Source organism: Schistocerca nitens, chromosome 1 (assembly GCF_023898315.1).
Source record: "Schistocerca nitens isolate TAMUIC-IGC-003100 chromosome 1, iqSchNite1.1, whole genome shotgun sequence".
Taxonomy (NCBI): Eukaryota; Metazoa; Arthropoda; class Insecta; order Orthoptera; family Acrididae; genus Schistocerca; species Schistocerca nitens.
In genome coordinates, this window is record NC_064614.1 from 765,265,489 (window position 1) to 765,337,577 (window position 72,089).

The following is a 72,089-nucleotide window of genomic DNA, read 5'->3' on the forward strand; positions in this document are numbered from 1 at the left end:
GTCAGTGTCACAGCTGTTCCTGTAGGATGGGTAACGTGACCAAAAAGTCATCCATAAAGTTATCTATGTGAATGCACTAAGTTTAGCATGTAGATATTGGTTCCCAAGAACGAATCAGAGGAAAAGTCACTAAAACAATTATTGATTAAGTAACTGGTGAGGTGACCACCTACACATTAGTTGATTCAGTGATGACACTATTGCATACACCGTAGAGTTTCTAAACTCATTATAGTTGTCGGAGGTGCTGTCCCCAGTTCCACTTGCTGCTAAAGCTGGGCGTGTCTGTCTTACTGATGCACAGCCTGTATGTCTCAAGATTGTGCAGTGGCACCAGGTTATGCATCACAGAGCTGAGGAGGCATATCATGCTGGCTACCATTATCGCCAGCGGAGCCAAAGGAAAGACGGTGTAGATACCATGAATTCAAATCATCCCAAGGAAGTGGCCTTTCCAGTTCAAGGGGTTGCTGTTTCTCTTGAAAGTGGCATTCTCGATCACTGTAAATACGATTCCAGAACAAAACTTGAAAGTGTCAGGTATCTGTTCAGGCACGCCATATTTTTCCCACCGGTAGCCCTACACTGGCTGCTCATGTGTATCGAGAGCCAGAAACTTCCAACCATATCCAAGGAACAAGAAGCCTGTGAACGTTGTTTGCTGGCACATATTGCTGTAGATTTCTGGCTCTCCATAGACATAAAAAACAGTTATGATCTTTCCTGTGCAAGGCATGTTGCAAACATTAGTGAAATTATGTACTCCATTTCCTGGCACATTTTGTAGTTGTAATTCACTGCTCGGTCGTGTAAACATTTTCATTTAAGTAGGTGAGTCAGTTGTACTTCTCCTATACTCTCAAATCTGGTAGCACACTTTAAAAAAAAAAAAAAGTCACACAGTTTGCTGAGCAGCAAGTTGCTCGCGCTTCAGATCCTGCAAGGGACAAGTTCTTTGATTGCGCATACATATAGCGTGGATAATATGGTTTGACATTAACATTTTGTTATGAATAACTGTTTAACCAAAGGTGACACTGCTGAAGAACAAGAAGAAGAGCACGCCATGGTATTCGAGAATATGTATACGTTTCTCACTGGCTGCAGCGGAAAGAACAACAAAAGTAAAACTGATTCAAACGCCCATGGTCCTACCACTGCCACGCGCATCAGATGGAATCCTCCTATTATTAAATCCAACGCTGACTGGACTTTCGACGGTTTGTTCCCAGCAGAAAGTGTGGCATCAGTAGCCAGAACAGTGAAAAACGCGGAAAACGCACAGTAGCAGCTTACCAAAGATAAAAGGCATGATACACTCCAGGAATATATAGCTACTGGGAAAGGACTATTTTAAAACCTTGCAGGTTAGGGCTTGGATTGTTTATTAAAAAATAAACTATTAGCTATACTGCTTGAGGGACCATTTACAAATGTCGGCCTGCTTAAATTCGTCAAAACGTTCTCTGTCCCAAGATTTCATGGAGTGTTCAAGAGCAATACTCTACTAGAGAATGTACGGAAATCTAATGAATAAGCAGTTCCTTATTTAGAAGTTGTGGAAGGACCCGGAACGTAGTGGATGGCTAATGTTAGAAGAAGAACACCCAATAGTGTTATCACCGTGATTCGTTTGGCAATTTCCTACTTCCAGAATAATTACCCAGCTACTTTGCTGGTAACCATATTTTTCACAATTTTCAATATTACCAAATTTTCAGTACATACCTCTGCCAAAATCTGTCTCATGTTGATCCTGACAGCCGCAAGGAAGATATAAAAACGGTAATTAGTACACCAGTTCCTCAATTGAGCTTGAGGAGTGATGTTAGCCACTTTGACTTTAAATGGTCGATCGATGGTGTTAAGCACGAATTACTTCTCACCAATCGAAATGAACAAAGGAGGTTGGAGTATTGTGCTGATAGGCTTAGAAATACAGAACATAATTCCAAATATGATTCCATCAAACTGCAATATACATCTGCGAAACAGTGAACTTGTGCATCTACCTCATGGCGCAAGTGACACTGATGCTGATTTAAACGATTATTTAAAATGGACTGTACCAGATTTGGAGTCACATGTGAATTTCAACACATTTAAAACAGGAAAAAAGAACAACCGAGAATGTAATAGATATTACACTGGAAAATTCAGTAGGCTCACTTACAGGTTTCTCAAAGGATAGAATTATACAAAAAGACCCAAACAGAATTTACTTGTCAGCTCATTTAATGGATATACTATCCGTTAGTACAACTCGAGTCGAGTACAATATTGCAACGAATTCATTTCTGAACAACAAACAGATTCAGACTATTTACGGGTTCTACCCTACACTAGATCCAGGATAAAAAATTGTGGAGATGGCAAACAATGTGATTTACCTCACAGTGACTGCTCGGTCGTTAGATGATCTTCAGTGAAGGTTGTGGACTAGAGCAATGGTTTATATGACGAACAGATCGTGATACGCTTTCATTGAGTCAGTATCGAAATATGGTATGAAACCGGCAGACACAGCCAGCAGCGCCTCACTTTACAATCAAAACACAATGCGTTAACCCCCAAGAACCGTCAATTCCTTAAATCTCTAGGCTCGTAAGGTGAAACAACAATGTCATTACTCAACATAAATGCCCCAATCGAGTAAAATGAATGACGCATTTATCAGGAATACTTCTCACACAACCTTTTAGCTTCAACAACGTCTGTGAACAGTGATGAGATCCGCATACAGAAGCAGAAACACCACATAGTACATACCTGTTTTCATCTACAGATTAAGTGTGAGCTGTGCTCACTTTCTACTCGAGCCTTTCCGTGATTACGGAGAGAACAGAGATTAGGTTAGCGCTCTACCTCTTACCAATGAGAGAACATTTTGTTATCAAAGAGAATTACCAGTGAAGCTACACTGAGATGCATCGACTCACTGAGGTTCAAGCAGGCACCACTACAGAAACTTGCTGAAATGATGAGTTAGGAGGACTTACCGTTTACTCGAGCTGCGTTTTTCGTAACGAAGCAGGGCGATTTCTCATATCAATATCTCGATTCGTAAGAGAGACCCAACGAAACCACACTACCGACATAACTGCATTCTCCAGCCAACATTAAGCCACTTCCATATCGGATGCAGAGTTTTGGTACGTGGTGAGTGCTTGACGTTAAATTAAAAGCATATGCAATACTTTATATGGACGCAGATTTGCATTTACTGGCAGATCCTGTCGAACAATACCAGAATGTAGATCTGGACATAATCGAACAAGCTCCTGACAACTTTGACACCATGCAAAGGTATTCGTGGGATGCTGTGTTGAACAAAACATGTGTCAACACTGAACAACCGATCGATGTTGAAATATTGTTGTTTTTCAAATGAGGTATTTGCAGCAGGCTTTTCCAGCTTTTACATATGTTAGTCAAGGAAAACAATCTGCAAATGTATGAACAGTTCAGTGCATCTCGTGATTTAAGTTACATCATGTACTTGTATGTAAACAACTTCTATAGGCAAGCCATGCAACAACCTCTACCTGTTAACGGGTTTTGGTGGCTGTCCAATAAGATAAGCATTAGACTGGGTAAAAAAGTCAAACATGCGTCGGCAGATTCTGAAATATGATACTTTCCAAAAGTGGATCTAACGTACGCTGTCAGTTTGCGTGATGAACACAATGACTTGCTGCTGTGTCTAGAACACCGAGTTCCATAAAACAGTTCCCATCCCCAGCTTGATAAAAGCGCTGAAGGGAAAAACAAGCTATGTATTACGTTACTGTAATATCGAGTTTTACTGTACGCTTAAATGATGACGGTGTTCCCTTGGATAAAATATTCTGGGAGTAAAATCGTCCGTCATTCGGATCTCTGGGCGGGGACTACTCAGGAGAAAGAAAACTGAAGTTCTGCGGATCGGAGCGTGGAATGTCAGATCCATTAATCGAGCAGGTAGGTTAGAAAATTTAATAAGGGAAATGGATAGGTTAAAGTTAGATGTATTGGGAATTACTGAAGGCAGAAGGAACAAGACTTCTGGTCAGGTGAATACAGGTCTATAAAAACAAAATAAAATAATGCTAAGGCAGGATTAGGTTTAACAACGAATAAAAAAATAGGAACGCGGATAAGCGTCTACGAACAGCATAGTGAATGCATTATTGTAGCCACAATCGACAACTATCTCCGCAGATGGTAAAGAGATTAAAGAAATGTATGATGCGATAAAAGAAATTATTCAGATAGTCAATGGAGACGAAAATTTATTAGTCATGAGAGACTGGAATTCGACAGTGGGAAAAGGAAGACAAGGAAAAGCAGTAGGTGGATATGGATTGGGGGTAAGGAATGAAAGAGGAAGCCACTTGGTAGAATTTTGCACAGAGCATAACTTAATCATATCTAACGCCTGGTTTAAGAATCATGAAACAAGGTTATATACTTGGAAGCGGCCTGGAGACACTGGTAGGTTCCATATAGATTATATAATGGCAAGACAGAGATTTAGGGAAAAGATTTTAAATTGTAAGACATTTCCAGGGATAGATGTGGAGTCTGTCCACAGTTCATTGGTTATGAACAACAGATTAAAACTCAAGAAAAGGGAGCAATATACTGCTTGACTCCTCGGTGAAGGTATGTTCTCGAAACTTCAACAAAAGCCTGTACCGAGCTACTGAGCGTCTCTCTTGCAGAGTATTCCACTGGAGTTTATCTATCATCTCCGTAACACTTTCGCTATTACTAAATGATCCTGTGACGAAGCGCGCTGTTCTCCGTTGGATCTTCTCTACCTCTTCTATCAACCCTATCTGGTACGGATCCCACACCGGTGAGAAGTTTTCATGCAGTGGCCGAACAAGTGCACTGTAACCTACTTCCTTTGTTTTCGGACTGCATTTCCTTAGGATTCTTCCAATGAATCTCACTCTGGCATCTGCTTTACCGATGATTAATTTCGTATGGTCATTCCATTTTAAATCACTCCTAATGCCTACTCCCAGATAATTTATGGAATTAACGGCTTCCAGTTGCTAACCTGCTATATTGTAGCTAAATGATAAAGGATCTTTCTTTCTATGTATTCGCAGCACATTATACTTTGAGATTCAATTGCCATTTCCTGCACCATGCGTCAATTCGTTGCAGATCCTCCTGCATTTCAGTACAATTTTTCATTGTTACAACCTCTCGATATACTACAGCAACATCCGCAAAATGCCTCAGTGAACTTCAGATGTTATCCACAAGGTCATTTACATATATTGTGAACAGCAACGGTCCTACGACACTCCCCTGCGGCACACCTGAAATCACTTTTACTTCGAAACACTTCTCTCCATTTAGAATGACATGCAGCGTTCTGTTATCTAGGAACCCTTCAATCCAAATCACACAATTGGTCTGATAGTCCATATCCTCTTAGTTTGTTCATTAAACGACTGTGGGGAACTGTATCAAACGCCTTGCTGAAGTCAAGAAACACGGCATCTACCTGGGAACCCGTGTCTATGGCCCTCTGAGTCTCGTGGACGAATAGCGCGAGCTGGGTTTCACACGATCGTCCTTTTCGAAACCCATGCTGATTCCTACAGAGTAGATTTCTAGTCTCCAGAAAATTCATTATACTCGAACATAATACGTGTTCCAAAATTCTACAACTGATCGTCATTAGAGATATAGGTCTAAAGTTCTTCACAGCTGTTCGACGCCCCTTCTGGAAAACGGGGATGACCTGTGCCCTATTCCAATCTTTGGAACGCTACGCTCTTCTAGCAACCTACGGTACACGGCTGCAAGAAAGGGGGCAAGTTCCTTCTCGTACTCTGTGTAAAATCGAACTGGTATCCCATCAGGTCCAGCGGCCTTTCCTCTTTTGAGTGATTTTAACTGTTTTTCTATCCCTCTGTCATCTATTAGATGAATGTGAAATGGGAGATATGATATAATGTGAAGAATTGGACAGCGCACTGAAAGACCTAAGTCGAAATAAAGTCACAGCAGTTGTCAACATGCCATTAGAACTACTGACGGCCTTGGGAGAGCCAGGCATGAGAAAACTGTACCATCTGGTGAGCAAGATACACGAGAGAGATGAAAGAATATAGTAATTCCAATCCGAAAGGAAGCAGATGTTGACAGGTGTGAAAATTACCGAAATATCAGTTTAATAAGTCACGGCTGCAAAATACTAACACGAATTCTTTACAGACGAATGGAAAAACTGATAGACGCCGACCTTGGGTTAGTTCAGTTTGGATTCCTTAGAAATGCTGGAACACGTGAGGCAATACTGACCCTACGACTTGTCTTAGAAGATAGATTAAGGAAAGGCAAACCTACGTTTCTAGCATTTGTAGACTTAGAGGAAGCTTTTGAAAATGTTGACTGGAATACTCTCTTTCAAATTCTGATGGTGGCAGCCGTAAAATACAGGGAGCGAAAGGCTACCCTGTATACCATCCGCTTCCTTTTCTAATACATCAAGGTGTGCGTTTAATTTGATTGTCTTCTTTTCAGTTAACAAAACTTTGCAGTTCACTCGTTGATTAACCTCAGAATGGTTTGAGGATAAGTATTTAATTCCTCAATATTTATATTGAATATTTCAAGTTTAGTAATATGTTGTTTAATACTGTCGTCAAGTGTCTGAATTTTCACATCAACTTGCAGATTGTTGACTGTTCAGCCTCCTTGTCTCAGAATGATTATGGGTAGATGATTTCACGACCTTGTCCACTCTAAGAAGCATAATGACGTAATTACTCTGTTGCTTAAACGTATCGCCTTTTCAAAATACCCAGGGAGTTTGGATGGTATTATCCGTCATTCAACTGCGTAATTTTCTTGAGACCTAAAATGTTATACTGTGAATGATCTCAGAAATCTCTACATAGCGTTGTAAAATCATCGAATATAGTGTCATTTCATAAACGTGCTTGCTACATGTCATTTGAATTCGTATTACACTGTCTGAAGGCAATAATAAGGTTCACATTATCTCTTATCAGTTGCACTGGGATCCTCAGATATGTCTGGCTTAGGTAAAAGATATCAAGAACTCTATGACTACCGAAGCAGAAGTATTTGCGTATTTTCCACTATTACATTATCGAATATAAATACTGTATTAGATTTTACTCCTCAAAATGGCGGGACATCACTATTTTGGATGAAAGTCTTACTTTAATATAGCTAATACCTGAAAGTATTTCCTAAAGTAGCTGATAGGCTGAAACAGTGTTTTTGAAAATATATATCGAAGCAACATGGGGCACTTAGAAAGAATGGACTCAAACAGGTTAACGTACAAAATCCATACATTTTTAAAGAACAAAACTACAAGACCGAACTGGTACAAACAGACGGAAAAAGACCTGAGAGAATTAGGGTCTCCAAATCTACATGATAGAAATGAAATCAGAAAAATCACAAACACACGGGGTTTTGACGAAGAAGAGAGAAAAACTAACCGACGTACATGGTCTAAGCAACGAAAGCTAGCCCATTCGTTGTTTATGAAGGAATACTGGGCGAAAAGGAAGGCCAACAAATGTTGATTACGCGTGGTCCTAAGTGATCCATCCGCGAAGAAGAAGAAGAAGAAGAAGATATCGAAGCAAACACCATTTGGATGCGTTAGCAGAGACATGAGAACATTCGTCTTCCCACAGTCAGATGGGACATCGATAACCGACAAGATACTGCTGGGCAATAAAGATCCATTCTTGTCATTTAGTTTTTCGGAATATTCTCAGATGAATCACTTAGAACGAAGTCCTTGTGAAGACGATATTCCATCTATCTCTTTGTATTGCATACTACATAACTACACTAGCCTACAAAGGGGTTTTATAGCACAAAAAATAAATAAATAAAAAGACAGATGTCGTACACACGCCTCATTTGTTTATATAGGTAGCTTGGTATATATACATACTCAAATAAGATCGCAATTCTATGCTAGTATCAAATGTTTCAAGCTCATACACAGTTCCATGTACTGACGTGCAATGTGCTTTGAATTACTAAGCTACATTTTGTTCTGTGATATTCGGAGTTTGCCAGAAAGTTCTTATAAATTGGTCCCCAACGTTTCGTAGAAACTATGAACGTAAGGCTATCAGTTCGATCTCTGGTGAGTTCTGTATGGCAATACTGCTGTACACTAAATTCTTCTACAGTCTGGAGCCGCGCTACCGGTACGGTCGCAGGTTCGAATCCTGCCTCGGGCATGGATGTGTGTGGTATCCTTAGGTTAGTTCGGTTTAAGTAGTTCTCAGTTCTAGGGGACTGGTGACCTCAGAAGTTAACCATTTTTGAACTAAATTCTTGTAGGTCTGTTCCTGCATATGAATCGATTCCATTCCGTTAAAAATTTTGATTATTCTTGAGAAGTCGCATGAACTGATCTTGTATTCACCCATTATCACTGCAGGGGTTTGAATGCTTCGAGTAAACATACTTACAATCGCTATTGACTTGTCACATAGCCTACAACACTCTGTATCAGGTAATATTACTTTTGTATTGGAATAAGGTGGGTTTTAAAAAAATCACTGCTGGCTTCAATTGCCGATCAGAGAACGTTCCAATGCTGGCACGTTTACAACCCTTTGAACTGAGGGTTAAAGACGTATAGAAAATGGATATGTACTTCCGCTGAACGTTTTCGTTAGATGGTACTGCACAACATAATCTGAAAATACGAAAATCAGACGAATTAAACTATGTACTCACAGTTCACTACTCCTACACATATACACAGGCACATTGATTATGAATTATATGATATTGATCGTCCAGGTGGAGCTTGACGTTTCATGATGTTGATATCGTATAAATTGCACATTGCTAACTGAAATCGTTACCAATCTTTCGTATATATGTTAATTTCGCAATGCAGTGTTGGTGAGTTCATGAAAAACATTGTTTGATCGATGCACTGTAGCTGTACATCGAGGATAGAAACTTTACCGAGTCTGAAGATCGTATGTTGAATCTATGGAATGAACATGCTACAACAACTCTATGTGGGACCTACTACTGTGACCAAACCAACTGTGCTACACTGGTCATACGACTTTTATCATTTTTCGGTGGATGATATCTCACCAAAACGCTATTAATGTATGATGATCATCTTCCAGCTTCTTTGTTCGCTGACTGATTTTACTGGCTTTGAATCAATGTATTCTTTGATTACGACATTGGAAGGTTCATACGTAATTATTTGACGAACCGTCTTGCTCCTTTGACGCCAGAAAACGTCCATTATGTGGAATATTGCTTTATATCCACGACAAGTGAATTTTCTTGGGTCTGTTGTCATTGAATCCTACATATTTGCAATTTAATTATTCCAAATGTCAAGCTGGAGTCAGACGAATCGAATTCTATTCATCATATTTTTCAAATGGGGACCAGCGTCGTGGAAAGCTTTGGTTTGTTTCTCATTACAAATAAAATCATTTCTGATGTCGAATTTTGTGTGTCCATCCGACAGTGCCGCCGCATATTAGTCTCGTGCGATGTTCGGTTTTTCTATGTGTTAACGGTGACAGTAAAACACGAAGAATAATCAGTACTTCAGCAGCGACTGAGCAGCTCTTCTGCATGGCGGTAGTAGCACAGGCCAGGGCGATGATGTCGCTGCTGCAGTACATATTTTACTGACCTTATCAATATATGTCGATAAAACAAATATCGCAATAGACTAATATGGGACCGCTCTAAGGAACGGACACAAAAAATTCGACTTTAAAAATCTTTTGTTTGTAATGACAAACAAACCGATGCTTTCGTTCGACGTTAGGCGTTACATCAAAGTCGTGACGAGTAGCATTTGTTTGAGCTGCTGGTTGCAAATAAAAATTGAAAATGTCTACTGAACACCAGACAAAAATAAGCCACATGGCGCATAGGAGAGACACCCTGTATATAATACTGGCAGAAGTGAAAAACATGCGGAAGGACACAGTGGGTTTAGACAAACATCCATTGTTTTAACTATAAATAGCAAGTAGTCTAATTGTATTTTTGTGTTGGTATGTACTACAAAATTAGTCTGACATCATTTATCTAACAGACATGTTTCGACCTACAGACAGGAGCAAGCACTGGGTATAAATAACAACCCGTTTAGCTACGAATATAACTTCGCCCAATAGCGACAATGTATCTCACGTGGTTGGATGCAGTGCACAGCGCTCAGTATCAGGGGAGCGAGGTGCGGGGAGTCTGCCTGAAGTCAGCTGGCAAGCCCGCAGACCACGGACGACAGCAGAAGGAGATTAGCAGGTGTAGTGGTTGGCTTTGATACTAGGACAGTCAGGGTCTCATGGATAGGGAGGTGAGTTAGCTGCAGCTGGAGCAGCTGCTGCTTGTCCCAGGGACAGTGACTGTCGTGGCTGGACCTGTCTCACATCGGCAGTGACCCAACTATGCTTCCCTGCATGGTGCAGAGGCTTACTGGGGCGGTATGATGTGGTGAAGGACGACAATGTGGAGGCTCCTTTCACTATTGGTGTGGTCTTAAAGATATAACCATCGTGAAAGTGGAAAGATTCAAAGTTAGAGGAACTGGAGTTAAGAGATGCAATTTTCAGGAACTCCTTAAGTGACCATAAAAATAGCCATACACCTCTGGATGAATAATAGCTTAGGGAAAACATGCCAATTAGGTTAACAGACGGGCATCCACTGTCTTATAGACAGGATTGGATCCACAGGACAAAAAAACACTTCTAGTTCTAGATCTGTTACAGGGGTAGGTGGGTGACCTTGCCCTTCGTTCTTAAATCACAGACTTAGGCCTCTTGAGGACACAAACAAACATGCTTTGTCTCGGTGGTAGAGTCCAGGAATATGGCAACAGTGCAGGGTAGGTCAGTATTACAGGACAGTCATCTTGAATTTCAACAGTTTCTACAAAGGAGAACGGTCCTAATTTCACAGTGGCAACACAGTTTGAGAAAAACCCATACTTTGAATTTCCCACCAAAATCTGAATTTCCCGCCTTTTTATACTTAAGGCAATTGTTCTTTGTCAGAGGGGTGATCTTAGGAGACAATATCCTTCATTCCAGAACTGGGAAACCCAGGAAAATTGGGAGTGAGTGTGATATGAAAAAAAACTTAACAGAAAACCATGTGGATTAGAGAGCAATAGACCTTATTCCAGAAAAACAGAGTGCGAGGACATGAAAAACAGCTCTACAGATCACTATAGAGATTAAAGAACAATAGTCCCTTGTACCAGAACAAAAGAGTGGGACAGCTGAGATGTAAAATCACTTAACAGAACGATAGGGCGAGGAGGGGAAGGCGGAGGATGGCATACTTACTCCCACATTTCTCTGGGCCTATCTAGTCATGACCTGCTACGAAATGTTGGTGAAGATAAAAGTTTAACCACCATGTCCCTCATCAGGTACAGAGCAGTGCATGGCAGGACAGTCACCGGCGTTACTCTCTTATACACATAAAAAGAGAATCATAAAAAACTAGACCTCCCTGGTTTTGTCTCCAACGTAATGTTGAAAAACGTAAAACGACTCAAAACCCTCCGATACTGACCAAAGTATCGGAGACTTTTCCCTTAGTTGTAAGGCAAATGCTGGAACAGGATATCACCTATCAAATATTTACAATTGGAATCACCTTGCCCCTCTACCACCTCGCCTGTGACTTGGATAAACTGAGCGCCGTAAACGGCCGGATCGCAACAGCCTCCTTTCATCTTCCACCCGAAGCTCCGTACTAGGGTAGAGTGTGAAATGTATTTAAAAAAATTTCAAAACATTCCGCAAAATATTTCCAGTGGCCAGGGGGGGGGGGGGGCTATTTATACCACTCTCAGTTTGCTGCCATTTGGCTGAAAGGCTACATTTCTATAACAGCCCGCCATAATTACTTTGGTTGGGAAAAAACGTCAAAAGCAAACAAAAAAAAAAGAAAAAAAGAAAAGGAAAGACAATAATAAGAACAGACACAAGATAAGCGACTGTCTGCAAGCGCTAAGCCGTCAGATTTCTTTATTGTTAATCTGTGTTGAATTGCTAATTACTCAGTAAGGTAACTGTAAGAATTACGAACGATCGAATTAAACTGGGAGTGGGTGCAAGTGCTGATGAATGAGCTATTGAGGAAATCTGCATTCAATGCTTCACGATATTTAATAGTAAAATTATGTAAAACATGTATTATTTGAGTAAAAATGTATTATCGTTCAGCAATCTGCAAAACGTGCAAAATGTGAAATGAATTTCCTTAGAAAATAGATCAGATGCGTAATAAGATGTGGATGAGCGAGGGATAGTAAGAAAGGTTTAATTATCAGCTCGAAACAATAATGTAAAGTAGTCAATTTATTATTCGCCTTCAGGTGCGTGATTAGAATCATTGAATGCATTGAAATCCGCCCGTCACAGTACCGTACCACGCCGCTAGAAGAGACCACAAAAAGGGCATAGCTAACTGATATTGGGCGGTAAATCGTTTTCTATGTTTGGAAGGGAAGAACGCTGTGACAGTCCATGTTGAATAGATAGAATAGACAGAAATGTACGATAGTCGTGTAGGCGCTTCCAGTGTGGTCAAACAACTCTGAACGGCGGTGAATAAACAGGGAAACCATCTATCTATGAAGAACGCGGAATCGCAAGAGAAGAGATGGCCTCGAAGGTTGGCGTACCCCATCAGTGCGACAGTGGGGAAATAGAAATGAGTCACGGATCAGTTTTAAAGATCTTATACGACATTTTCAAAATGACAAAGGTCTCCACCTGCTCGGTGTTAGGAATGCTTACGATCATTCACAAAATTCTCCTACACATAGGCAGCAGCAGAAATGTTACATCTGTGTCCAGTCAATCCAGAAGACGTCTTTAGCCGCCTCTTCACCACGGTCATATTCTGGCTGTATAACTGTGATCCGACATAAACGAACAAAGAAAATTGTGGTAAAACGTGGTTTCACCACTGCAAAAGAAGGCAGACACTGAACCTTAATGGGACATGTTGATGCGAAGTGCTTTCTAATTTGTCATGGTATGGTGACAACAGATTATGATCGTAAGGAGCAAACTACTACAAGAGTCTAAGCATAGGCTCTCGCGGCCGTTGTCACTGTCGACAAAATTCTTCAGGGTACGCAACTGCGTTGTCAGTATGTAAAATCCTCCGACGTTTAAACCACTGTTGCAAATGTCTTTTCACAGGGTGTTTTGCTGAGTCATGAAAACATCCTGCGGCAGGCTATATGCAACAGTGGCCGAAAAGTCAGAGAATTTTACATACTGGCAATGTTGTCACATACCCTGAAGAATTTTGTTGACCGTTACGGGAGTCTTAATACCCGAATCTCTTCACGACGAACGCTGCGAAGACGAAGCATCGTGGGAAGCCCCACGACGACACTCCAGCTGATTCTGCACAGGACACAGCCACACACACTATTTCTCTGGGCTATCAACTTAATATTGAGGCAAACGAACGATATTGCCGCTTCTTAATAGCTAGGATACTAAACCAAATCGAATGAACAGGCTATGGCCTTGTATGGAACAGACATTGTGAACATGTTTAGTGGTCAGTTTACGGAAGCGGAGCCTACTGACAAACAACTTCCCAATGTGCACTTTGCGCAACAAGAACAACTGAAGAGTTTCCTGGTAACAGGAAATTGCATATTGTGAATGAAATAAAGAATAGGAGCGATTCAATTTGTCATCAGTAACGTAGTGTAACTACAGTATATGAGCATATTAGGGTGAGGCTGGGTAGTGAATAGCAGCAACACTGACAGAAGGCGAGCGCAAGATCTAGTTACTGTACTATGTCAACAAGGCCAACGCAATGTTGTGAGGCAGGTTAGTTTTCATAAATAGCAAACTCGTCGCTACGTCAGAGACTAGTATAGCAAGGGAAAAGGACATTTCCACACTGCCAATGGATGTACTGTTTTCAGATATGTGACCAGTAGTGGCGCGTATGTACAACAAATGCGCTGCTGCCGACTGTAGAGTATTGGTAATTTTTGTAGAAGAATTACTCTAAAATTCGCAGTCAAACCAGGATGAGCGGGATGTGCAGACGAGGCCGCCACATGGTCCTACCAGCAGGTCACCGTATCGAGACCATAGCGGGACAACAGCTCTATACACGAAGGTCCTCCGCAAACTTCTTGCCGCGGCTCTGCTGGCCATCACAGGTCACTTCCATTAGCACGACCGACTTCTGCTTAGGGGGCAGTGGGTCGCTTCCCGTGCACACCACCCATCCAGTGTCACTGAAAGAGGGGCGTCTCCATGTGGTGGGCGTACCCTGAAGTGACGTAGCCGGGCGTCGCTAGGGAGTCATATGAGATACCGCATTGTCGAGGAAACGCCGCAGGTGTGTAAAACGCATGCCCGGCTTACGTAATGAGACAACCAGCGCTTTGTGCAGTATCACGTCAGCATTGCGGGCCGTACATGCCGATAACCCAGTAGAAATCAACGGCCAGCTGTGTACCGAACAGTGCTGATGCGCCAATCAAAGAACCTGTTACCTTTTTAGTTGTGTTTCTCTGGAGCCTCCTGGCTCCGTCCTCCTCTCCACCACCCACTCGCACCATCCTGGGTCATAGCCCCACCACCCTGCACTAAAGACTCTATAATGAACGAGAAGCAGGATCTTACAGTAGTTAGGTCGCATAACACTCGTCACTGCTAAGTAAACGTAGTGATAATGAGAGCAATACACAGACCGTAGCGGTCGCTCGGTTCCAGACTGTAGCGCCTAGAACCGCTCGGACACTCCGGCCGTCATCACTGGTTTGTTAGCATCCATTTGGAAATTCCGAAACGCAGTTTTCTAAAGCTTCTTCCCACTCCAATGGCCCGCTACTTGGTCTCCTGCATGAGTCACCTGGCGTCCATTCGTTGACTCTCGCCGTGGGACGCACCCTGAAAGCTTTCCGTTGTATTGCCCATGGGGCACCCTTCACACCTGCTCATGACTGCTCACGTCTGCTCCCAAACAAAAAGGTTTCTCTAGCTGCTTGTTTCACCTCTTTCTCATTGACATGCAGTACAAAGGATCGGTGTGTCAGTACCATCAATTGAGTGTTATCCCTTCGCATTACATACTTATAGGCACATCTGCTCATTTCTGGCGAAGTAAGTTAGGTGTCATATTCGCCTTCCCATTACGATGTATAAAAACTCCCATGTAATGTGCGAAATTGACCTTCATTTAATCTGACACCTTACAAAATAAGTTTGAAGATCGGATCAAATCTCTTTCTTCACATTACACACACAGTATACACAATGAAGTCCCGACTTGTGTTCTCTACAGGAGCTGGTGCACATATCGCCCCTGCTGTTCGTTGTAAAGGATGTCTCTCCATCACATCCTTTCATACACTCGGATCTCAAACCCCAGGGCGCATCTGTGGAGAATCACAGTCAACGCTCCTAGTTGCAAACGTACCAGCTTCTCACAGATCTCCTTGAAGTCAGACAAAAATGGTATGTGATGAACTTAGGCGGTCTGGAAAACGTTCTCTATGTATGGGTGCAGCTCTATCATTATGTACCTTACTGTGAAGTGGAAGACTTGGAAGTGATCGGCTTTTTAATCTTATTTTATATCCAAACCTCACATTTCCGGACATGCTTTACTTGTCAAATCTTTGTCTACTTTGTCCCCTTCATAATCCCCAGAAGGCTGTAAAAGATTGTGAACATCCTGTATAGTAGTGTACCCATATTACAGTAGTTTGCCGATGCAGTGTTTTATGGAACTTTCTGTCTACTGAATATCTTGTAACAATCAGACAGTGCAGTGCGTTGATAAACGGAAAAGGGCGAAACGGACAGCAGAGTGTAGAAGTAGCGCTTAAAAGGCTGAACTTATAAAAAAGTAGAGACTCTGTTTTTGTTATCTACTTGCTACATAAGAACTTCACAATTAATGAAGAATGTCTCACGGAACTATGGCATACTGAACTTGCATGAGTTGTATTCAAAACGATATGGGAATTTTCTAATTTCACGTGTTCTATTATTTCACGCAACTTTTTTCGTTTTTGTGTTGGTAAAAATATTTGAAAATTATCCATAGAGTGTAGCTATAGCAGATATGTAGTCTGTTGTCAGCTGACAAATAAATTACGTATGTTTGGGTAGTATCGACATACACTTATTTCGTGTGAAAATAAATTAAAACATATTAATTACATTTTGCTGTAAGAATGGATTTAGTGCAAATTTGCAAGCGACTTCTAATCAAGCTGCGGGCCTATGGGGTATCGTCTCAGTTGTGCGACTGGATTCGTGATTTCCTGTCAGGAAGGTCGCAGTTCGTAGTAACAGACGGCAAATCATCGAGTAAAACTGAAGTGATATCAGGTGTTCCCCAGGGAAGCGTCCTGGGACCTCTGCTGTTCCTGATCTATATAAATGGCCTGGGTGACAATCTGAGCAGTTCTCTTAGATTGTTCGCAGATGATGCTGTAATTTACCGTCTAGTAAGGTCATCCGAAGACCAGTATCGATTGCAAAGCGATTTAGAAAAGATTGCTGTATGGTGTGGCAGGTGGCAGTTGACGCTAAATAACGAAAAGTGTGAGGTGATCCACATGAGTTCCAAAAGAAATCAGCTGGAATTTGATTACTCGATAAATAGTACAATTCTCAAGGCTGTCAATTCAACTAAGTACCTGGGTGTTAAAATTACGAACAACTTCAGTTGGAAAGACCACATAGACAATATTGTGGGGAAGGCGAGCCAAAGGTTGCGTTTCATTGGCAGGACACTTAGAAGATGCAACAAGTCCACTAAAGAGACAGCTTACACTACACTCGTTCGTCCTCTGTTAGAATATTGCTGCGCGGTGTGGGATCCCCACCAGGTTGGATTGACGGAGGACATCGAAAGGGTGCAAAAAAGGGCAGCTCGTTTTGTATTATTACGTAATAGGGGAGAGAGTATGGCAGATATGATACGCGAGTTGGGATGGAAGTCATTAAAGCAAAGACGTTTTTCGTCGCGGCGAGATCTATTTACGAAATTTCAGTCACCAACGTTCTCTTCCAAATGCGAAAATATTTTGTTGAGCCCAACCTACATAGGTAGGAATTATCAACAAAATAAAATAAGAGAAATTAGAGCTCGAACAGAAAGGTTTAGGTGTTCGTTTTTCCCGCGCGCTGTTCGGGAGTGGAATGGTAGGGAGATAATGTGATTGTGGTTCGATGAACCCTCTGCCAAGCACTTAAATGTGAATTGCAGAGTAATCATGTAGCTGTAGATGCTTTGGTGTTGTGAGCAAAACAATGTTTTTTGAGTGGTATGAGCGATTCGAATAAGGATATGAAGACGTTGAAGATAACGAATACCCTGGATCGGCTAGTCACAATCAGCGGATTTGCTGATGGCGTTCGCATATCAACTGGTTCATTCCATTTTTCAGATGTTCTGTTCATGTGGCGGCAAAATGTTTTCCATACTCGGTAAATTTCGACCGAAACCAGTGGCAACGCAAGTTGCTCAGGAGTCGATGTATTATGTCAACAACGATGGGGAAGTTTAAAAACGTGTCTCAACAGGGAACGGATCATGAGTCCACGGACATGATGTCAAAACCAAGGCTCACTCTGCACCAGTGGGAGGACTCTGGATTGCCGCAGCCTCAGAAAGCTGGGCACGTGCAGTCAGATGCGAAGGTTATGCTCGCTCGGTTATTCGATTTTAACGATGTAATGCACCAAGGGTTCTTACCACATGTTCTGACGGTCGGTAAATAGCACTGTTTACAAGATTAACGCCGTTTGCATGAAGCAGTCCAGAAAAACGTGCCCGGGTATATAGCGGAACAATTGATGACTTTTGCACCACAATAAACACCTGCTCACACTTCCTTGCTTGTTCGTGAATTTCTGTCCAAAAGTTGTAATGTAATGATGCCTCAGTCTCCATATTCGCCAACCATGACTCCATGTTGTAAAGAAAACCGCAAAGAATCATAGTTTTAAAACAAGCGTAGAAGAGATAACAAAGTAATACTGAGATAGCTAAAAGTTATCTCAAAAGATCAAGTTCCAGGAGTGTTTCGGGGACTGGAAAAAGCACTGGTATGTAATTATATAAAATGTAATGGGAACTATTATGAAGAGGATGCTATGGATACGGGGGAGTAAATACGATTGTTTCCAAATTACAAAATTTAATGTTTTTTTTAACACGTCTCGTATGTCCTATTGTCGGTGAAGCCTATCTGACGGCCAAATCCTGGTCATAATTCACATTAACTTAATGGTATGGCAAGCAGTGTCATCGCATACAACATCTAGACAAGATATAGATGAGGACTAACGATAAGATAAGCATGAAACACCAGCTAAAGCGTTGTAAATCGGACACTTGTGAACTGGGAAACGAAACCTCATGAGATGAAGGTCGCTGAGTGTTCGACCTCTTTACACATACCGGTAAACTGTTAAAAAGGGATTATGTACATATTTGTGGACGCAGATGTAGTTGTGGCAGCCATTATCCCACAAGTCAACAACTCTTTCCAGTTTATTTATAACGTTTGCTCTCTGGTGTCGTGGAGCGTGATGTTTTATATAACACGGAATCCCTTATCACATAACTTCCTATGTATAAGTACTTTCGATGATAATCTTTATGACTCTCCAACACGTGAAAGTCTTGTGTTACTATCCTGAAATGGAACATTGGCGCAACACCGAAACCAGTATCCGAGTAGAAAAAAAGTAAAAATGTTAGGTGTCGTGGTTCAAATACGGTGCGAAGTGTGATTCCGCTGTGTTACAGTGTTATCAGTTGGATAAAACCTATCTTTTCTTTAGGCGGAGACAACTGCAGTTCTTGTGTGACATGTTTCGCACACACCGATTTCGACCATACAATAATAAATATAGAATACTTACATGTGTACAAGCAGAAGAAACATTAGCTGCCTGGACACATTCAGTTGGCATTATACATTGTTACAGCAGAGACTAACAAGAGTGCGTTTGGATCGTTGTGTATGGCATATCTTTCTTTACTTTTTTTAATTAATAAAAATTCATATGCAGAGTAGTTACGTAGTTATATTAAGGTTTTAGAGTCTCAATTAGGTCTTCAGCCCTACATAGGTATTATAACGTGATTTTGTAATAAACAAACCGCAGTACAACGTTTGAAATAATTATTGGAATGGCGTGCTACTACAGTCTAGAAGGCGGATCAATAAATAAATTTTACAGAAAAAAGTTTGAGATCTGTTAACTGAAATGCTTTTATGGAGTAAGATGTACGAAATTACTCACCACAGCGGAAACAAAGATACAGGAACACAAGTCCACCATGTTGACGAAAAGAAGAATGAAGATTGATATATTCATTACTCCCTGCAAGAAGGAGACAGATCTGTAAAAAAATAAGTAAATAAATAAATAAATAAAAATAAAAAATTACAAGAAATAACAAAAAACACTGTCGTTATTTATGAATTAAAATATTTTAGAATTTCGGTTTTATTGGAAGTAGCACATATTACCGATGTTAAAACTGGAAACAGAGTTAACGTACTGCATAATAGTAATTACAAAATAAGTGACATAAACGTCACGTGCATTATACTCAGATAAACTCTGTCATTTTAAACTCTTGCCCGAGGAACATCCAGAAATGGACTTCTGCGCCTGTGATTAGTCTATATATTGGCGTTAATGTACGTCTTCTTACAATGTCTCTACTTTTCCAGCTTTTATTACATTGTGGAATTTACTTGTGGCAGATAGATTAAAAATTGTCTCTTGAGTCACAATACGAATAAACAGTGTTGTGAAAATACAGGAATGGACCAAAGTAATCGGAATGCAAGAAAACTTGAGTTGATGGGGTAGATTTACTTTCGTTTTGCATACTCACTTTTATTAAACGAGAAGCGAATTATTGTGAGGAAACAGGAGAGATAATCATATGTGAATTGCATTTTGTAACATCGGTAGAAATTTACCATTATCAATCTGAAATTGTGAAATACTCTGTATAGGAAGTTGTATCACTGCAACAGAAGTTTTCAAAATACAGGCGAGTTATGCGGTAGCACATTTGCACCAGTCACTGGTGGTGCTATGCGAACTGAAGTAATTTGATTCGTAAATAAATGAACTGCTGTGGATTGAAGACTGAAATAATGGTAGTCGGAGGCGACTTCAACCTAACTAGTATAGACTGGGATGTCTATGGATTCATTAAAGGTGGTATAGACCAGCCGTCGTGTGAATTACTTTTGAACACATTAGCCGAAAACTGTCTTGAGCAGCTAAATCGACAGCCAACGCGTAATGGAAATATTTTGGATCTGGTAGCCACGAACAGAGCAGACCTCATCGACGGTGTCAGTGTTGAGACAGGGATTAGTGATCATGATGTTTTCATTACGACTATGGTTACGAAAGTTAAAAAGTCGGTCGAGAAGGCTAGGAGAGTATTCTTACTAGAAAGAGCAGATGAGCAGTTGTTAGCATCCCACTTAGTAAATGAATCGACTTCATTTACTTCCGGTACGATGGATGTGGAAGAATTATGGGCAAATTTTAAACACATTGTAAATCACGCATTGGACAAGTATGTGCCAAAAACGTGGGTTACGGACGGTAAAGATCCACCGTGGTTTAACAGCGCAATTCGGAGAATGCTCAGGAAGCAAAGACAGTTGCACTCGCGGTTCAAGAAAGATCGGGAGAATGAAGACAGGCAAAAGTTAGTAGAGATTCGTGCTGCTGTAAAATGAGCGATGCACGAAGCATACAACCACTACCACCGTCATACCTTAGCAAAAGATCTAGCTGAAAACCCAAGGAAATTCTGGTCTTACGTAAAATCGGTAAGCGGGTCGAAGGCTTCCATCCAGTCACTCACTAATCAGTCTGGTCTGGCAGCGGAAGACAGCAAAACGAAAGCTGAAATTTTAAATTTAGCGTTTGAGAAATCTTTCACGCGGGAGGATCGTACAAACATACCGCCGTTTGAGTCTCGTACAGATTCCCGTATGGAGGACATAGTGATAGACATCCCTGGGGTTGTGAAGCAGCTGAATGGGTTGAAAATAAATAAATCGCCAGGTCCTGATGGGATTCCAATTCGGTTTTACTGAGAGTACTCTACTGCATTGGCTCCTTACTTAACTTGCATTTATCGCGAATCTCTTGCCCAACGTAAAGTCCCGAGCGACTGGAAAAAAGCGCACGTGACGCCTGTATATAAGAAGGGTAGAAGGACGGATCCTCAAAATTACAGAGCAATATCCTTGACATCGGTTTGTTGCAGGATTCTCGAACATATTCTCAGTTCGAATATACTGAATTTCCTTGAGACAGAGAAGTTGCTGTCTATGTATCAGCACGGCTTTAGAAAGCATCGCTTCTGCGAAACGCAACTCGCCCTTTTTGCACATGATATCTTGCGAACCATGGATGAAGGGTATCAGACGGATGCCATATTCCTAGAATTCCGGAAAGCGTTTGACTCGGTGCCCCACTGCAATCTCCTAACTAAGGTACGAGCATATGGGATTGGTTCCCAAATATGTGAGTGGCTCGAAGACTTCTTAAGTAATAGAACCCAGTACGGTGTCCTCGATGGTGAGTGTTCATCGAAGGTGAAGGTATCATCTGGAGTGCCCCAGGGAAGTGTGGTAGGTCCGCTGTTGTTTTCTATCTACATAAATGATCTTTTGGATAGAGTGAACAGCAATGTGCGGCTGTTTGCTGATGATGCTGTGGTGTACGGGAAGGTGTCGTCCTTGAGTGACTGTAGGAGGATACGACTTGGACAGGATTTGTGATTGGTGTAAAGAATGGCAGCTAACTCTAAATATAGAAAATGTAAATTAATGCAGATGAATAGGAAAAAGAATCCCATAATGTTCAAATACTCGCTTGACACAGTCACGTCAATTAAATATCTGGGCGTAACATTGCAGGGCGATATGAAGTGGGACAATCATGTAATGGCAGTCGTGGGGAGGGCGGATGGTCGTCTTCGGTTCATTGGTAGAATTTTGGGAAGATGTAGTTCATCTGTAAAGGAGACCGCTTATAAAACACAAATACGATCTATTCTTGAGTACTGCTCGAGCGTTTGGGATCCCTATGAGGTCGGATTGAGGGAGGACATAGAAGCAATTCAGAGGCGGGCTGCTAGATTTGTTACTGGTAGGTTTGATCATCACGCGAGTGTTGCAGAAATACTTCAGGAACTCGGGTGGGAGTCTCTAGAGGAAAGGAGGCGTTCTTTTCGTGAATCGCTACTCAGGAAATTTAGAGAACCAGCATTTGAGGCTGACTGCAGTACAATTTTACTGCCGCCAACTTATATTTCGCGGAAAGACCACAAGGATAAGATAAGAGAGATTAGGTCTCGTAGAAAGGCATATACGCAATCATTTTTCCCTCGTTCTGTTTGGGAGCGGAACAGGGAGAGAAGATGTTAGTTGTGGTAAAGGTACCCTCCGCCACGCACCGTATGGTGGATTTCGGAGTATGTATGTAGATGTAGATGTAATGTGAAAGAATTTTCAGGAAGATACTTTCCCTTAAACTTGCAAGTGAGTTTGGTCACATTCTAAGATACGCATGTTCCCGACGAAAATTTGTTGTTTAAAGAAATATGCTGGAATTTAGTTTTTCGTTTTTGCGCGAGGATATTACGCCAAGTTATACTGCGACTTTAGGGAATACGATACGGTGGATCATCATTTGCTTTGAAATATCACATTCTGAAGTATTAGAAACGCACTATCGGAGAGAGCACATAATCGACAAAAAGTTTTGTGTTCGAAAGTGAAAGACGATTTCCCGATGGGTTTAGCAACTAGCGAATGGGTGAAGTATTACGTAGATTACTCTGCGTATTTGTCCGGAATTTATGTTCCTTGATCTGAAATGAAACTGAGCGGTGGACAGCTCAGCATTTTACTGTCTCAACATTTCTGTCCTCAAGAATCCAATTAACTCCTCAAGAGAATTTCCTTATTGTTTATCAGACAGTCGGTGGGTGGATAATTATTGATGAGTAGTGAACATTTACGTAAATAACAATAAATATTTTACTCTAATTCATGCACCGATACAGTTGAAATTTAGTTGGTTGGAGGGAATCACGTAAAAATATTTTTCTGAGTAGGTAAGTGGTGACTCGCTTATATTTTAAACCTTTATCGGGTGCGGAAATAATCTTCCACCAAAACAGAATGTCGTGTGTTTGATTGAATCTACATCATTCAACTACTGCGTTAACAGAAGAGCCTAGGCTGAACAAAGAAAAGTTTGACTGTTTGTCACTTGTTGGTTTAGTTACAGTGAAAGTTTCGCTTAAATGTCCAATAAACTGCAATAGGAAATGCCAAACGGAAGACATACGTCGAGCAGAAATTGTTCTCAAAGTTGTTGGGAGCCCAAGAACGAATGGGAGTCAACAAAAACATTTTTTGCTCAAAATATGTCTCTTATAATGATTATGACGGTAAAACTACAAAAGCACAGAAGTACCAATTATTCTTGCCATTGAGCATCCATGAACTAAAAAGAAGAGGGAGGAAAATGACATTAATACACAATTTTTCCTGCGCTAAGACGGCCAGTGTGGCCGTGCGGTTCTAGGCGCTTCAGTCTGGAACCGCGTGACCGCTACGGTCGCAGGTTCGAATCCTGCCTCGGGCATGGATGTGTGTGATGTCCTTAGGTTAGTTAGGTTTAAGTAGTTCTAAGTTCTAGGGGACTGATGACCACAGATGTTAAGTCCCATAGTGCTCAGAGCCATTTCCTCCGCTATGTAGTGTACAATTTGTTCTGGGGTGCTGTTGTGCAGGGAGCCCTAGAGATAGTGAACCTGATAGTTACAGGTAAAAAAAGTCGTAGAGACATTTCTATTTTTTTCAGCATGAAAATAACTTCGGTTACACTATAAATCAGTGAAATCCAGAGGCCGTAAATTCAATTAGATACATAGGAATCAACTTAAATTGGAAGGAACACATAGAAAGCAGCGCGGGGTAGCTGCTTGGTCTGTGGTCTGAGACGCTTTGCCACAGTTTGCGAGGCTACCACCGTCGGAGGTTCGACTCCTCCCTCGGGCATGGGTGTGCGTGTTGTCCGCAGCGTAAGTTAGTTTAAGTTAGATTAAGTAGTGTGTAAGCCTCGGGACCGATGAACCACTTGAACTTACCACAAATTTCCAAAACACATAGAAAAAGTTGTGGGGAAAGCGAACCAAGACTGTGTTTTATTGGCAGAACACTTAGAAGAACAGATCTTCTCAACAGATTGCCTATAATAAGCTTGTCCGTCCTCTTTTAGAGTACTGCCGCGCGGCGTGGGGTCCTTACCAGATAGGATTCACGGAGTACATCGAGCAACTTCAGAGAAGGGCAGCACATTTTGTACTATCGAGAAATAGGAAAGAGAGTACCACGGACGTGATACAGGATTTGGGGTCGACAGCATTAAAACAAAAGCGTTTCTCGTTGCGGTGGGATCTTCTCACGAAATTTCAATCGTCAACTTTCTCCGCCGAATGCGAAAATATTATTTGACGCCGACCTACATATGGAAAAACAATCATCATAATAAAGTAAGGGAAATGGGAATGGAGGAAGAGATTAGTGTTTATGGTCCTGTCGACAACGAGGTCTTTATGACAGAGCACAACCTCGTATTAGAAAAGGATGGGGAAGGAAGTCGACATTTGTCTGAAGCCGTTCAGAAAAACCACGAAAAAAATCAAGATGGCCAGGCACATATTTGAATCGTCGTCCTCGTGAATGAGAGTCCAGTGTCCTAACACCTGCTCGACCTCGCTTGGTTGGGAAATCACAACTCGTACGGCAAAATATACATGTTCGTTTTTCTCTGTACGCCGTTTGACAGTGGATTAACAAAGAATCATTGTGAAGGTGGTTCGATGGACACTCTGCCGAGCACTTACGTGTGATTTGGAGAGTATCCATATAGATGTAGATGTTACTGTTACTGTTTGATGACAAGCAAACACATCTAGCATAGCGTAGCAACCTCTTTTGCTAAAATGACACATCAAGGCAAGAATTCCGCGAAACGAAGAAAGGTTTGGGGAACCAATTTTGCCTGGGACCGCTTGGAAGTGGTCTACATCGGGCCGGTACGGTCGGGTGTACCGCTAGTTACGCAGACCGCCGCGTCCGTCTCTGTGTTGTGACACAACAGTGCGCCCTGCTGAGTCGCCGAGTCGCGTCTCTCGGGTACAAGCGGGTCTGAGCGGATACGGTCGGGCGACTGTTACTTCGGCCGCCGTGCAGTGCAGTGTTTCGAACAACTGTGCATGCTGCTTCAGTATTCGGGTATCTCGGGCATTTGCGGATCTGAGCGTATCTTTAAAGGACACAGGGTCCGTAGTGGCTTTATGACGCATTTCACGCATTGTTCAGCAGTTGACAATTCTTATGTCGTTTGATACTGCTCGTGGTGATTCCTTAATTATTTGCCGTGAACTGGAATTTTGTATTCTGAATGCTTTTACTGTTGACTCTACTGAGAAGCAGTGGCCGAGGAAACAAGGAAAAACATTAACCTTTAACTCTTAGCGTGGGATCTGACAGAACCCAAGCACATTTAGTTTAGCTAAATTTATATGACCAAAGTTGGCAACACTGCCTGCCGTCTAGCAGCCCTGTCTCACATCTTTTTACTCGCCGTCACCAGTTTTTCACTATTGTATTGCTCATTGTTGGTAGTGTTTGATAGGTATTTAGTGGCTGGGAAGTTCATAGCCCTTCACGTCAACACTTCCGTTACAACATAGTGCCGAACAAGTAGGCGTACTCACGCTTTCCTGTCAGTCTGCATTTGGAATTCTCATTAATTGATTTCATTCTTGTAACAGACGATGGAAGAAGACGTTTCCAATTTCTTCACTGAGGAGGTTTCAGATGAAGATAACTGTGTAGATGGATGGTCTCCTCATTCTGTGTCAGGTTACTGTATGAGTATGAGCGTAATACCGCTGGTGAGTATTCTGGTGGTTCAGATGGTGTAGACTCAGGCCTGTCTAATTTTTTCATAGGTAAAGACAAGAGTACGCAATGGAAGAAGATTCCTGCCAATCAGAGAGTAAAAGCTAGTATGAGAAATATCATAACTCATGTTCCTGGAGTAAGGGATCGGCAAAGTCTTGTATATCTCCCAATGATTGTTTCTCTGAGCTAATAGAAACCACACTCATTAGTGTTAGTACAGTCAGTATAAACATAAAAATTGATGAAGACAAGCAAAAGAATAAAAACGACAGGACTGCTTGTTTGACTGATGATACTGAGGTAAAACCCATCATTGGATTTCTGATTTTAGCAGGATCTATTCGCTCAGGTCACTGACACTAGCGCGACTTGTGGAACATACAATGAATAGGAATTCAAGGTTTTCCATCAACAGTCACCTAGAGTTGTTTCCAGTTTCTTCTGAAGCACATGCGGTTCGATGACGGACACCCCACCACAACGATAAATAACAAGACAAACTGGCACCTGTTCGGTTTACATTTGAACATTTCATACGCAACTGCAGAGTCAATTACATACCTACTGAATATCTGACAGTAGATGAGCAGGTCGTACCATTCAGAAGTCGCTATAGCTTTCGACAGTATTTGCCGTCTAAATCAGCTAAGTGTGGTCTCTAAGTCTTCTCTCTAATAGATGCGAAAACTTGGTATACTATTTCCATGGAGATTTACCTTGAAATTCAACATAAAGGCCCATTCGAGGCGTCAACCTCTGTAGCTGATGTGGTTATGAGACTGGTAGAACCACTGAGTGGCACAGGTAGGAACACAACTGGAGATAACTGGTTTTCTGGTGTTCCTCTTGTCCTAAGATTGTTGGAGGAAAGCCTGACATACAGGGTGATAATTATTGAACTACATGAAATAAAATCGTCAAAACTTCTGAACGGTTTCTTCAGGACGTTCAAAACGCACAGTTGGCCGCTGGGCGTGATGGGAATTAGTATGCCCATGAGCGCGCGCCTTCTTATCGGTCACTTTCATTTGTATGGGTTCGTCAATAAGCAAAATTGCCGCATCTGGGGGACTGAGAATCCGCATTGCGCGATATAAAAGTGTCTTCACCCTCAACTGGTGACTGTGTGGTGTGAAATGTCCAGTCACGGAATAATCGGTGTGATATTCCTGGCATGGTGACTAGCGAAGGGTATGGGATGGTTTTGGATGACGATTTTAACTTCATTACCCAAAGTGACCCCGATTTCGATAAGATGCGGTTCATACAAGACGGAGCTCGACCCCATCGAAGTAAAGAGTGTTTGATGCCCTGGAGGAGCACTTCGCAGACCGCGATTTTCCGACACTTCAAAGGGTCATTAAGAATTCGCCATTTTTCTGCGCCACACCATCGCCTATGAGGGTAGGCATATCGAACATATCATAACCTTAATTGGAATATTTGTAGCGATATTTACATGTTCAAAAAGGTATGTGCACGCCGTAGTTTCTAACTAAGTTACGTTGTTTTCATATAGTTCAATAATTGTCATCTTGTATGTCGGTACGCTGAAGATCAAGCGAGATGTTCCTCCCCAACATGCGGCTAAGAAGAGAGATGTGAAATCCACAATGTTTGGCTTTCAAAATGACTTCTCTTCTTACTCCTATGCCCTACAGAAGAACACAAATGTAATTTTAATTTCTTTTATGCATCTTGAAGACACGTCAATAGACCCTACCTCCGGTGTTAACGAGAAACCAAACATAATCACATTCTACAACGACAGAGAAGATAAGTGGGGGGAAGGGGGGCGGGGTTGATGGTAAGTTGTCTGCCACATAATCAACTGCAAGGAAGTGCAGTGTATGGCCTATTACGATATTCTTTCTCACTGCAATTTTTAGCAGCAATAACCCCGAAAACAAAATGCCAAGGAAAGATTTTCTTTGGGAACTGGATTCGGCTTGGTGCAAGACCGGCTACAGTAGAGGGCAACAATGGGTCACTTACTCGGAGAAATTCACCAAAGGACAGCAAAAATGAGTGGATCAACATCTGCTGTCAAGAAATGTCAGCTGCGAAAAGGAGGTGCATCACCTACCCTAGAAATAAGGATGAAAAACCCCGATTTACATCCATATGCATGAAACATTTCCTTACTGTGTGTGATCAGTGTATTAATGGTAGTTGTAAAGAGTCATCAGTAGAAACTGTTGAATCACTGAATGTTTAGTTTATATTGCGTGAACGTAACTGTATTACCTGTTTCCTAATGTAATGAAATACGTTATTTCTTCAAACAAGCATTAATGTATTCAATTTCATAATTTACAAGGTTTCTTCTACATTATTTTGTAGTAAATAACCTAGTTATTAATATTCTATGTATACAGCAACATTAACACATCATGGGGATCCACTGGACCTCACTTATATAAAATGTTGCCACGTTAACAAACAAAGATTAAGAAGTGGGAGTTAATACCAAATCCAAGAGCAAAAAGCAAAGTTTGGCACAATTTTTACGTAGTGAATAATAAAGTCAGCGCTATTATTCCTGGATGTGTTGAGTTTGTGAAATGTAAACACATGTTATCATAAAAGTCATCATCGGACAATAGGAATTTGGTTATGCGGGTGGACACAAAATTCCGCTAAAACAAGTGTGTAGCAACAGAATAATAACATGTTAGAAACAGGTAAAGAAAGCATGTATAACATTTATAAATACTGTCTTGGACTTCATGTTATTTTTAATGATGTTGCTGCGTTTCGCTGGAGACTTTATCGGTGAATATTATCGGTAGAATTCTGAACCCTTCACTGCTTTTGCAGTTTTGTATCTGTATCATTAACCAAGAGCGATCGTTTCAAGAAAGTCAATGCACAATATGTGCAACTAGATGTGCGTCCATTCCAAGCTGTGGAGAGACGAGGCTTCATTAAACCCATCCAGGATTCTGTCACCGTGGGGGCAACTTTCGGAATGGTATTCGGCAATTAACTTGTACCTCACCCTTGCTTGAGCACTCGCCAACAATGCATAAATTGCAAGAATGACCATCCTTCAGGAAATTATTGCAGCAATCAGACAAAGTGGATGTTCAGCCAGCACAGATGTGTCGACAGAAGGAAATATTGTGGGAAGTACTATGGGACCAAAGAACACAGTCACAGAATAATATGAGTCTGAATCGGATATTTGGTATGAAATTGGGCGGATACGGGCGGGGATAAGCTTTCGGGTACAGATCCGACACTGTCGATCATCGAGCCGACTGAAATCTCCCGTAATCCGGCTTTACCCTCTGCCGCTTACTCACTGCTATCCTCTGTATGAGATGGTCACAGCTGCGTCGCTCGCTCAGTGTCTTCCGGAACATACTCATTAGAATCACGATCAGCTAACGTGGGAGCCAAAACGAACAGCATCATGTTACGATGTATCAACACGTACCTTGCCTAACAGACGATTATTTAGCTTCATTCGAGCTTCGAACACAGAGATACGCGTGTAGCAGTGATGATGTGTGGGGAAGGGGGGGGGGGGGAAGGATTCACTTAAATCTTATCTAGAAGATGGTTCTGGATGAATGATATGGATGGACTCCGGAGCTGTTGTCAATGAGCATTAAAAGTTGTTTTGTGCCCTGTCTACCCGCTGCTGCAATCCACGCTATTGAACTGCTGCTGCTATTGTCACAATTTAGGTCGTCGCGAAAGCTGATAATAACAGCTGAATTGAGGTACTTATTGGACCGTGTCTGCGATAGGAGCAAGATTACTATTACGCTCCTCGTATTCAACGTACAAACAATGTTATTCATAGAAATGTAAGGTTTTCTAACCATACCTTGAATTGCGACAACAATAACAGTAAATTGATCTGATTATGTTTATCAAATACGTTGCTTGTCAGTATCCCTGGAAGTGATACTGCTTACCTGAGAATTTCGTGATGATGGTGAATGTTCTTTACCAGTTGTGGATACATATCGTTTGCGATGCCCTCTAATGACACGTGCTCAGTACTTTGAAGATAATCATTGCTTTCAACGGTCGACCCGTCGCGTTTAGGTACAGTCCGATGACTCCGCTGTTGATATTCCCTTCCTTGAACCGTAAGGCGCTCCTTCTGCATGGCTGTAATGTTCCCGTTCAGAACTTCCAGCTCGGCTGCCACCACCAGCATTATGTGAATAAAGAAGGCGTCCACGCAGGTAGCAGACTGCGTCCCTACTAGCAGGCAGAAAGCTTGAACAGCATAGAGTATTTCATACGAGGGTGACAGATACATATACTCAGGGAACCAGAGGGGTACGGGGAACTGGCGAGCAGGTTCAGGTGACTCCTGGTCCGAGGCGAGGAAAGCGCGAGCCAACAACGGCGTGGAAAGCCACGCGACGAGGCCCTGGATGAGCGCCACCTGTGGAAGGAAGCAAGCTTTGTACGTCTCTGGGTGAGGTATGCTGAAAGCCAGGCCTCAGTACTAACAAAGTTCTGCAGTAAATACAGGGTGTTTCATAACGCTCTTCCGATTTCACAAGAGTAGGTATTCTACCTAACGAAGATAAAAGTTTAGGGTGGACATTATCATAAGCCTAGACCTAGAAAGCTTCTTTTTTTTTTTTTCAAAGGAAGAAATCGATTTTACAAGAGTATACAGGGTGGTCCATTGATCGTGACCGGGCCACATATCTCACGAAATAAGCGTCAAACGAAAAAACTTCAAAGAACGAAACTTGTCTAGCTTGAAGGGGGAAACCAGACGGCGCTATGGTTGGCCCGCTAGATGGCGATACCATAGGTCAAACGGATATCAACTGCGTTTTTTTAAATAGGAACCCCCATTTTTTATTACATATTCGTGTAGTACGTAAAGAAATATGAATGTTTTAGTTGGAACACTTTTTTGCTTTGTGATAGATGGCGCTGTAATAGTCACAAACATATGGTTCACAATTTTAGACGAACAGTTGGTAACAGGGAGGTTTTTTAAATTAAAATACAGAACGTAGGTACGTTTGAACATTTTATTTCGGTTGTTCCAATGTGACACATGTACCTTTGAGAACTTACCAATTCTGAGAACGCATGCTGTTACAGCGTGACTACCTGTAAATACCACATCAATGCAATTGATGCTCAAAATGATGTCCGTCAACCTCAATGCATTTGGCAATACGTGTAACGACATTCCTCTCAACAGCGAGTAGTTCGCCTTGCGTAATGTTCGCACATGCATTGAGAATGCGCTGATGCTTGTTGTCAGGCGTTGTCGGTGGACTACGATAGCAAATATCCTTCAACTTTACCCACAGAAAGAAACTCGGGGACGTCAAATCCGGTGAACGTGCGTGCCATGGTATGGTGCTTCGACGACCAATCCGACTGTCGTGAAATATGCTATTCAATACCGCTTCAACCACACGCGAGCTATCTGCCGGACATCCATCACGTTCGAAGTACATCGCCATTCTGTCATGCAGTGAAACATCTTCTAGTAACATTACGTAAGAAATCAGCACATGCATCACCATTTAGATTGCCATCGATAAAATGGGGGCCATTTACCTTCCTCCCATAATGCATCACCGTACATTAACCCGCCAAGGTCACTGATGTTCCACTTTTCGTAGCCATCGTGGTTTTTCCGTTGCCCTATAGCGCATATTACGCCGGTTTACGTAGCCGCTGTTGGTCAATGACGCCTCGTCGCTAAATAGAATGTGTGCAAAAAATCTGTCATCGTCCCGTAATTTCTATTGTGCCCAGTGGCAGAACTGTATACGACGTTCAAAGTAGTCGCCATGCAGTTCCTGGTGCATACAGATATGGTACGGTTGCAATCGATGTTGATGTATCATTCCCAACACCGACGTTTTTGAGATTACCGATTCTCGCGCAATTTGTCTGCTACTGATGTGCGGATTAGCCCCGACAGCAGCTGAAACACCTACTTGGGTATCATCATTTGTTGCAGGTCGTGGTTGACGTTTCACATGTGACTGAACACTTACTGTTTCCTTAAATAACGTAACTATCCGGCGAACGTTCCGGACACTGGGATGATGTCGTCCAGGATACCGATCAGCATACATGGCACACGCCCGTTGGGCATTTTGATCACAACAGCGATACATCAACACGATATCAACCTTTTCCGCAATTGGTAAACGGTCCACTTTAACACGGCTAATGTATCACGAAGCAAATTTCCGCACTGGCGCAATGTTACGTGATACCACGTACTTATACGTTTGTGACTATTACAGCGCCATCTATCACAAAGAGAAAAAAGTGGTCCGACTAAAATATTCATATTTCTTTACGTACTACACGAATATGTAATAAAAATGGGGGTTCCTATTTAAAAAAAAAACAACAGTTGATATCCGTTTGACCTATGGCAGCGCTATCTAGCGGGCCAACCATAGCGCCATCTGGTTTCCCCCTTCAAGCTAGACAAGTTTCGTTCTTTGTAGTTTTTTCGTTTGACGCTTATTTCGTAAGATATTTGGCCCGGTCACTATCAATGGACCATCATGTATATTTCATATCTACGTACATACGAGAGGCATTCTGTAAATAATGCAACACATTTTCTTCTCGACCTGTTTCGGTAGAAAAGACGCGGAATGTGTTGTGGGACATCGTGGAATATTCCCGTTACAGATCCTATAGTTTCATGGAGTTGCGATAGGGGTGGCGCTATACGTAGTCTTTAAAATGACGGCCGAAGCGGAGGTGCGTTTCAAGCAAAGAGCTGTCATTGTGTTTCTTTTGGCGGAAAACCAGAGCATCGCAGGTATTCACAGGCTGCTTGTAGAATGTTTGCAGAGACCCGCCAGTGAACACAAGCTCGGTGAATCGAAAGGGGAGGTGTCTTCCTCATCGCAACAGGGTCGCACGAACCTGACCGATCTACAGCGTTCCAGCGCGCAGCACACAGCTATGACTCCCGCAGTGTTGGAACATGCGGACACTCTCATTGGAGGTGATCGACGCCTCTCAATTAAACAGCTCGTCGCGCTGTTGGAGGTCTGTGCCACTGGGTTCCTCGGCGCCTAAAAGAAATCAGTAAACGTTTCCCTTCGGTTTGGCCCAATGAAGAATGCACTCCGCTGGAAACCATCGCATTGAACGGAGATTATGTTTAAAAATACGATTTTGTAGTAAAAAGAGTGGGGAAAAATATGGTGTACTGGAATCCTGCATTAAATTAACCTGCTTTAAGAAAGAACTATGTAGCATTGCTTATTGAACGTCCCTCGTAAAACCTTTGGCGACTTTTTACAATTACTTTTACAATCAAATATTTTACTTAACTCTCAAAAATGTTAGTGTGGCCCACATCACACGCATGACAAGAAAACAAACAACAGAACGACAGTTAAACTCGTTACATATTTTTAGCGAGCGCATCTGGGGTTACTGTGTTCACTACCGTTGTTATGAGGCGTCGTAGGTTTCCCAAAGTCGTTGGAAGCGAAGACACGTAAATGAAATATTTCACAGACACCCACAATGAAAAATTTCATACGACGAGAACAGATGAAATTGGTGGCCAATGGTGCATCATTCGTTGAGGCAGCTCATTGTGATCAAAATGCTCGTAGTGCAGCTATCAGTTCTGTGGTGCTACGCCTCGTTGAGAAATGGAGTTTTCATCATATAATGTACTTTCAGATTCGATGAATAAATTGAAATACACCGGGAGTTTCTATCTCTATTCGAGTAGTAGACATACTGTTGTGAAATCGAATGATTTTTTTCATAATCTGTGTGTCTCATTTTCTGAAGCTGTTTTTCACTTACATGTAAAATAATTTACGTATTCTGTGTTGTCTTGTAATATTTCAGCAAGTCCTCTCATGTGCAAATATATATGTAAATGGTTCTGAGCAATGTGGGACTTAACTTCTGAGGTCATCAGTCCCCTAGAACTTAGAACTACTTAAACCTAACTAACCTAAGGACATCACACACATCCATGCCCGAGGCATGGTTCGAACCTGCGACCGTAGCGGTCACGCGGTTCCAGACTGTAGCGCCTAGAACCCGTCGGCCACCCCGGCCTGCGAAATATATATGTCAGCTTTGAGTTTCTGTGTTCATATAACGTCATGCCACATTTAGCAGACAGATGGTCCTCATTGGTGACTACACTCTAGGAGGCAAAAAAACCACCACGAAGGAGTTACCCAAATGGGACAGATAGAAATAGGTAAATGTTATACGCATGTACTGACGAACAAATCGGATGATTTATTCAAGAGAAAAAGTTTCACGTACTGAGCAAGTCAACAACGGGTTCTTCCACCTCTGGTCCTCATGCAACAAGTTATTCGGCTTGGAATTGATTGGTGGAGTTGCTGGCTCCTGAGGGACATCGTGCCAAATTCTGTCCAACTGGCACGATAGATCGCCCTGACCCCAATGCTCCAATTGTTCTGTGTTAGGAAGTGATCTGACTGGCCACCTTGCTGGCGAAGGTATTGTTTGGCAAGCATAAAAACAAGTATCAGAAACTCTGGTAGTGTGCGGGCGGGCATTATCTTGTTCAAGCGTATCCCCAGGATGGTTTGTTACGAAGCTCAACGAAACGAGTCGTAGAATATCGTCGTCGTGCCGCTGTGCTGCAAGGGTACCGCGGATGTCAACCAAAGGGGTTCTGCTATGCAATGAAATGACATCCCAGGCCATTACGCCTGGTTGTCGGGCCGTATGGCGGGTGACAGTCAGATTGAAATCCCACCGCTCTGCGGGAAGTCTCCCGACAGGTCTGCGGCCTGGAATCTTATTGACTGGAGTAGAATTGTCTTCAGCGATGAGTCCCGCTTGGAACTGAGCCCCCATTACCAGTGAAGATGTGCCTGGAGACGTCCCAGACATGATGAGATATCAGCCTTTTGTCGGTCATGCGGCCCGACAACCTGGAGTTATGGTCTGCGGTGCCATTTCCTCTCGTAGCAGGGCTCCTTTGGTGGTCATCTACGGTGCCCTTCCAGCACAGCGGTAAGTCGACGATATTCACAACCTCGTTTGCTCGCCCTTCGTGTCAGACCATTCGGGCTTACATTTCAGCAAGATAAAGCACGCCCTCAAATGACGGGTATTTCTACTGCTTGCCTTCGTGCTTGCCAAATTCTGTCTTCGTCGGCAAGGTCGGCAGATCCGTCCCCAACTGAGAGCGTCTGGAGAATTGTGGGCAGGGCCCTCCAACCAGCTCCACACTTTGACGACCATACGTGCCAACTCGGCAGATTTGGTACGATATTCATTAGGAGGATATCCAACAACTCCAACAATCAATGTCAAGTTGAATTACTGCTTGCACTGTGACGACAGGGCACCAACGCACTACTGACTTGCCCAATTTATGAATCACTTTCTCTTGAATAAATCATCAATTTTTTCTGAAATCATAATGATTTGTTTGTCTGCACATGTATATAACTCCTACCGATTTTCGTCCCATTCGAATAATTTCCTAGTATTGCGTTTTATTTAACTTTTTTCATATCTTAGAGTGTATATGTATCTACTTAGGGGCGCCAGAGCTTATGTGCTTACATATCAAATTTCATGAAAATACGAATAGGTCAAATGACAAATCATCTGAAAAGCAGAACAGTTTAATCAACGCTTAGCTTACTTACAGAATCACAAGGGATATTAACGTATTTGTTACTTATAATTAGATCGTTACCACGAAACGGACTGCTGAGCTTTACTTTAGACCAATGGAGATGTACAATGTGATCAAGCTAGTCAACGCTCACACTTTTTCTACGACAAGTTCGTATTTATATGTGGAGAACACCATACAATTTGTGTTGTATTCATTCCGCTGTAAATGATGATGAATGTTGTTCGTGCTTAGGCTTCCACGTTCAAAACCACTTGATATAAAAGTTAGCTAGGTGTAGAGGAATGTCATATTGTCAAATAAGCTGACTTGCTCTACTGTGGTCTTCTAATGGAGGACAATGTGAAATGCTGGAGGTTCTTTAACGATAGTATTGTTTTCAGCGTGTTCTGTGAAAGAAGACTGAAAACAATGAAAGTGGACCTAAGGACTGCAGTTATTATTAAGTGCCAGTAATGAAATAAAAGGGTAGGCATAGCTTGTACCAGATGGCTGCATCCTCTGAAGTGATAATGCTCCGTGTCAGATGGCTGTCAGTATGCAAGATAGGCGTAATGAGCATGAGAATGAAGGAACACGTACTCCCCAGCGTCGAAACGTTTGTCTCTAGATATAAGTGAGACACTAAAGTGTGTACTGAAAAAATAATTAAAGGTGTATTGGGATACTGAAGCATCTCTCAAGAATGTCAACACGTTTTATGTAAGAATTGATATAAAATCCCACTGATCACAATTCATGATTTACATGTGAACTTTAGATAAGTTAGTCCTATTTCGGGGAGCAGAGCTATTCCTGCGACATATTGGATGGGTGTCCATATTATTATATGCAACCTCAGTAGACAGTTATGAAAGATAGCAAAGATGATTTAATGGTAGAAATTAGGTAAGATTGAGATAGAGCCCTTACGCAAAGCCAGTGCGCTTCTTGTCGCCGCACTCTAAAGCTAAAAGTTTTGCTGATGAACGGATATCCATCATACAGTCGTTACTATTTCGCATCACATTAAAAATTTAAACATTATCGTACGAATCATATTTTTAAACGTTGTTTTTGGATATGTGTAACACTTACACTGAGTGTTGGTCAGTACCTGCATGAATATGTACAGGCGGCGTGACAGCTTTTGGTTTCGGCTCCGGATCCTGTGACTGCTTTGGCCGTTACCATAACTTCCCCTGACGTCGGACAGAATCTGCAGCAGCTCTCGCAGGGCGTCACGTTTGTAGATGAAGAACGCTACCTACAAACAGATAGCACCGATTGCCACAGTAACACTTGGTTACAGTCGCAGCGACGAAGGGGTTAACTCATATAGGCCTACAAAGTCTAAATCGATACTGCTAGCTAATAGTGAGGTTACAATACACTTTCTCGTACTTTTATCAAAGCATGCAATAATGACTCGAACAAATGGTAGAACAACTATGCCACTGAATGCAAATAGGACATTATCCAACAATTCATCTTACTAGAAGGAGTGTTATGTGTAGATTACACTGGAATACAGTTACTCACTGTGTCTACAGGAAAACGTCGTTCTACTTTCCTAGACGCTAGGGCGCTAGCACGTAATTACCTGATCAGCAAAACCCATTGCGTCTGTTGCGGACTGCTAATACGACTGCATCTTTCCTGTCATATAATGGCAGCCTTGTACTGTGATTAATGGATGAGATAATGAGACGGACATTTTATTAATAAGTAATTGTCTATTCTGACCGGGCGTTACTTTCTGCTTCAATAATTGTCCTTGTATGTTGTTTTCATAGTTATTGGCCTACTTCTAAAGATGTGAATTATCTATGAATGTATTTTGATATGTAAAGTTCTTGCTTGTAAATATATTATTGTTATGAAAATAACAACTGACTCTGTGCCGAGGTACTGTTTAGTTAAAGTTCACGAGTAAATGAGGACAGTGGATGTACTACAGGAAGCGAGACTGGAGGACACAGAAATGGGAGCGTGGACGGAAGTACTTCCATAGTGAAGATTCACCATCAAGAGAAAAAGACCTGAGGATTGTGGGAATGTTAATGACGGACAGCATGTATTTTATGTTCCGAGAAGTTTCGTAACTGCTTGAGACTGAATTATTACTTACAGGAGGAAGAAGCGTGAAGAATTCAATTGATCATGCGTTAATATGTTTGGGAAATGATTAATTTCTAACAAATCAGCATGCAAGAAAACTAATAAATTCAGTCTTGTGTGTGCTTCTGTCACTAAAATACCTCGTTTTTCAAAAGTCTTAAAAACTCGAATAAAACACGTGAAGCTATGTTGAATATATTTGGATTTAATATTGGCCAAAAATTTGAAATTATCAGAATTAGGATATTATTATGATTATTATTATTATTTACATAAGTTGTGGATTAATTTGAAAAGCATTTGTAATGTAGCTTCTATAAAGTATTACTGACATGTAAGTTTTAACTTCGGATGTAAAGATCGATATGTAGTTATAAATATCACTGCGTTGTGTGTTGAGTATCGCTAGTCTCTGTAGTCTAACTGTTTCGTCTGATCAGAAGTCGGTGGTTGTGGTCTAGATGTAAAACACTGAGCTTTCGTGCTGCAGATGTTGCATTGTTAATGTAACTGTTTTGCTTGAATTATATCATTTATAAGATTCAGTAAATGTGATACATAATGAATAGACACTTCTGCATCCTTTATTGTTAATATAAATACATTGAATCAATGGAACGAATAAAAAAAGAGACTTCTGCACCACGTATTAACAATTCATCCCTCCATATGACTGTGTCAAGCCAAAAAGAAAATGTAATAGACATTGTGAAACAAGAGAATATGTTAAAATAATTGTCTGCAACTTTCTTACATATTGCGATTCAGATTCTAATTCGTTACAATTTGGCTTCAGATTTTGTTGCTGTTAAAGAGCGGTGAGCCAAATCGTTTCACAATTAGAGCGAGGTTTGCAACAAACATTATGATTTTATGTTGCCTATATAGGTGAATAGGGTTAGAATGTTCACCGATAAATATTTATATTTGTGCTGCAGTATAGTTCCTTATTTTCCGCAGAAGAGTAGAAAACAGGAGCATCAAATGGCTGAAATCATTGATAATATGCGGTAGCTGTTTCTCATTGGAATTTTCAAAGTTGAATTTTCTGTATGTATGTCGTTCCTGCATGCGAGCTTACTGGCGTCTTAAGCTCGGTGCTGTCTCGCAAAACTACTCGTAGCTAACAGCAAAGTCCTGCCCCCTGTCGACGCGCTCAAGTGTCGCGTCGCATGTTGTCGTCGCACTACTGTACGTCATCCCACCTCAGTTCTCTCGTGAAAACGCTCTGTTCTGCTACCACTAGCAGCCAACAACGCTTATTTCACTTTACGTGTTTCTTATCTGTCATTTTAACCTTCTTTAGTCACCCTAACAACATTATTTTCCTCCTTGTTGTCGCAGAAAAATACTAACTATAAACGGAGAGTCGAACAAATGACCCCTTAGTGCAAGTATGTTAACGCAGATCTTTCCATAAACCGACCATACTAAGATTCTCGTAACTTCTTATAATCCCTTGGAGAATTTTAATTACGAGTCTCTGATCCTGAATACATACGTTGTTTCTCATGGTACCAGGCCACTAATTAGTTATCTGAATTGATCCATTATAAATGGTTTTTGAAAGCCTGCGACTGTAGATACAATAGGTTTGTTTATAAATAAATAAATCTTCTGCTACCAGTCACGATTTTCTTTATTTTACTATTCGCACGACACGTTTCGAGAAATAATTCCCATTTTCAAGTGCGTTTTTATGATGTGTGTTAAGCCATTTCTTTTGATGTTGTCAGTGTGTGTGAGTCTGCTTCACTTTGTTGACTTTTACTGTAATACATAAGAAACGCGATTTTTAGTTGGGTATCAATTCTTTCTGTGAGGTTAGTGGCTAAAGTTTGAGAACAATTTGTACTTACAATTTTCTAATGGTCCATTTGTGTAGAGAGTCACACACACTTAACATCACACACAACTTGTACATTTTACACATCGAAAATATCTTATATAAACAAAACAGTTACAAAGATCTTCTTATAGGTAGTTCACAGAGATAACATTATAGGTCTTCCACAGATTATGATATGCTTTTGTACAGAGGTTAATTTATCTTTACAATTTGGCTCATGAATTACTTATACTGATTTTACAATTGTGCTTATTTCTATGTTTTACTATTTTTATTTAAGTATATTATCGAGACATCTGAAGAAATTCACTGATTCACTTTCAAGTTTTTCATTTAATATTTTATCTTCATATTTTCTGTAATGTGAATATATCTCCAGTTCTTCAAGCAAATCCATTTTATGTCCTTTATCTAGTCGGTGGAGTACTTTGACATTTTGCTCAATTTTTCCAAATGGGTGTCCTGTATTATGTATGTGTGTTGCTATTGCTGATGTAGTGTGTTTGTTGTGTTTGTGTGCTCTAATGTGCTCTGTGTACCTGGTGTTGATATTTCGGCCTGTTTGTCATATGTAGAACTTGGAGCATTCCTGGCATGTTACCTTGTATATTCCAGAGTCTGAATATGGATCATGATTACACTTTATATTATGTATTAGTTTTTGGTGTAGTTTATTGGATGTAGAAAACCCAATTTTTACTCTGTGAGTTTTGAAAATATTTGCAATCTTCTGTGATACATTGCCTATGTATGGAATGCTAGATATATATTTGTTTTTCTCTTTTTCTTCTATGGTGCAGTTTGTACCTGGGTTTCTCTTCATTTTGTCTAAGATTGTGTCAACCATGGAAGCATTGTAACCATTGGCAACTGCCATCTTCTTCACTGTGTTTATTTCTTGTTGCATATTTTCTTGGTTCAATGGTATTTTTGTTGCCCTATGCAGCATTGACATGTAAGCTGCCTGTTTATGAATATTTGGGTGACGTGATGTTGTAGGGATTGTGGTGTCAGTCATTGTGTTTTTTCTATAAATTTTGAATGTGCATGTGTTGTTGTGTCTTGTAATATTTAGGTCCAGAAAGTTGATACTTTTATTTTGCCCATGTTCCACTGTAGATTTGATTTTCTCATTTAGATTATTGAAATGATTAAGAATGTCTGTGATGGCTTTGGTATCTCATTTCACTAACAGTAGTGTGTCATCTACATATCTCCTATAAAATTCTATTTTCCTTAGGCAAGGTTCTTGGCTGTCAAATAATTTTTGTTCTAAGTGATTTATGTATATGTCAGCTATGGTACCGGATATACATGATCTCATTGCTAGGCCATCTGGTTGCTTATAAATGTTGTCATTAAAGGTAAAGTAGTTGTAACTTAGGGTTAGCTGAAGGAGTTCCATAAATTCGACAATCTCTGTGTATGAAAGTTTCTTGTGTTGCATAAGGTTCTTTTGTATTACCGTTAGAGCTTCTTGTATGGGTATGTTTGAATAAAGGTTGGTGAAGTCAAGTGATATAAACTGTGCATCTTGGGGGAGCTTTCTGGTTCTTAGTTCTTTGGCTAGAATCATGCTGTTTTTTTATGGAATATGTTGTTTCATATGTATAATTTTTCACCAGTATGTTATTCAGTTTTTGAGACAGTTTGTATGCTGGGCTGTTTATAGAGTTGACCACAGGATGTATCGGGTATCCATTTTTGTGTATTTTTGGCTGTGCTCTTAGGCGTGGTGCTTTTGGATTCATACATGTAAGGTATTTCTTTTCAGTTTCTGTCAACAGGAAATGTGTGTTCTTTAATTGTTCCTTAATTTTACTTTGGAATTGTTTGGTTGTGTCTTTTTCAATGTGCTGAATGTTATTAGCAGCAAAAAATTCATTTGTTTTGTCTATGTATTCTTTTTCTTTCATCACAACTAATGTATTACTTTTGTCTGACTTTACAACTATGGATTGGTTGTTTTTCAGTTTATTATTTATGGATTTTAAAGTTTTTGTATCATTTATTGTATATTTAGATCTAAACTTATCTTTATTCATTTATTTCTCAAGAAGCTTGCTTACTTTGTGACCTATTGCTGCTTTTGTATTTGAATTTAATTTTGCAGCATCTGCTGCACTTTTAGTTGCAGCTATAAACAGAAAGCTACTCAACATGCAGATAGGAGCACCAAACAATATGGAACCTACAGTTTATGACAGCATTTGCAGGCATATCCAGGAAACAGTTGACAAGGAGTACTTGACGATTTGCAACACACATAACAAGAAACTACAGACCTTGACATCCAAACAAGACAAGAAATCGAACCTTGAGATAACTGACAAAATCAAACACACATTTTACAGTAGAGTGGTAAACAACACTGACATAAAGTTCAACCAAAGAGAAAACGATCTACTCCAAAAAGGACTAAAATACAACGTAGAACCTAACCTCAACAACCATACACTGACACAGCTCCCCCAAGACGCTCCCCCAAGATGCACAGTTTATATCACTTGACATCACCAACCTTTATTCAAACATACCCATACAAGAAGCTCTAACAGTAATACAAAAGAACCTTATGCAACACAAGAAACTTTCATACACAGAGATTGTCGAATTTATGGAACTCCTTCAGCTAACCCTAAGTTACAACTACTTTACCTTTAATGACAACATTTATAAGCAACCAGATGGCCTAGCAATGGGATCATATATATCCGGTACCATAGCTGACATATACATAAATCACTTAGAACAAAAATTATTTGACAGCCAAGAACCTTGCCTAAGGAAAATAGAATTTTATAGGAGATATGTAGATGACACACTACTGTTAGTGAAAGGAGATACCAAAGCCATCACAGACATTCTTAATCATTTCAATAATCTAAATGAGAAAATCAAATTTACAGTGGAACATGAGCACAATAAAAGTATCAACTTTCTGGACCTAAATATTACAAGACACAACAACACATGCACATTCAAAATTTATAGAAAAAACACAATGACTGACACCACAATCCCTGCAACCTCACGTCACCCAAATATTCATAAACAGGCTGCTTACAGGTCAATGCTGCATAGGGCAACAAAAATACCATTGAACCAAGAAAATATGCAACAAGAAATAAACACAGTGAAGAAGATTGCAGTTGCCAATGGTTACAATGCTTCCATGGTTGACACAATCTTAGACAAAATGAAGAGAAACCCAGGTACAAACTGCACCACAGAAGAAAAAGAGAAAAACAAATATATATCTAGCATTCCATACATAGCCAATGTATCACAGAAGATTGCAAATATTTTCAAAAATCACAGAGTAAAAATTGGGTTTTCTACATCCAATAAACTACACCAAAAACTAATACATAATATAAAGTGTAATCATGATCCATATTCAGACTCTGGAATATACAAGGTAACATGCCAGGAATGCTCCAAGTTCTAAATATGACAAACAGGCCGAAATATCAACACCAGGTACACAGAGCACATTAGAGCACACACACACAACAAACGCACTACATCAGCAATAGCAACACACATACATAATACAGGACACCCATTTGGAAAAATTGAGCAAAATGTCAAAGTACTCCACCGACTAGATAAAGGACATAAAATGGATTTGCTTGAAGAACTGGAGATATATTCACATTACAGAAAATATGAAGATAAAATATTAAATGAAAAACTTGAAAGTGAATCAGTGAATTTCTTCAGATGTCTCGATAATATACTTAAATAAAAATAGTAAAACATAGAAATAAGCACAATTGTAAAATCAGTATAAGTAATTCATGAGCCAAATTGTAAAGATAAATTAACCTCTGTACAAAAGCATATCATAATCTGTGGAAGACCTATAATGTTATCTCTGTGAACTACCTATAAGAAGATCTTTGTAACTGTTTTGTTTATATAAGATATTTTCGATGTGTAAAATGTACAAGTTGTGTGTGATGTTAAGTGTGTGTGACTCTCTACACAAATGGACCATTAGAAAATTGTAAGTACAAATTGTTCTCAAACTTTAGCCACTAACCTCACAGAAAGAATTGATACCCAACTAAAAATCGCGTTTCTTATGTATTACAGTAAAAGTCAACAAAGTGAAGCAGACTCACACACACTGACAACATCAAAAGAAATGGCTTAACACACATCATAAAAACGCACTTGAAAATGGGAATTATTTCTCGAAATGCGTCGTGCGAATAGTAAAATAAAGAAAATCGTGACTGGTAGCAGAAGATTTATTTATTTATAAACAAACCTATTATAACTAATTAGTTATTTTGAGATATTACTGTATTCAATTAAACATGACATATATTTTTAAGAGTGTTTATTCACTGCTTGTATTTTCGAATTGCGTCACACGTAGAATTATGAGTACAGAAACACTCTTTCTGTCGACTCAATTTCAATAAAAATCATCTGACGTATTTTGTGTTGATTGTAACTGACAGTTACTTCACTCTTTTGAGTGGTATCCATTAAGACTCATCTCTAGTGGAAGAAAATGTTATGCCAATGAAAAGTGTTCTGATGAATATTTTATTTGTCTTCTGATAAGGATTTCTCAGCAACCATACTTGATATATACCTGCACTTTAACGTTCAGTTTAAAATATGATGACTTGTTGCCAGAAATGACGAAATTTACAAATGAATAATTACTTATTTGGAACATTTATTATATGAAGAGAAAGAGTCAATCTAGTTGGAAATGGCAGCCGCCTGAAGTCTGGAGTTACAATATCACAATAAATTATTCAAACCCGTTACTTCATTTACAATTGGAATTTTATTAATAATAGGAAAACTTAGATATTGTCAGCATACAAAGGGCTATAGCAGAAAGAAACACCCCATGTAATAATACTGACCTGCCAAATTAACATACAGAAGGAAGATGTGCAGATACTGCTGTTTAACTGTAAATGAGTAATCCAGTATTGTTTACGCTTATATATTTACCAAATACTTATACATGTCATACGTATCTATTACAAGTAAACAACAGATTTCTAATTAGTAGAGCCACATTTCAGTTTGTTCCCAGTTGTTAGTTGCTGTACTCGGAAAGTATTTTCTTACTGAATACTTTGTTTAGGGATTTTATCCCCTAATGTCTCTTCGTCTATGTTGAGGAACATATTGTGCTGCATTACTCTACAAAAACCTTTTGTCGCTTTGCTGGCATACCTATTTTAGAGATTGGTATACTTAAGCCGACGTATATGTTATCCAAGAAGTCGATGTTTCCATTATCTTATCTACTTCTTCCTGTTCTACCTTACTAATCAGAATTTATCTTGTTCTTAGCGTCTTATATTTGCCTTTTGGGATGTTGATGACTGCAATGCTTATATGTAGGTACCAAGAAATATTCTAGTAGTTTCATATTCACATTAACATTGCTCCAACTGTAAACTTTATTTCTGCATCCATGTGTTTCTGTACAACACCTCACTGCAGAAGGGACCATACCCATTCATTTCTCATTTTGTCCTATAGTTGATTCTTGTGAGTATTAAGTAACTAGAGGAGGATATTATGACCAATACTGTGTCTGTGGAAGAGACCTCACTCCATTTTTATGAAATCAGCGACAAAGATAATATTGATTATTTTTGCTCTGCTTAATCTATATTTAGTTATGTAAAAGAGATCAATCTAGCTCCTACTTAATTTCTTAGTCTAGTTAGAGTAATTTATAGAGAACACAGTAGGACTCTGGCAATATGTAGCTAGTTAAGTGACTTAATGTGTTACATATGACGAAGTAAGTGATTTAAGTTTAGGCCATTTTTCACAATTCCAGAAAGGTATATAATTTAGATGTTATATATTCCTGATTGTGCAGAATGGGGGCCATCTGCAATGTGGTAAACTCAGAAAAAAATCTTCGAAAGCCAAGATCGCCAGTAAAGCATTTATATTGATAACTGGTTTCACTAATACTATATTACCATCTTCACATCTGCAATGGATAGAACAAAGTTAACGGGGTAATAGGTTTACAAGTCTAACGATTTACGAGATCAATTCTCCATACACTTGGAAAACTATGTAAATTTACATAATCTCCTCTGTCGGTGTTATGCATCATGTCACAGCAGGAATATGCATATGGAGATTATGAAAATCACTGAATATCGGGATGTCAAATTAAAAAAAAAAAACATGTGTACAAACATAAAGATAGTGTGCCGAATGCAAATGCTCATGCTCACACAGACTCAGTTGTAAAGTAAACACAACAGCTATTCCATGCTCCCACTAGGTGGCATTAATATAATTTGAAATTGTTTTGTGTAAAGTGAGGGCATATATGCATTAATATGCTAACTGAAAGAGTAGCTATCGAAAAAAACATTATTTATATACAAATCACAATCTGTACTGATGTTAAAACAACAAAGTTTTACAGGAGATTTGGCAAATTCAAGGACTCCATTCTATTAACATGTAAGTTTGGTTTATGTAATCAATTTATGACGTAATGCATCAAGTAATCAAGCCAAACATTCTTCATACTCTATAAAATACATCGATGAAACAGGCTCCATTTTGTCCAATTATATGTAGATTTCGAGCAACAAATTTTACATGTAATGCACTTAATTTGTATGGTATAGATTTTCTACTGAAGTGGACGTATTCACATACTATGAACATTTACTGTATGGATAATGTAACTTTAAAAGATTAACCCACCATTCAATGTCAAACTACAATATAAATTCACGTAGACATTGACACAGTATGATTTATCTGGACTTCTTAATCTATAACTAGTTGTGTAATATATAAAACACCACAATAAGTGTGCATACTTAATAGATTTAGTTTCTTAGTTTGTTGTTCCAAACACAAAATTTGACAGTTTGGAGCTGGTTTTATTGACGCATCTTATAGAGTGTAAAGAATATTTGGATTCATTACTTACTGGATTACATGAAAAATTGATTATATAAACTAGTTTTACATGATAATGGACTGGGGTGTTTTAAGGGTGTCCTTAACTTTTTATTAAAAATATTCTGATAACATTTCTATAGCTTCTAATATCGATTATACTTTTCGTATGTATAATGGCTTTTTGAAAGCTTGTTTTTCAATTAGCATATTAGCAATTACTGGGCACTGTGCTTTCATGCTTTTACTTTACACAAAACGATTCGAAACTGTACTACTAAAGTGGCACATGTTCGGCTTGTGGACTAATTGTTGTTCTTACTCTGCATATCAGTCTGTAGTCAGCTGTTATGCAAACACAAGCACGTGCATTTGGCACTCTGTCCTTATATTTATATAAGTTATTTATTTTAAATTTGACATGCCGATAGACAGTGATGTTCGCGATCTTCCCACAAATATGTCGCGTTACATAGCCAGGTGGAAGAGATTATGTGAATTTTTAGGTATATAACTTTTTCAAGTGTGTGGACAATTAATTTTGTCCATTGTGATACCTGAGTTGTAAGTCTAATACCTATCAACTTAGCTCTATCCATTGCAGATCCGAATACGATGAAGTAATCTTGTCGAAAGCAGTTATCGGAATAAATAATAAATATTTTACTAGCGAACTTGGCTCTTTGAAGTTTTTCTTCTGAGTTTAATTTTGATTTTATCATTGTTGTTCTTAACGCATTAGTATTTGTTATATCATAATGAAAGCAAAGATTTGGAATTATAGTAGTTGCAATTAACTTGCAAGTTATCTTTAACAAGTAAAAAGCTTTAAGCCATAACTGTGGGAACAAAGTAGCAACTCCACAGATACAGTACTCGTAAGAATTGTTCAAGTTTCAGCTCATCTTCACTTAACTACCAGTATCAGCCCAGAGGCTAGTATGTCGTCTCTACTGCCTCCATCGTGTCACCAATCATCACAAGGCCAGTCACATAAATGAAGTTGTTATTATTGTTTTCATAATCTTCAACATTTGCATGAAACATTATCAAATGTTTCTTTTTCTGAAATCATTCCTCAATTAGCTATAAGCCCCCAGATCAGACCAAAATAGCCAAGTCATGTGGAGCATTGTAAGGAGAGAGAAGTGCACGATTTGTAATTGTTACTAACTGTTAAGGCAGCCTCAATATTTTCGATTCTTCCACTAAGGCCGTGGCGGGGAAACAGGGGCCCACGTGCTTTACCTTGAATGATTATCATAGCGCGCTTCGCAGGTGATCAAAAGAATGGTTCAAATGGCTCTGAGCACTATGGGACTTAACTTATGAGGTCATCAGTCCCATAGAACGTAGAACTACTTAAACCTAACTAACCCAAGGACATCACACACATCCATACCCGAGGCACGATTCGGACTTGCGGCCGTAGCGGTCGCGCGGTTCCAGACTGTAGGGCCTAGAACCACAGGTGATCAATACGCTTTCCCCAATCAGGTGCGATGTGTTTTAACAATGGCTGGCTTGGGAGGCTTCTGACTCGCTCTGTTCTAGGCTCCGACGCGGGACGGACACTTCTTCGAGAGACTGAAGTTTTCCTACATGCCTCCCCCTATGTATGGCTTCCCTTTTTACAGTAAATTGATTTGGTGTCAATGATGCCTTCTTATTATTACTACTGAAGTCTCAGTAAATCCTGTCGTCCAACCTGCTAGCAATATGAATATAAAATAAGTCGTACTGCATTATTATGGTCTATAGTGCAAACGATCCATGCAACATGAACGTAACTAGCTAACTAACATTGACACCCAAAAATGTCTTCTGAGTACTTCATTTTTTTTGGATAAGTGTTTTTAATTTTATGAAAACGTCGGGGGCAGGTAACACGGAAATTTCATTAAAATGAAACTATATGATTCCACGGACATTTTCAAGTCTCAGACATCTATGACGTATACAGGGTGTTACAAAAAGGTACGACCAAACTTTCAGGAAACATTCCTCACACAGAAAGAAAGAAAATATGTTATGTGGACATGTGTCCGGAAACGCTTACTTTCCATGTTAGAGCTCATTTTATTACTTCTCTTCAAATCACATTAATCATGGAATGGAAACACACAGTAACAGAACGTACAAGCGTGACTTCAAACACTTTGTTACAGGAAATGTTCAAAATGTCCTCCGTTAGCGAGGATACATGCATCCACCCTCCGTCGCATGGAATCCCTGATGCGCTGATGCAGCCCTGGAGAATGGCGTATTGTATCACAGCCGTCCACAATACGAGCACCAAGAGTCTCTACCTTTGGTACCGTGGTTGCGTAGACAAGAGCTTTCAAATGCCCCCATAAATGAAAGTCAAGAGGGTTGAGGTCAGGAGAGCGTGGAGGCCATGGAATTGGTCCGCCTCTACCAATCCATCGGTCACCGAATCTGTTGTTGAGAAGCGTACGAACACTTCGACTGAAATGTGTAGGAGCTCCATCGTGCATGAACCACATGTTGTGTCGTACTTGTAAAGGCACATGTTCTAGCAGCACAGGTAGACTATCCCGTATGAAATCATGATAACGTGGTCCATTGAGCGTAGGTGGACGAAACTAACATGAGCTCTAACATGGAAATTAAGCGTTTCCGGACACATGTCCACATAACATCTTTTCTTTATTTGTGTGTGAGGAATGTTTCCTGAAAGTTTGGCCGTACCTTTTTGTAACACCCTGTATATGCAGACTGGAGGGACAAACGAAAATTTTATTAACATGTAATTATTTTTTCTAGTAGGACGTTGTTGTTTACACTATCTTTATCAGAAAAGTTGCATTTGCAGAGTTTCGAGCAGCAACTGGGCAGCCGCAATCCACGGGGTACCAAAGAAGAAGGACGGATGACGTCCATGTGGCGATTACCCACAGCTCAATGTGAGGACCATCCCGGATCGGTACCCCTTGCCACATATAGAAGAGTTCTCTGCCAATGTTCATGGTAAGCCTATATTTTCCACTATTGATCTAGTCCGGGCGTATTATCAGATCCCCGTTGCCGTAGAAGATATCCCCAAGACAGCGGTGACAACACGTTTCGGTCTGTTCTTGTTCACTAGGATGCCTTTTGGTCTGTGAAACGCAGCAGAGACGGAAAACGTATCATGGATGAGATCACTAGGGGCTTAGATTTCTGTTATGTTTACACACATGTATTTCGGTGATGTCTGCGACGGAAGAAGAACATTTACATCATCTGGCTCAGATATTTAATCGTGTACCCACACAAAACTTAGTAATTAATCGTTCAAACTGTACTTTTGGAGCGAGGGAAGTGCCATTTCTGTGTTACACGGTACACGCCCATGGTATTTGACCGCACTAAGATAAAATGAAAGCCATAAACAAGTATCTTCGGCCCACTAACATCAGAGAGCTACGCCGGTTTTTAGGGTCATAAATTTTTACTAAAGATTTGTATACAGTTACGCAACGATAACGGCGCCCCTGAATGAATTTCTTAAGGGCACACCAAACCCAAACGACAAGTTTCATTGGACAAGCGAAGCAGGTGACGCTTTTCAAGCTGTAAAAACAGCAATTGCAGAGGCTGCAAACCCCGTGGTACAGGCTCCACCTGCAATTACAGTTGACGCCTCGTCTACAGCCGTTGGCGCTGCTCTGCAACAACAGTTTGAACATTGTTGGCAGGCGTTAGCATTCTTCAGTCAGCGGTTGTGACCTTCACAGTAACGTTGGGCAACCTATGATCGCGAACTGTATGCAGCTTACGCCGCAGTCAAGAAATTCAGACATTTACTAGAGTGCCGACAGTTTACTATTTATACAGATCATAAGCCGTTTACGTACGCCTTTGCTGTAAAACAGAGAAATCATCGCCGATGGAACTACGCCGTTTAGATTACATTAGACAATTCACCACCTACATTGTATATACAGAAGGGAAGCTGAACATACCAGCAGATGTTCTATCACGTGTAGAGGCTGTAAACGCGACAGCAGACATATACTCACATGTTGAAGCTGTAACGGCTACCATTGATTTTGACGCCCTCGTACAGGCCCTGCAGCGTGATAATGAGTTGCAAGATTTGTTGAAACAACCGGGACGACTGAAGTTACAACGTGTCAGGATGCCTGGAGCGAATGTTGAATTGTATCTGGAGTGAGAGCACGCCCATTTGTGCCGCAACACTTTCGATCACAAGCTATTGAATCGGTACACAATCTGGCACATCCAGGAGTACAAGCCACTATTAGATTGGCCAAACAAAGTTTCGTCTGGCCTGCATTGCACGCCGGCCGAAGTGGCCGAGCGGTTCTAGGCGCTACAGTCTCGAACCGCGAGGCCGCTACGGTCGCAGGTTCGAATCCTGTCTCGGGCATGGATGTGTGTGTGATGTCCTTAGGTTAGTTAGGTTTCATTAGTTCTAAGTTTTAGGGGACTGATGACCACAGATGTTAAGTCCCATAGTGCTCAGAGCCATTTGTACCTGCATTGCACGCCTCCTGCAAAACATTTGTTAAGCAATGAATTGCGTGTCAGAGGAACAAGATTACACAGCATGTCAGAGCACCACTAGGCGCATTTCTGCCACCGAATCAACGTTTCTAACATGATGCACGTCTATTTTGTAGGCCCGCTCACAGTCTCAGAAGGCTATAATTATAGTCTTACAATTGTGAAACGATTTACGAGATGGCCTGAAGCATTCCTCATGAAGGATATCAAAGCCAAAACCGTGGCGCAGACATTGTTTCGTGGTTAGATCCTCCGATTCGGCATATCACTAAGGTTTACCACAGACCAGGGACGACAGTTCGAAGCCTACCTTTTCAGAGCATTAGCTACATTATTAGGCATGATGCTTATACGCACCACAGCCTATCATCCTGCATCAAATGGTATAGTTGAACGCCTGCCAACTGAAACAGCTCTACGATGTCACACGATGCAAAATTTGATAGAGGCACTACCTGTTGCACTACTCGAACTACGGGCATAATTCAAAAGCGATCTAAAAGCTACAGCAGCAGAGCTTGTGTACGGGCAAACGCTACGTTTGCCAGGAGAATTCTTGCACAGCTTGGCAGACGATACAGTCGATGCATCAGACTTTGCTGCTGGATTACGAGAGCACATATGCCAACTTAGACCAACGGCGCCAAGAAGTCAGGCTGGGAAACATTCGTTTGTGTTCGCACATCTTGAGAACTGCACACACGTTTTCTTACGCAATGATGCAGTACGCAAACAGTTGCAACCACCGTACGACGGACCATATCCGGAGATTAGCAGAGATGGCAACACAATCCATATGAGAGTAAATGGTATGCCTACCACCGCGCACTAGACCGACTCTAGCCCACATCTTTCGACGCATTAGATACAGCCTTCCACACTTGCAATCTACTCTGTATAGATGTGTTTTATGTGTAAATAAATGTCCAATTCTACCAGATACCACAAACGTATTTCGTTATTTACAACCGTTGTTTGTGAAAATGTTCCTGTTATAAAAATTTGTGATATATAATAATGAAAATCGATACAAGTGCTATGGCCAGTTATGTTTAAATGTAATCTCTGTTGGAAGCGAAAGAGGAAGATGATGACAGCTGACAGTTGAGAATGAGTTCAAATAGTAGTACACTAGTTTTCGCGTTTTCTTGACATTCGGTAACGTGGAAACACGGAGGAACAGTAGCTTGGACTTTGTCTTGAAAAAGGAAATGTTAAACGAAGTGCCTGAGAATACAGTAAATGGTTAAATTTAATTCGAATGATACTGTAACATGTTGAAAACAGCTGTGGTGTCGTAGCATAATGGTTATGTCTTACATGATGAAGTTTATATCTATCTGCCTTTAATTAAAGTGGGGTGATCTTTATGCTAATAGATTGTATAACTTCACAATCTACATCATATGAATGGTTTCCTGTTAAAAGAGGATCAGCAAAAGTTGGATCTTCCTTCCTTAATGTTCAGCTTATCCCAAGTTCAGATAACCTAATTGCCTTATTGATCAATATACACATACCGGCACATATATTATGACGTAATCGTCGTTACTCAGAAGTGTGTAAAAGAGAATTACTTCCAGTTTCGGGGCAAGTATTATAGTTGGTCTAATGGCCTAGCTATGGGTTCATCTCTTGGTCCTATATTACCTTCAATTTTCACGGACAACTTCGATCAAATTTTCTTAGGGAAAGAGCCACGGAACTGCAACATGAGGTACTGGTTCAGAGATTTGAATGATAGTCTTTGTTTGTGGACCGGAACCACTAGACCTATACACATAATTACAACATTTGAAGGTGCAACATTAATATGTTCGGTTTACAAAGGAGCTGGGAGGCTCTACTATAACTGTCTTGGATCTTAGCGTAGTCATTAGAGCAAGAAGACACATATTTAGCGTTTACAAAGAAAAAAAACATGCTATAGATGTGGTAATCCGTAAAAGCTACCAGCATCCACAGAGCAACAAACGAGAAGCTTCATATTCGATTGTGCATCACCTCATTTGTGTTACATTGTCTGAATCAGACTTTCTAACAGAGGTACAGACCATCAAACATGTCACTTCGAGCAAATGCTATCGCACTGACCTGATTGATAATACATGACTGTAGCTACAAAACTGGTGTAAACTTCTATATATTGACAACGTTTGAGTTAACGTTGCAAAAAAGTTAATGTCTCGCAACTACAGACCGGCTTTTTATAATACTAACATTGTATTACATTAATTCCACAGATCATGAATAAGATGTTTCGTAATGATGTGGAAAGTGTCACTTTAACGTAACTTTATAGGATATAATCCAATTCCTTATACAATTACTACTTCATATCCTAAAATTCATCTATTGGATATGAGGTGTCATTAAAAAAGGTTTTTAATGTTTTTAGATGCTAGTTGGCTATGTGTCACACTTTTAATGCTATTTGGTAAGTGACAAAAGATTTTTGTGGCAGAATAATTCACCCCTTTCTATGCCAAAGTCAGATTTAAGCCAGAATAGTGAGGATCATCCTTTCCTCTAGTGTTGTAGCTATGTACTGGGTGTTATTTTTGAATTGGGAGTGTTTATTAATAACAAATTTCGTAAGTGAATATATGTACTACGAAGGTACTGTGAATATCCCAAGTTCGTTAAATAAATGTTTACAAGGTGTTCTAGGGTGAACTCCAGCAATTATTCTGATTGCACGCTTTTGTGCAATGAATATGTTTTCTCTTAATGATGAATAGCGTATTAAAATTTTTAATCAATAATAAAAGCAAACTACAATCCTTCGCACAAAGTAGTATCTTTAAAATCACTTGGAAGCAGCGTCAGAAAGTATTACACTCTGTTAGGAGAAGCAGAAAGTGACCCTTCTGAAAATACTCGAAATGGAAAAGCACATTACATAGAATGCCAGCTTAGTATTAAATGACCTGACTTAAGTTTCTTTTTCACCTTTGTTAAAAGAGGTTTTCGTTACAAATATTAGATTAGAACTGCCAATTCATCTTATTTCTCAGCTGTTGTTAAATCTGCCTCCACATAAATACTTTGTCTCCCTTTTCTGGTTAATGTAATCATTTATACATGAAAAGAGTAATAATCATTTTCTATGCAAACATTCTAAGTCATTATTGTGTCTTCCGTACAAACAATTTTATCTTTCTTTGCGAAAGTCAGTTGTCTCCTGGAGATGGCCCAAAACGCCGAATGACGGTTTGCGACCTAATAAATATAATCGTGAAGAGCGTTATGAAGTGCTTTCCTATCTGATATTAACATTGTGCAAATGTTAATGGTGGACAGCAAGTGCGTTAAGCTACGAGAGGTTTCGTAAGTTATGGACATAGTATCTTAATTAGCACATTAAGGAACGAATTGATATATCTGTGAACTTCGGCGATATAATGAACTGTCTGCTTGGAGAGATAAGAAGCATTACGTGGACATTACAGTTTCGGAGAAGCGTTAAGTTCAGTGAAGCGAAAATTTTTAATGAATGAGAGCGCAACTAAACAGATAATTTCCATTTTGCGTGTACTGTTCTCAATAAAATACTACGTTTTGCTAAAGAAGCAAACCGTATCTCCTCCAGCAGTTTCCTTTGTGTTTCACGAAATTTTAATTTAGCATTTGATGACAATCATGCCTCGGATTTTCAGAGTAACAACTTCCAGGAGTGCTAGTTCTGCAAGGTTCGCAGAAGAGCTTCTGTGAAGTTTGGAAGTTTGGAAGGTAGGAGACGAGGTACTGGCAGAATTGAAGTTGTGAGGACGGGCCATGAATCGTGCTTGGGTAGCTCAGATGGCAGAGCACTTGCCCGTGAAAGGCAAAGGTCCTGAGTTCGAGTCGCTGTCCGACACAGAGAAGAGCTTCTGTGAAGTTTTGAAGGTAGGAGACGAAGTATTGGCAGAATGGAAGTTGTGAGGGCGGGTCGTGAGTCGTGCTTGGGTAGCTCAGGTGGTAGAGCACTTGCCCATGAAAGGCAAAGGTCCCGAGCTCGAGTCTCGGTCCGGTACACACTTTTAATTTGCCAAGAAGTTTCAGCTTCCAATTAAATTTGTTTAAAATGATTCCCGAGGGCCGCTAATTCAGGTTAACAACGAGGAACGACTACGAAAGGAGCAGAGATCACACAAGATCCCACCGCAATACCATTGACGTGAACAATGTGGGAAATGATTAAAAGCACATCTTCAGTCACAGAAGAAAAATTATGCAAATCCATCACGTACGAAGAGCGAATTGTCTCAATTCTGACAAAATCATTGTTTTTGGTTACGTTAATAAGAGCTGCTATTAAACTGTTGGAAATTTGGAATTTATTTGCAACAAGAAATATGTAAACATAATAGGCTATGCTCTTAAAGTGAGATTTAACAGTGGAAGGTATTGAAACTTTAAGTGCCCATAACGTTTAGTCTCATACAATTAGAACAGAAAGCCTTTTCGCAGGCTAAACTTTGTTAAACCTTGGCAAAATTGTGGTTAAATTCAGATATGTTAAGAAGAATCTTGAGAGTTACTAATGGCACCTCTTTCATACCTTCGTATTCGATTATTAGAAATCAAAGCTAACATTTTCTCTTACTGTCTAAATTTGACAATACAGGGTGCGTCTTAGTAAATCAGAATAATTTGCAATTTCTGTTATGTTAATTCTTCACAAACCATTAACTCTAGACTCAACAGTTTGTCATTTTATAGCTACATCTGATGCATGTGTTCGCTTAAGATAAAATGTTACCATAAATTTATGCTGTGCTCTTATGGCATGTTTGAATGAATGTGCACGTCATGCATACATTTGTGCTACCATGTGATTAAATTTTATAGTAAGTTCATCTACATCTACATACATATTCCGCAATCCACCATACAGTGCGTGGCGGAGGGTACCTCGTGCCACAACGAGCATCTTCTCTCCCTGTTCCACTCCCAAACAGAACGAGGGAAAAATGACTGCCTATATGCTTCTGTACGAGCCCTAATCACTCTTATCTTATCTTTGTGGTCTTTCCGCGAAATGTAAGTTGGCGACAGTTAAATTGTACGTCAGTCAGCCTCAAATGCTGGTTCTCTAAATTTCCTCAGTAGTGATTCACGAAAAGAACGCCTCCTTTCCTCTTTTCCTCTAGAGGCTCCCACCCGAGTTCCTGAAGCATTTCCGTAACACTCGCGTGATGATCAAACCTACCAGTAACAAATCTAGCAGCCCGCCTCTGAATTGCTTCTATGTCCTCCCACCATCCGACCTGATAGGGATCCCAAGCGCTCAAGCAGCACTCAAGAATAGGTCGTATTAGTATTTTATAGGCGGTCTCCTTTACAGATGAACCACATCTTCCCAAAATTCTACCAATGAATCGAAGACGACTATCCGCCTTCCCCACAACTGCCATTACATGCTTGTCCCGTTTCATATCGCTCTGCTATGTTACGCCCAAATATTTAATACACGTGACTGTGTCAAGCGCTACACCACTAATGGAGTATTCAAACATTACGGGATTCTTTTTCCTATTCATCTGCATTAATTTACATTTATCTATATTTAGAGTTAGCTGCCATTCTTTACACCAATCACAAATCCTGTCCAAGTCATCGTGTATCCTCCTACAGTCACTCAACGACGACACCTTCCCGTACACCAAAGCATCATCAGCAAACAGCCGGACATTGCTATCAATCCTATCCAAAAGATCGTTTATGTAGATAGAAAACAACAGCGGACCTACCACACTTCCCTGGGGCACTCCAGATTATACCCTCACCTCCGATGAACACTCACCATCGAGGACAACGTACTGGGTTCTATTGCTTAAGAAGTCTTCGAGCCACTCACATACTTGGGAACCAATCCCATATGCTCGTACCTTAGTTAGGTGTCTGCAGTGGCGCACCGAGTGAAACGCTTTCCGGAAGTCAAGGAATATGGCAACCGTCTGATACCCTTCATCCATGGTTTGCAAGATATCATGTTAAAAAAGGGCGAGTTGTGTTTCACAGGAGCGATGCTTTCTAAAGCCGTGCTGATGCTTGGACAGCAGCTTCTCTGTCTCAAGGGAATTCATTATATTCGAACTGAGAATATGTTCGAGAATCCTGCAACAAACCGAAGGATATTGGTCTGTAATTTTGAGGATCCGTCCTTCTACCCTTCTTATATACAGGCGTCACGTGCGCTTTTTTCCAGTCGCTCGGGACTTTTCGTTGGGCAAGAGATTCGCGATAAATGCAAGCTAAGTAAGGAGCCAATGCAGTAGAGTACTCTCTGTAAAACCGAATTGGAATCCCATCAGGACCTGGTGATTTATTTATTTTCAACCCATTCAGCTGCTTCACAACCCCAGTGATGTCTATCATCATGTCCTCTTTTGTGTTGGCAGAGGAGCCAACACCGTGTTACGAGTGGAGGCCGAAATGCACGCATTTTAGCTCACGCAGGCTGGCGTGAGGAGGGAAGAACTATACTGACGCTGTTGTGTCTTTCTGCGTCTTCACTTTTTTCCACCTTGTGAATAAACTTAGTCAGAAAGGACGACCATTTGATTTCGCTCTAAATTTGAATTACAATGCAATTTCGTATGTATTGACAAAGATGTAAGAGATGGCTGAGTTGATTTTCGGCTGAGAGGACATTGTTCATCTAACATTTGTCTCTTGAGATAGCTTCTTCTTATTATTATTCTTCTGCCAATCAGGGGGTAGATCTTACTGCCTCTTCAGGCATCAACATCTCTTCCTCGGCCCTTCCACACACCTTCTTCCTACAGGTTTGCATTCAATCTGTTCTCGAGGGATCCTCTAAAGCAACATACGCAACATATTCTCTTTTTAACCCCGATTTCTTTCGATTACTTTTTCAGATAAAGGCTGTACTTCCTTCTTTCTTCTTATCTTGTTCTATCATCTCTTGTGCAGGCTTTCACTGATCTAAGGAAATTCATTTTTGATGTTTCGTCTCAGGCCTTTTTATCTTAATATGCGACTTTCTGCACCTTCTAATACTGCGAGTAGTGCCATGATTCTATAAAATTTCATTTCGAATTTCTACAAATCTTATCCGTTAATAGTGTTCTTATCGTGCCACATACACTGAATTGCCAAAGAAACTGGTATAGGCATATGTATTTAAACAGAGAGATATGTAAACAGGTAGAATACGGCGCTGCGGCCGTCATCGCCTATATAACACAACAAGTGTCTGGCGTAGTTATTAGATCGGTTACTGCTGCTTCGATATCAGTTTACCAAGATGTAAGTGAGTTTGAACTTGGTGTTATAGTCAGCGCACGAGCGGTGGGATACAGTATCTCCTAGGTAGCGATGAAGTGGGGATTTTCCCGTACGACCATTTCACGAGTGTGAAATCGCTGCGGTTGGAAAAAAAAAAATCCAGGAAGAGCGGGACCAGCGACGGCTGAAGAGAGTCGTTCAACTTGACAGAAGTGCAACCCTTCCGCAAATTGCTGCAGATTTCAATGCTGGGCCATCAACTAGTGTCAGCCTGCGAAACATTATCGATATGGGCTTTCGGAGTCGAAGGCCCACTCGTGTCCTCGATGACTGCACGACACAAAAATATATATTCCTCACCTGGGCCCGTTAACACCGACATTGGACTGTTGATGACTGGAAACATGTTGCCTGCTCGAGCGAGTCTCGTTTCAAATTGTAGCGAGCGAATGGACGTGTACGGTTATGGAGGCAACCTCATGAATCCATGGAACCTGCATGTCAGTAGGGGCTGTTCAAGGTGGTGGAGGTTCTATAATGGTGTAGTGCATGAGCAGCTGGAATGATATGGGACCCTTGATGCGTCTACATACGACTCTGACACTTACATAAGCATCCTGTCTGATCACCTGCATCCATTAATGTCCATTGTGCAGTCCGACGGACTTGGGCAGTTCCAACAGGAAAATGCGACCCCCAACACGACCAGCATTGCTGCAGAGTGGCTCCAGGAACACTCTTCTGAGTTTAAACACTTCCGCTGCCCACCAAACACCCCAGACATGAACATTATTGAGCATATCTGGGATGCTTTGCAACGTGCTGTAGAAGGGATCTCCACCCTCTCGTACTCTTATGGATTTAACCCTCCTAATACCGTGGGGTCTATAATGACCCCAGGCTGTAATTTTCTGTAAAATATACCTTACTTCCTATTCCTAAAAATTATGAAAAATTCGGACTTTTCCTGAATTAAGTAATGGTATCGTAATATATTAATATAACTTTTTTAAAATATTTAGTTTTGCAGAAAATCAAGAGAGAACCACTGAATACCATTGGGGTTAAATGCGACCCCATCTCTTGCAGTCTTATTACCCAATAATGCTGCATTGAATCCGTAACTGTTGCTGTATTTCCTTTGTTTTATTCTTGTAAATATTGTTGTAATGTATGATTGTTGCCAATACTTTATAAGCCGACAGTTATTTGTCCTATACAAGTGGAGACTACTATTGTGTGTGTTGCATAACGGAAAGGTGACGAGACATTTTCCACTAGTGCTTGAAATATTACTGCAGGATAATCCACTATCTGGAGAATCAAATAGTGATATCAGCGATATAGTTTCTGATGTCTCATGCAGCGATGGAGAAATTGACGTCTTAGAAGAGAATATTCTTCAATCAGACGGAAGTTCAGAGCAAGATTTGGACAGCACAGATGTCCAGCCTGAACAGAAAGTAACACATATTTCTGACTGTTATATGTAAGTACACAGTGTATTTTTGTAAATGCGCGTTAGGGTCTAGCGCCAAGATATACCCTTTCTATTTTTTATTATTTTTATTTTGTGTAGGTCTAAAAACAAAGAAGAATTGTGGCACAAACACGAGTTGAGAAGAGCTTGTGGAAGAGAAGAGAGATGGAGCATAATGCGAGTAAAGCTAGGTCCAACAAAATTCGAAGTGAAAAATGTAGACTCCATAGAATCAGCTTTTCAGTTGTTTCTTAGGAGAAGCATTGTTGATGTAATTCTGAAGTGGACTAACAAAGAGAGTAGTCTTGCTTACGGCAGTAAATGGAAACCAGTAGATGCCATTGAACTGAAGTGCTTTATCGGTGTCTTGATCCTAGCAGGTGCTTACAAGGCACATAATGAAGCAGTTACACATCTGTGGAACAAAGAGGATGGTAGACCCATTTTTAGTGAAGCAATGGCTAGAAATCGCTTTACGCAAATTTCAAGGTGCATCCGATTTGATGACGCAGATGTGACACGTCACAACCGTGCTCCTGACAAGCTGGCTCCCATTAGAGAAATATTTGAAATATGGGTACACACATTACAAGACGCATATGTTCCTCACAACAACGTAACAATTGATGAACAGCTTATGGAATTTCGTGGTAGATGTCCATTTTGGCAATATATTCCTTCAAAACCAGGAAAATGTGGGTTGAAATTATGGGCTGTATGTGATAGTGCAATGCCTTAAGTTCTCAATCTCCAAGTTTACACTGGTCGACAAGAAAATGAATCCTGTGAAGTTGGTCAAGGCAACAGAGTTGCTTTAGATATGGTGAAAGGCTTAGAAAATAGTGGCAGAAATGTAACAGCTGACAATTTTTTCACTAGCCTTAGTTGGCGAGAGAACTTCTGAATATCAATCTCACACTCTTAGGAGAACTACCACATGCTTTCACTCAGACCAAAGGTCGAGTCAAATATTCATCTATTTTTGGATTTCAAGAGCATGCTTTAATTGTTTCATATTGTTCGAAAAAGGGAAAAGTTGTAACTTTGCTCAGTAAAATGCATTCAAGAAAGGAAGTGGAAGATTGTGAAGAATGCAAGCCAGTAATGATTCTGGATTATAATAAAACAAAATCAGGAGTAGATACCATGGACAAGCTGGTTAGAACGTACACTACAAAGAGGATGAGTAGAAGGTGGCCAATGGTATTATTTTACAACATGATTGATATCAGCTCACTGAATGCAATTATCATATGGCTACATCTTACACCAGACTGGGCAGAAAGGACCAACTACAAGAGACAGGGATTTTTCATAGAATTAGGAAAGCGGATCGTCGGAAGAAAGCCAGACAAAATTATTTCTCCATTACTTCCATCAACAGAACAGACAAAAAAAAAAAAAAAAAAAAAAAAGAGGAAGGTGTCCATTTTGTGAAAGGTCTGAGGATAGAAAATTCACCGATAAATGTTCAAAATGTGGATGTCCTATGTGTAAAAACCACTCTGCAATTTATTGCTGTAAGTGTAATGCGTCATAAATGTCAATTCGGAATTCAATAAGAAATGTTTGTAGTTTCATGAGAATCGTTTGTAAATTTTACGGAAATAAACAATTTTAAAAAATATGCATTTTAATTTAATGTAATGTCACTCACATCATGTTTTAGATTGTGGAAAAAATAAGGAATGTGATTTTATTCTACCATTATTAAAACTATCCTTAATAAAAAATAAGTTCTGTTGGGGTCACTAAAGACCCCAATGGTACTCAGTGTAACAAAAAACACTCGGTATTAGAAGGCTTAAGGACAGCTCTGCAGGATTCACAGTGTCAGTTCCCTCCAGCACTACTCACTACTTCAGACATTAGTCGAGTCCATGCTACGTCGTGTTGCGGCACTTGTGTGTGCTCGCGGGGGCCCTACACGATATTAGACTGGTGTACCAATTTATCTGGCTCTTCAGTGTATATGTTGGTAGCTATTAATTTTCTTGTTCATGTCTTTCTCTTCTTCCAAAATAACGTCACATCCCACATTTGTGTATTTTCTTAGAAAGGCCATCTTTTTTTTTTTTTTTTTTTTTTGCTTATTGACACCTTCGGACTATAATTTAGGCTTTTATTGATTAATCTGTGTACCGCTATTTGTAATTGTACTTCACTATCCTTTTCGAATGCCTGGTCGTCGCCAAGAAGCATCGTATTTAGAAATTTTGTATTAGTTCTTATAACCTGAGGTAATCTGTCCTTTATCCATTCAGTGTCCAGGTCATCGATGTAGAACATATAATAGCCTTGCCTTTCTCCCTGGTTTGTCTCCGTTTCTGGAGTCAGTTCTTTGCCTGTATCTTTTCTTATTTTGGTGTTTTTATATAAAGCTTCACATACCCTTATCAGATGCCTGGGAAACCTCATGTCTTCATTGTTAACGAAAACTTTTTTCTGCGGATGTGGTCAGTTGCTCCTGAGATGAGTTAGTAACGTAATTAACTGACGAGGGATACAATGCCAGCAAGGCGCAAAATCTAGCGCTGACGCAAAGAACACAGAGAATGGGACAGCAATAGAACTAGGACGACAGCAACTTGTCACGCTGAAACTGTTTGTACCGTTTTTTCATTGATTGCTTCACTACCAGCAATCTGAAGCTGAAGGCCGTTTTTTCACAAGTGTCTGCAACATCCCATGACAGTGACAAACAAGTACGGAGACAAATGTTGCACAGTTTTTGCAGAACCATACGATGGACCCCGTTGGAGCCTCAACAGTACATGTATTTATAGTGCTGCGAAAGCCCTATATGCCGGCCGCGGTGGTCTCGCGGTTCTAGGCGCGCAGTCCGGAACCGTGTGACTGCTACGGTCGCATGTTCGAATCCTGCCTCGGGCATGGATGTGTGTGATGTCCTTAGGTTAGTTAGGTTTAAGTAGTTCTAAGTTCTAGGGGACTGATGACCCCAGCAGTTGAGTCCCATAGTGCTCAGAGCCATTTGAACCATTTTTTTGAAAGCCCTAAACATCACCTAAGATGAACTTTTGCAATTATTATTTCCCTTTTTTTCTTTTTAGTTTGCTCATTAGCCACCTGACTACTTGCACTCGTATGTCCAGCTTCTCCATCTCAGAGTAGGACTTACACCACACGTGGTCCATTACCTGTTGCATATATATTCCAATCCCCAACTTCTACAGTTCGGCCCTCTATGGCTCCCTCCAGATCCACGATAGTTTTCTCCTGGTCTCAGCTCATGAACCTTAATCATATCCCTTCTTCTAGACATCGTTTTCCTCGTATTTCTTTTCTTACGGATTCAACGGAGACCAGCTGCATTTCTTGTCCTATAGTTCAATTAATTTTTACCATCGTTCAGCGACACTGCATCTCAAACGCTTTGATTATCTTGTTTTCTGGTTTTCTTCCATACACTGCTGTGCTCCAAACGTTCGGTCTCAGAATATTTTCTTCAGAGTAATGTGCTCATTGTGCTAGTATGCTTCTTGTTTCATCCTTGCTCAGACTGTCATTTGTTATTTTGTTTCCAAGGTAGCAGAACCTTTACATCCCCTACTATATTGTCGCTCCTTTTGATATTTCTCACCAATCTGATTTCATCTTCTACTCATTAGTTCTGTACTTCATTGATTTACTCTCAGCGTATATTCTGTGCTCATTAGACTCTCCATTACATCAAAGAGTTTCCGTAGTTCTGGCACATTTTCGCTAAGGATAGCAATGTCACGACCGAATATTGACATTGAAATCCTTCCACCCTAAATTCCCTTATTTACGTCATTACTCCTCTGATGTACAGACAGACCATTACAGGACATTACAGGAGAAAAACTGCATGCTTGTGTAACTCTCTTCCTAATTCGAACACTTCTTCTTGGCCTTCAGTTCTTATTTTTACGTCTTGATTCTTGTACTGACTGTACATTTCCCGTTTTCACTGCGGCTTATACGAAATTTCCTGATAATTTCAAACATCTTGAATCAGTTTAGATCCACAGTTATTCTAGTTCGACAAATCCTATGAAAGTCTTGTGCATTACCAATCGCAATGCCAGAAAGGCCTCTGCGGTAACTTTTTATAAAGCCAATCACAGTCGTGTAAGAGACGCTCAGTTTTATAGTGCAGATCAGCAACACTGGCGGATGAACTCTCAGGCTGATGAACGATTGTTCTCGCATTTTTGTGCCTTTGTGTGGTATTGTGTGAATGACCATCCCGAAAGTCTGATGATACATCTGCTTTGTCATATAGTCTACACACAACCTTGAATAGTGGATTGGTTCATCTTTGTATAGCCACTGGCAATCTACGTCCATCTGAAGCTGCTTACTTTTTTCATGGTTTGGTCTACCTCTGCAATTTTTACTCCTGACACTTCCCTTCCTTACCAGACTGGGGATTTATTGACGCGTCACCATGTGCCTGATCAACCAGTCCTGTCTTTTATTCAGGCTGTCCCATAAATTCCTATTTTTTACAGTTAGATTCAGTTCATCTTCGTCAGTTATTGAATATTCTGGTGTAGTACCACATGTCGTTCATGTTTCACTTCTGCACAAGACTAGACTTCAGACGACTACTTCCAGAATACCTGATACTTAAATTTATATTGGCGTGAATGAATTCTTCTTTTTCAGAAATGATTTTCTTGCCATTGCCAGTCTGCATTTTATATTCTCTCTACTTCAGACATTCTCAGTTATTTTGCTGGCCACATAGCAAAACTCGGCCACTCCGTTTAAGTGTCTCATTTCCTAATCTAATTCCCTCTCCTCCATCTGATGTAATTCGTCTACAAGCGATTATTCTTGTTTTACTTTTTATGTTGATCTTAAATCCCTTATGTTTTCGAAACAACATGTTCTATCACGTCAGCAGACAACACCTAGGATAGAACGTAGGACTTCCGAATCCATACGTAGTTCTTGACATGTGACCACTAGTAATTCCATCGATTATCATTACGCTAGTTAGGCAGTAGTAGCCGACCGAGACAGACGCAGCAACAAGGAAGTAACCGCATTTGTCATTTACGAGTTCTTAACCATAAGCGAATTTTATTATACGTCTGTGTGCTTTAATAGTTCAGTTTCTTGTGTTTCTGCGTGTAAGTTTAATATCTGACAGTCACAGTTGTCGCGTTTTCGTTTGCTTCGAAAAGTAAACCGATTTTGTGACATATTAAAAGTTCCTAATCAGGGGCAAATTATTTAGTTTCACCTGAGTGCTACGGTAGATAGGTTTTTGAATACCTGCTTATTACTATACACAGTTCGTCCGTTTTCGTCAGGGTCTACAGTAGAGTTGCGCAGCACGTGTCGATAGTCCGTTTATCTCTATAGTTTAGTTTTCCGCGGCCTTTAGTATGGACAGAGACTGCGATTGTTATGTGCGGATGCGAGCCGAGTTGGTGACACTTCGATCTCAGCTTCAGGCTATAATGGCTTCGGTTACACAGCTTGAGGCTGCAGTGGATGGGCACCACTGTTGTGGGCCAACCGTGGGGATCCAACGGACGTCCACCACGCCAGAGTCCTCCGATCGGTCCTCACCGGTGGCCAACCCAGTTACTGCTGGCACTGAGGCTGACGCCTCACCTGTGGTCGAGTGGGAGGTCGCCCCGGGGCGAAGCAGGCAGCGAAAGACTTCCCAGGCAGCCGCACGTAAGGCCTCCCCGGTTTGTCTGACAATCAGGTTCCAGGTGCTGTCTGTGGCTGACACTGTCGCTGGGCCACATGCTGTCGCCTGTCCTGTTTCAGACGAAACAACTCAGCCTGCAAGATCCGGGCAATCGCAGAGGAAGGGATTATTGGTAGTTGGGAGCTCCAACGTTAGGCGCGATATGGGGCCCCTTAGGGACTTGACAAGGAGGGTAAGAAATCCAATGTGCACTCCGTGTGCATACCGGATGGAGTCATTCTAGATGTGGAATAGATCCTCCCGGATGCCATGAAGAACACAAGGTGCTGCCAACTGCAGGTGATGGCTCACGTCGGTACCAGTGATGTGTGTCACTTTGGATCAGAAGAGATTCTCTCTGGTTTCGAGCGGCTAACATAAGTGGTAAAGGCTGCCAGTCTTGCTTGCAAGATGAAAGCAGAGCTGACCATTTGCAGCATAGTCGACAGGACCGATTGCGGACCTCTGGTACAGAGCCGAGTGGAGGGTCTGAATCAGAGGCTCCGACGGTTCTGCGACCGTGTAGGCTGCAGATTCCTCGACTTGCGCCAAAGGGTGGTTGGGTTTCGGGTTCCGCAGAATAGGTTATGAGTCCACTACACGCAGGAGGCTGCTACACGGGTAGCAGGGGCTGTGTGGCATGGACTGGGCGGTTTTGTTTAGGTTAGAGGGTCTCGGGAAAACACAAGAAGGGCTTCAAAGGGAGCATATAACAGTTGTAAATTGTCGTAGTTGTGTTGGGAAAGTACCACTGATGCTCAAATCGTTATAGGCACTGAACACTGGCTAAAGCCGGATATAAGCTCAGCCGAAATTTTTGCGAAGAACCTAGCAGTGTTCCGGAAGGATAGGCTAAACACGATGGCGGTGGCGTGTTTGTTGCTGTCAGAAGTAGTTTAACTTGTCGCAAAATTGAAGTAGATACTTCCTCTGAGTTAGTATGGGCAGAGGTCATTGTTGGCAACCGGAATAAAACGATAATTGAATCCTTTTACCGACCTCCCAATTCAGATGATACAGTTGCTGAAAGTTTCAAAGAAAACTTGTGTTTGATTCCAAACACGTACCCGACTCATACGATAATAGTTGGGGGTGACTTTAATTTACCCTCGATATGTTGGCGAAAGTACATTTTTAATTCCGGAGGTACGCATAAAATATCATCCGAAATTGTGCTAAACTCATTCTCTGAAAATTATTTCGAGCAGTTAGCTCACGAGCCGACGTGAATAGTAAACTTGACCTCTTAGCAGCAAGTAATCATGAGTTAATAACGAGCATCAGAACCGATTCAGGGATTAGTGAACACAGGTTTGTCGTAGCGAGATTGAATGTTGTAATCCACAAAGCCTTGAAAAATAAGCGAAAAATATACCTATTCAAAAATGCAGATAAAAATTCACTTGACGCCTTCCTGAGAGACAATCTCCACTCAATCCAAGTTAATAACATAAGTTTAGACCAGATGTGGCTTAAATTCAAAGAAATAGTATCGGCAGCAATTGAGAGATTTATACCAAATAAATTAACAAACGACGGAGCTGATCCTCCTTGGTAAAGAAAACGGGTTAGAACATTGTTGCAGAAACAACGAAACAAACATGCCAAATTTAAACAGACGCAAAATCCCCAAGATTGGCGGTCTTCTACAGAAGCTCAAAATTTAGCGCGGACTTCACATCAAAACTTCGTCTCGAAACCAGGCCAAAAATTTAAAGAGATTCTGGTCGTATGTGAAGTATGTTAGCGGCAAGAAACAATCAATGCCTTCTCTGCACGATAGCAATGGAGATACTATCAAAGAGAGTGCTGCCAAAGCGAAGTTATTAAACACAGCCTTCTGAAATGCCTTCATAAAAGAAGACGAAGTAAATATTCCAGAATTCGAATCGAGAACAGCTGCCAACATGAGTAACGTAGAAGTAAATATCCTAGGAGTAGTGAAGCAACTTAAATCATTTAATAAAAGCAAGTCTTCTGGTCCAGACTGTATACCAATTAGGTTCCTTTCGGAGTATGCTGATGCATCAGCTCCATACTTAACAATCATATACAACCGTTCGCTCGACGAAACATCCGTATCCAAAGACTCGAAAGTTTCGCAGGTCACACCAATATTCAAGAGAGGTAGTAGGAGTAATCCATTAAATTACAGGCCCACATCGTTAACGTCGATATGCAGCAGGATTTTAGAACAGATATTGTGTTCGAACATTACGAATTACCTCGAAGAAAACGGTCTATTGACACACAGTCAACTGTGAAACACAACTACATTTACATCTACATCTACATTCATACTCCGCAAGCCGCCCAACGGTGTGTGGCGGAGGGCACTTGACGTGCCACTGTCATTACCTCCCTTTTCTGTTCCAGTCGCGTATGGTTCGCGGGAAGAACGACTGTCGGAAAGCCTCCGTGTGCGCTCGAATCTCTCTAATTTTACATTCGCGATCTCCTCGGGAGGTATAAGTAGGGGGAAGCAATATATTCGATACGTCATCCAGAAACGCACCCTCTCGAAACCTGGCGAGCAAGCTACACCGCGATGCAGAGCGCCTCTCTTGCAGAGTCTGCCACTTGAGTTTGCTAAACATCTCCGTAACGCTATCACGGTTACCAAATAACCCTGTGACGAAACGCTCCGTCAACCCGATCTGGTACGGATCCCACACTGATGAGCAATACTCAAGTATAGGTCGAACGAGTGTTTTGTAAGTCACCTCCTTTGTTGATGGACAACATTTTCTAAGCACTCTCCCAATGAATCTCAACCTGGTACCCGCCTTACCAACAATTAATTTTATATGATCATTCCACTACATATCGTTTCGTACGCATACTCCCAGACATTTTACAGAAGTAACTGCTACCAGTGTTTGTTCCGCTATCATATAATCATACAATAAAGGGTCCTTCTTTCTATGTATTCGCAATACATTACATTTGTCTATGTTAAGGGTCAGTTGGCACTCCCTGCACCAAGTGCCTGTCCGCTGTAGATCTTCCTGCATTTCGCTACAATTTTCTAACGCTGCAACTTCTCTGTCTACTACAGCATAATCCGCGAAAAGCCGCATGGAACTTCCGACGCTATCTACTAGGTCATTTATATATATTGTGAAATGCAATGGTCCCATAACACTCCCCTGTGGCACGCCAGAGGTTACTTTAACGTCTGTAGACGTCTCTCCATTGATAACAACATGCTGTTTGCTAAAAACTCTTCAATCCAGCCACACAGCTGGTCTGATATTCCGTAGGCTCTTACTTTGTTTATCAGGCGACAGTGCGGAACTGTATCGAACGGCTTCCGGAAGTCAATGAAAATAGAATCTACCTGGGAGCCTGAATCTAATATTTTCTGGGTCTCATGAACAAATAAAGCGATTTGGGTCTCACACGATCGCTGTTTCCGGAATCCGTGTTGGTTGCTACAGAGTAGATTCTGGGTTTCCAAAAACGACATGATACGTGAGCAAAAAACATGTTCTAAAATTCTACAACAGATCGACGTCAGAGATATAGGTCTATAGTTTTGCGCATCTGCTCGACGACCCTTCTTGAAGACTGGGACTACCTGTGCACTTTTCCAATCATTTGGAACCTTCCGTTCCTCTAGAGACTTGCGGTACACGGCTGTTAGAAGGGGGCAAGTTCTTTCGCGTACTCTGTGTAGAGTGGAATTAGTATCCCGTCAGGTCCAGTGGACTTTCCTCTGTTGAGTGATTCCAGTTGCTCTCCTATTCCTTGGACACTTATTTCGATGTCAGCCATTTTTTCGTATGTGCGAGGATTTAGAGGAGGAACTGCAGTGCGATCTTCCTCTGTGAAACAGCTTTGGAAAAAGGTGTTTAGTATTTCAGCTTTACGCGTGTCATCCTCTGTTCCAATGCCATCATCATCCCCGAGTGTCTGGATATGCTGTTTCGAGCCACTTACTGATTTAACGTAAGACCAGAACTTCCTAGGATTTTCTGTCAAGTCGGTAAATAGAATTTTACTTTCGAATTAACTGAACGCTTCACGCATAGCCCTCCTTACGCTAACTTTGACATCGTTTAGCTTCTGTTTGTATGAGAGGTTTTGGCTGCGTTTAAACTTGGAGTGAAGCTCTCTTTGCTTTCGCAGTTGTTTCCTAACTTGGTTGTTGAACCACGGTAGGTTTTTCCCGTCCCTCAAAGTTTTACTCGGCTCGTAGCAGTCTAAAATGCATTTTACGATTGCCTTGAACTTTTTCCATAAACACTCAACATTGTCAGTGTCGGAACAGAAATTTTCGTTTTGATCCGTTAGGTAGTCTGAAATCTGCCTTCTATTACTCTTGCTAAACAGATAAACCTTCCTCCCTTTTTTTATATTCCAATTAACTTCGCCGGCCGCGGCGGTCTAGCGGTTCTAGGCGCTCAGTCCGGAGCCGCGCGACTGCTACGGTCGCAGGTTCGAATCCTGCCTCGGGCATGGATGTGTGTGATGTCCTTAGGTTAGTTAGGTTTAAGTAGTTCTAAGTTCTAGGGGACTTATGACCTCAGCAGTTGAGTCCCATAGCGCTCAGAGCCATTTTTGAACCTATTAACTTCCATATTCAGGGATGCTGCAACGGCCTTATGATCACTGATTCCCTGTTCTGCACTTACAGAGTCGAAAAGTTCGGGTCTGTTTGTTATCAGTAAGTCCAAGATGTTATCTCCACGAGTCGGTCCTCTGTTTAATTGCTCGAGGTAATTTTCGGATAGTGTACTCAGTATAATGTCACTCGATGCTCTGTCCCTACCACCCGTCCTAAACATCTGAGTGTCCCAGTCTATATCTGGTAAATTGAAATCTCCACCTAAGACTATAACATGCTGAGAAAATTTATGTGAAATGTAATCCAAATTTTCTCTCAGTTGTTCTGCCACTAATGCTGCTGAGTCGGGAGGTCGGTAAAAGGAGCCAATTATTAACCTAGCTCGGTTGATGAGTGTAACCTCCACCCATAATAATTCACAGGAACTATCCACTTCTACTTCACTACAAGATAAACTACTACTAACAGCGACAAACACACCACCACCGGTTGCATGCAATCTATCCTTTCTAAACACCGTCTGTGCCTTTGTAAAAATTTCGGCAGAATTTATCTCTGGCTTCAGCCAGCTTTCTGTACCTATAACGATTTCAGCTTCGGTGCTTTCTATCAGCGCTTGAAGTTCCAGTACTTTACCAATGCAGCTTCTACAGTTAACAATTACAATACCGATTGCTGCTTGGTCCCCGCATGTCCTGACTTTTGCCCCGCACCCTTTGAGGCTGTTGCCCTTTCTGTACTTGCCCGAGGCCATCTAACCTAAAAAACCGCCCAGCCCACGCCACACAACCCCTGCTACCAGTGTAGCCGCTTGCTGCGTGTAGTGGACTACTGACCTATCCAGCGGAACCCGAAACCCCACCACCCTATGGCGCAAGTCGAGGAATCTGCAGCCCACACGGTCGCAGAACCGTCGGAGCCTCTGATTCAGACCCTCCAGTCGGCTCTGTACCAAAGGTCCGCAGTCAGTCCTGTCGACGATGCTGCAGATGGTGAGCTCTGCTTTCATCCCGCTAGCGAGACTGGCAGTCTTCACCAAATCAGATAGCCGCCGGAAGCCAGAGAGGATTTTCTCCGATCCATAGCGACACACATCATTGGTGACGACATGAGCGACCACCTGCAGATGGGTGCACCCTGTACCCTTCATGGCATCCGGAAGGACCCTTTCAACATCTGGAATGACTCCCCCCGGTATGCACACGGAGTGCACAGAGCTGAGTGCTGTTGACCTGTTGACAAGGGAGTCCAGATCGATTCCGTATTTATGGATTTCCGGAAGGCTTTTGACCCTGTACCGCACAAGTGGCTCCTAGTGATGTTGGGTGCTTATGGAATATTGTCTCAGTTATGTGACTGGATTAGTGATTTCCTGTCAGAGAGGTCACAGTTCGTAGTAATTGACGGAAAGTCATCGAGTAAAACCGAAGTGATTTCTGGCGTTCCCCAAGGTAGTGTTATAGGCCATTTTCTGTTCCTTATCTATATAAACGATTTTGGAGACAATCTGAGCAGCCGTCTTCGGTTGTTTGAAGATGACACTGTCGTTTATCGACTAATAAAGTCATCAGAATACCAAAACAAGCCGCAAAGCTATTTAGAAAATATATCTGAATGGTGCGAAAAGTGTGAGGTCATCCACATGAGTGCTAAAAGGAACTCGTTAAACTTCGGTTACACGATAAATCAGTCAAATCTAAAAGCTGTAAATTCAACTAAATACCTAGGTATTACAATAACGAATAACTTAAATTGGTAGGAACAAACAGAAAATGTTGTGGGGAAGGCTAACCAAAGACTGCGTTTTATTGGGAGGCCACTTAAAAAATGTAACAGATCTACTAACGAGACTACCTACACTACGCTTGTCCGTCCTCTTTTAGAATACTGCTGCGCGGTGTGGGATCTTTACCAGATAGGACTGACGGAGTACATCGAAAAAGACCAAAGAAAAGCAGCACGTTTTGTATTATCGCGAAATATGGGAGAGA

General features: G+C 40.9%; 1 protein-coding gene across 1 annotated transcript; it reads right to left on the reverse strand.

Moving 5' to 3' along the window:
• Positions 1–10,346: 10,346 nt before the first annotated feature.
• LOC126199725 (uncharacterized) lies at positions 10,347–37,305 on the reverse strand. Its single transcript, XM_049936650.1, has 5 exons — positions 37,288–37,305; positions 36,802–36,951; positions 29,998–30,479; positions 19,338–19,437; positions 10,347–10,541 (listed from the first exon to the last, which is right to left on the reverse strand). The coding sequence occupies exons 1-5, from the start codon at positions 37,303–37,305 to the stop codon at positions 10,347–10,349; spliced, it is 945 nt and encodes a 314-aa protein (XP_049792607.1).
• Positions 37,306–72,089: the final 34,784 nt, after the last annotated feature.

Excerpts from the sequence above, each read along its gene's own strand:
- LOC126199725 (XM_049936650.1), bottom strand. Across the intron at positions 30,480-36,801 it reads GCCTGTACATATTCATGCAG|GTGGCGCTCATCCAGGGCCT; the intron begins GTACTGACCAAC and ends TTCCTTCCACAG. Across the intron at positions 19,438-29,997 it reads CATCATCACGAAATTCTCAG|ATCTGTCTCCTTCTTGCAGG; the intron begins GTAAGCAGTATC and ends ATTTTTTTACAG.